At 39.6% G+C, this 72089-nt stretch overlaps 2 protein-coding genes and 2 pseudogenes across 2 annotated transcripts; all 4 read right to left on the bottom strand.

Moving 5' to 3' along the window:
* Positions 1-34202: 34202 nt before the first annotated feature.
* LOC149219512 (CAAX prenyl protease 1 homolog pseudogene) lies at positions 34203-35141 on the bottom strand (annotated as a pseudogene).
* A 334-nt stretch (positions 35142-35475) lies between these two features.
* On the bottom strand, positions 35476-36051 carry LOC149219511 (uncharacterized). The gene has a single exon (XM_089386842.1). The coding sequence runs from the start codon at positions 36049-36051 to the stop codon at positions 35476-35478; it is 576 nt and encodes a 191-aa protein (XP_089242968.1).
* A 3470-nt stretch (positions 36052-39521) lies between these two features.
* On the bottom strand, positions 39522-40424 carry LOC149219510 (CAAX prenyl protease 1 homolog pseudogene; annotated as a pseudogene).
* Positions 40425-40794: 370 nt separating this feature from the next.
* LOC149219509 (eukaryotic peptide chain release factor GTP-binding subunit-like) lies at positions 40795-41370 on the bottom strand. The gene has a single exon (XM_089386841.1). It carries the CDS (start codon positions 41368-41370, stop codon positions 40795-40797), a length of 576 nt encoding a protein of 191 aa, XP_089242967.1.
* Between the last annotated feature and the right edge of the window lie 30719 nt (positions 41371-72089).

Here is a 72089-nt window from a genome sequence, read left to right as displayed (position 1 = left end):
CGGACCAAGAACCTAGTCAAACTTTGTTGGGACTTATCATTGGTAGGCTTCTTGGGTCTTCCAACTATGACACTCCTTAGCCCAATCTCCTCACGTGAACCCTCATTTGTAGTAGTAGCAGTGTTCTTCTTTGATTTCATATGTTCATTTAGAGAACTGACAATATTACCAATTGATGGCATTAAACAAAACCATTTATTGCATCGTGTACATTCCACTCTCACTTTTTCATTTCCTTATAGTATGCAAGTGTTTCTTCCACCACCTTGAACAAATTAGGCTCTTGTGTCTTTTTGGAATCATCTAGAAGTTTGATTTCTTGATCAATATGAAATTGATCTCCAACCATTATTGTCTATCGTACTTCGTTACATGAAGGAATTTCAGTACCACCTGGCATTGATAGGCATTATCGATGCGCCCTTGCTTTCATATGATGGTTTTTCAAGTTGTGTGTTATTCGCACTACCAAGGATACATCACCTGTTCCATAATCAATGCCACAAATTTCACAATGGATCTATATTTTAGATTCTTCCTTTTCTGAATATAGTTTGAGAGTAATTTTCTCATTGACAAACTCTTCCATTAAACTTTTAACTGTTTTTTTTCCCAATATGCCAATACACTAGGATCAACAACTATGGATTGTTCCACTGACAAAGAAATATTTTCAACTCTTGGTTGTTTATGCATAGGTCCCTCCACATTCACTTAAATGTTTTCAAACATTGGTATTATTTCCACTACATTTGAACACTTTTATTCCACATCAAATGTGCCTAGTGATGCCTACAAGTGTTGTATAAACTTTCCATTTTTCTCTTTCTTTGGATTTAAACTTGTTCCACCCTAGATAAAAGCAAATCACGAGTTTCAACAAATGTACAACTTTCTTGAAACTTCACCACTCCAACGATAGAATTCTCTTCACTGATAGTAATTTTATAAAACAACTTCGTCTATTTTTGCACATAAATAAATGAAAAGGTAAGTAAAATTCCACAAGCATATTGGCAAGGTATGAAATTTCAATTCAAAGCTCCAAAAAACATGAAGAAATATTACTATTTGGATGAAACACCTTAATTGAAAATGTACTATCGGTGGATTCCTCAAATGGAACTAAAACCAGAAATAAAACATATTACTAAAACATATTTGAGAGTTGATTTATTGTTGCACCAGAACTCGACAAAACATTACACAACTATTTTTAGTTCATAATCTTAACATGATTTGTAAACATAATTTCAAATGCTTTTCTAAAATTGCCCATTATTAAGTTAGATGGGCCAAACATCTATGCATCTTGAAATTGTTTCAACCATGTAAATAGTTGTTAAAATTGGCAACTAGGGCCAAATTCCACTTTGGACGGCTCCTATGGGGAAGATTATTGTAGCATTATTGCAAGCCCTATGACAACCAAGTCTTAGCTAGCCATGATGCTCAGAGAACTATTTTGAGGAAGTTTAGCTCCTATGGTGTACTAAACATTTTCGACATATTTCAGAATTTGTATAAGGAAAAAAATAATTTTTGAAAATTTGATGATATACTTTGGATTTCTGAAATATTTCAAAATCCAAATTTGAAATAGAGAATTTTTGAAAATTTGATGGTGTAATTGAAAGTTCTCAAATATTTCAGAAACTGCACTTGCTAAGATAAATGCCTTCTCCAAATTTTAAAACTATATTTGGAGCGGTTGACATTTATTTGAAACAAGAACAACCCTGTGGTTGATGCTAGGTAACTGAAGGGAGCAGGAATTTGCTTTGCATCTTCTTTATACAAATTCATGAAGGGAAGGGATAGAGGGGTTCTCTTCCATTTTCCTGAGTGGGTGGAGCATGCCTCACAATCCCAATTGTTGTTCACATCACTTGCGATCAACCATGGACTTTTGTTCCATTCATCGTGGAGGGTGCCTAGTTTCCAGATATATTCTACTGGCACACATGTCAACGTCTCTTCAATCAAATAGTCTGGCAACTCAAAAACCTATGAGAGAGTGTCCACCATTTCCAAAGTTCAAAAGTGAAGGTGTATGAGATAAATGTGCCTGAAATTTTATATTAAGGACATTCAGTTGCTTCTCTCTTCTTTGACTCTACAAAATGTTTAATTTTTACAAAGAGTCCTTGAGATTATGCTGGATAAGAAAAGTGCACGTAGGCATAAATGGAAGGATAAGTCTTAACCAGATATAGAGATTCAAATATAATATAATATTATGTGACTTTTAGTTTTTGCGTTTTATTTTTTTAAGAGGCCTTTGGGATTCTCAAAGACTATTCAAGTTCATTTATGACTTTTCATATTCCTCGCAAATGAATAATGTAAATTTTCCATAATGTTTAAATATAAGGTTTGAAACCTTTTTTCTTTTAAGGTGTATGAGAGTGAAGAAATAGAGCTGAAAAATGTAAGTGGATAGTATCCAATAGTTAAATATACTCTAGGAATAAATATATTATGGGAATATGTTGTTTTAAGGAAGATCACAAACAAATGGTAGGAGAAGCCAAATTGTTTTGATGAATGATTTTTTAAGGTCAACTAGCAACTTTAGAACTTAACTTGAAATAGTTCTTATAATAATTACAAATATAGTTCTAAATTGATATCTTATGCAAAAAAGAAAGTGTTATCTAATGTTGTTTCAAAGATGACCAAAAATCGTTTTCTAGTAGAAGTTGTAAGTCTTCTATTGAATGGTGATTTTTAGAAGACCACAAACCAAATTGTGCTCAACATTCTAGGCTTTGGCTACCAACTCTAGTTCTAGCTATGGTCATTCATAAAAAAAGTGATCCAATCAAGGTGAATATTTACCCTTGTAGGTGTTTTATGATTGGAAAGTCTATATGAAGGATGGATATTCTTTCTAAAATACTCACAAGAATGAATATTGAAACATTGGTCTTTCGTGTGGCCATTTCGATGACAATATTGGAATTTAGGAATATGATGCAAAATTGGAGTGGGTAAAGATGAGATTTCTTGAAAGAACCCAATACTCTTGAGCTAGATTGGTTTGGAGTAGTCTAAAATGTTAAATATCACTTTATTTTCATATCCAAGAGTCAATTATACACATGTTGCTAATGACTTCTTCCCAAGATATGACGATGACATTAGGAAGAGTGAGGTCTTTTTTTTATCTTTATTTGAATGTGCTCCTAAAGTGGCATCACTGATTTGATCATGCAGTGGCTATTCATAGAATGTTTTCTCAAACTCAAACAAAGAATCATTCTAAACAAGTATTAGTTTATAATGTTTATTCTTCTAATATAATTCATCTTGTTCAAGCTATAATTCAAGATGGATAAATTCAATTTTGTTGTATAAATATTGTAAACAATTTAGGACATATATAAAAGTTGCTTTGTTGAGTGTGTTTTCTTTTTTGATAGCAGAGAGTATTAGAGTATTCAGTAACTCTAATAACTCATCAATTTGAGTCATTTTCTCAATAATTCGAGATCAACAAATGAAGGGTGTTGGCTTCTACCAAAAAGAACCTACTTACTACAATTCAACTAGAAAGACAATTCATAAATTACAACTCAAGTTTGGTAGAATTACCTTGTTGGCTTAGTGGGGCCTGACCCGGGTTTGGAAGTGATTTAACCAAGCAAATCCCGATACTACTGGCCCTTTCGGCAACAATCCATGGAGCGCGGACTGAGGTCTCACCTGAAGTAGTATGGGAGGGTGCTAGAACTAGGTTTTCGCACCCTGGGGATGTCTGATATGTGGTGATTGGTACGAGGTCCAGCCTTCACACTTACTACGCTATGTGCACCTATGGCCACCCTGCGCCTTGTGATACTGTCTTCGTGCAGTTCTAGCTGGAGCGCAACCTGTGTTATTTACCCAAGTCTTCCTTAGTTAGTCTTCTTTAGCTTATTACTTAGATTAAATTCACATATAAGAATTCATACGAGTATTCATCAAGTGCGCGTAGTAAATAACAAAGTAAAAGTAATGCATAACATAAAAATACAGATTCAAGAATAGGTGTATAGAACAAAATTCTCTTTATTAACTTTCAATTCCAAGTACAAATCCGACTCCACCCTATGCACTCAACTGCAGGGGTCCGCGCACTCAGCTACGGACTCTACTAGGCCTCTACGCACTCAGCTGCAGAACCTCTTCCCACCACTATGACCTAGTACACTTCATATTCCACTCTAGGATCTAACCATGCCTTCGCATCTTTATCTATTATCTACTAAGCTAAGCTATCTTTACACTTAGAGCCTCGCTCTATTTATACAATCCCATGGTCCGTGGACCATGGGTAGGCCGACACAACTTTAAATTAAATTACAATTCTTAGGATGGACAACCCTATGACTCGGTTATACAATTTGCGCTCCGCGCCAGTACTTTGCAAAGTTCTACACCATCTTCGACCAAAAAGTTGGGCTTTAAACCCCAAAACCTACTGCATGGGATCCCATGCCCAACAAGCCGCCAACACAATCATTGTGACTCATCCCGAGTCACTCCATTGGTGCGGCGATATTTGCACGTAGTCCATCCAGTAGGTCTCGCGCAGCTTGGGTGTCCACGGCACACTGTTCTGCTATCTACTGTACTTGTTGCACACGTATCTCTGAACCTTCATGAGCAGGGTCACATTCCTGTCTAACCACATTAATTCGCTACATTTGTGCAAGCTTTCCTTCAATGGTAGCTGTAATTGTGAAAGCTTCATCGATCCATGGTTGGATGCGCGCTTTAAGCAAGGCTTATTTTTGTTGCGTGGTGTCTAACTGGTCCTTTAGTACCCATGCTTGCTGGAGTTTTACAAGTCGTTGAGTAAGGAAAACCATCTGCATGGTCTGCCAGACACTATCATACTCCTTCTACAACTTGTGCGCCTCTCTCTCTAGGCGTTGTAGGTTTGGATCTTCCTGCACGTATGTAAACATGGTTAATGCTTGATCCAACATCCTTGTGCAGTCTTGTACTGCTTGGCCAATTTGCTCCAACCTCGTTTGGGTAGTGCAGGCATTCTACTCTCCGATCTCTGGGGGTGCGGAAGGTTGTGCCTTCAACTATAAATCAGTGATCTGTAGGTTCAGATCCAATTGAACCTTCGCCATTTCCTTCATGGCCTCGCGGACTCTGGCCGCCAATCGGTGGACCCGATCTGCTGCTGGTAGTTTTTCCAACACGGCCAACTCTGGGATGCTCCTATATGCATCCTCTACCACCTTCCCCAGTCTGCGAGCCTGCATAACCAGCTCATCACGCTAGAGGCTGAGTTGATCCATGTTGACTTTCTACTCGTTCAAGACCTGGATCATGTGGCCTCCCCTAGCGCGGAGCTCTGTGATGACCCCATCCTATAACTAGTACAGGGTTTCACGCAGCAGCACTACCAAGTTTAAGCTGATGCCTTTCATGCTGCTCATCGCAGCCCGGTCAACCTCGCTTGTTGCTACTAGGGCAACTTCGGGCAACACAAAATGGTTGTCCCTACGGGTGCGCATCATCTATTCAGCCTCTACGGTTCCTGCTGTGACGTATGGAGCCATTGTACCTGTTTGGGGGGGTTATACCTATAAGCCTTATAGCTCTGCGCTAAGCACCCCCAACACAGTGTTCTGCTCCATCCTCATTTCCTGGAGCATGTCATTTGTGACCTTGCGAACCGTTTCATTGATGTCAAACATATCACTCTCTGTGAGCGTGATCGAGTCAATGGATGTCCTTGACACCTTCACCTTCTTCCTGGGAGCTGTTTTCTTAGGGAGATGTGATCGCTCGAGTTGGGTCGATGCTGAACTAGGGTCCGTGCACTCTTTTGTCCTATCCACTTCCCTGGTCTGCTTCCCCATGGACATCTCCTGACCCTCCTCGGTCTCTTCTGTTGGCGCTATTGTGCTTTCTACCATCTGTGCCGCTACTGCTGCATCAGCTGCCTTCTACTGTGTAGCTGCTTCTTGTTCCTGTTGCCTCTTTTCAGCCAGCTGTGCTATGCGCAACTTGGTTTCCTTCTTCCTTTGCTAGGCTACAACCTTCTCCATCGCTGCCAACTCCAGGGTGCACCACTCTGAAGGCCATGACTCCATCACTGTGAAGATCACATCATCCATTGTGATGAATGGAAGCTTCACCCATTTTTGTACTAGATCCTTGCGTGCCTAGATATACAGGTTATGCATATCCACCTTGAACTCTGCCGAGCCTTAAAAGTTGTTACAAATCGTGGGAGATAGGCACAGCCTTCTGTTGATCCAAATTCGGATGCTTGCCTCCATGAGCACCTAGAAAACCTTTTTCTATCGAATCCTCTTTGCATATTTTGTAGCCCAAAGCGAGGTGTACCTCGCAGCTTCAGGCAAATCATACCCAATACTAGGAAACTAGTTGTCCTTCGGCAGTTCCCCTATAACCAACAAGATGGATAAGAGAAACCACGTGTAGTGGAAGGTCTTACCCTACTCCTGGGCCTCCTTGCAGTTCGTCAGAAACTCCTCGTAGAGGAACTGTTCCCAGTTGAATTGTACCCCCTCCACGCACTTCTCTACCAATGCAATCACAAACGCTGGTACTTCATTGGCGCAACATTTCCTCATTAGCTTGCCGGCCAGCAGCTGGGTGGCTATGCACACACCTTTGTCCTTAACGCTTACAATTGAGTACCCCTACTTTTTCTTCTCTAATTTATACTTGGCCTTCATAGCTTCTGTGAGGGCGAGGTTGTTGCTTTTTCCCGCTATGGCTGCGGGGTTGTGTCCTTTGAAGGGTAGTCAAGAAATTCTATGAAATAGGTCAGCCATAATGGGAATAGGATCCTCTAGCCAGAGATACCATTATGCAATAGACACATCAGCTAGCTGATGATGAAAATGGTGATGGGTGTGCGGTGGTAGTGGGGTATCCATCGCAGATGGAGTAACCCAGATTTCTCCATACCGTGCCACCATTTTTGCGGCTTGGGCCCCTCTGAATTCTGCTTCATTAAAATCTTCGTGGCCAAATGTGGTAACTTCTCGCTGTTTGCGAGGTTCCAATCCTCGAACTTCATGGTAGGTATTCATCCCAATGGTGGACCTTCAAACCTTATAGCATCGAGGAGGAGTGGGGTCTAGAGTGCACTCTTCATGGAATCCAGGTCTTTCAGTATCTTTGCTTTTCCTTTCCATGGGGGAACGTATGTAGGTAACTTCGTTGAGGAAGACATTGGTGAGACATACTGCTCCACATTGTCTTGCGCCTCAATTTGAGCAATTAGAGCTTGCAAGTATTCCTCCTCTTCATCTTATTCAATGATGATAGCTTTGCCTTTTTCTTCCATTTACAATTTGCTGAACCGTGGGTTTCTTGGGGATACATGGACTGGGCCCATAATCTACTTATCTTTCTTTGTCCGCAGTGTTTGTGGTGATTTTGAAACTTGTGGTGCAACTACTGCCTCTCCGGGATCCTCATGGGCCATATGGGACTCTGAGGTATCTTCAACGAATCACACTCTTGTTCTGGTAGCAATCATTATGTCTACAGTCAAAGGTGGTAAGAGTATGCGGTGCTTACTACTCTGTAATTGCTCAATTCTCAAACATCCAAGTGTTACCTCATGGCTAGCCTTGGGGATTTTATAGCATCTTTTGAATTTGAATTCGACCATTCCCCCCACTTCTGAGTCATTAATGCATTCTTGGTGGCAGATCATCCCAAATCTAGCTCTTAATTCGTGTCTTAATTACTCACTGTCTGCTCCTCTTTGCCTTAAATTAGACATCTTTTCATGAACAGTGACACCAACGATCACCTCCCAGCCTACCTGCATGGCAAGGCAGCCCCCTATGCATGGGCGTGACCCCTGTGACATACTGATCTTGCGCACAATGTCCTTATGGCGCAACTCCCACACAGACTCTTTTATAGTCTCGTTCTCTCTTTTAACTACTTGGAGTGCTAAGACTATGCTTTTGATGGCTAGTCAAGTGGTTGCACCACCTATGTGAGACTTCAATTCACCTTCTAGCCTAGTCTTTGGGCACTCCTTAATTATCCTTGCGATAGTCAGTGCCATGCATTCTTCCTTAGGCAGTGTGCTCCCCTAGTTACTTTTTCTGGTAAGGTGCGGTCGTAGCCATGGTGGGAAAGTCACAATTGCTCGACGAGAATCTTTTAACGTAGTAGTATGGCTGCCCCATAACTTGACCTGTTATTCTATCGACACAACATGCTTATGTGATTTCGTTTTCTAGTTTTTTGATCTCTGCATCCATTAACATGTTTTTCTTCCTCAGTCGTACCTGATCCTCTTCGAGTTCACGAAGCTTAAGATTCCCTTGCTGAATGGCTTCCTAAATCTGCATATGTTCGCCCTCACATAGCTACATAATTCCTTCATTCTGGTCCTCCTGTACTGTCCCAATTGTGGGAGATATTGCATGAGGATTCCTTTTCTCCAAAATTATGGTCTTGACTCTACTCTTCAGCTTTGGAATCATCTCCATGGTTAGGTTTTTGCACATGGCCCTATAGGCCCATCGGACCGTTTCTACGTGTAGGTCCCAATCAGTTCGTCTCGGCTGGTGAACTCTATTCAAGATTCCGCATACCTTCTTGAATGATTCTATGTGGATCTTTTGTGGTGTGTGTCTCCTCTCCTGATGTTGTGTCATGTTCCAATTTTTGATCTTGAATATGGGATGTGCTTGTGTGGACTGCACAACACATGTCTATACCCATAGAGACAAGTGGGTGCGCAAGTTGTTCCGTCCTTGCTGACCAACTTTTGTTCGAAGCTAGGGGCTTCCAAACCATAGTTGCATCATCCTTCTACATCTGTGTCAGTCCTCAAAATTTCCTTGATGTGTATCCCACCATCGTGTGGGTATTGCACACAGTGCCCATTTCAACGCATCGAACTACTGATGTTCTGGTACTGCAATTTCAAATTTGCTCAGGAATTCATCCACCACTGTTAATCCATCATATGTCGACAGATCTCTTGCTTCTGTTGTCACGCAACGCGGTGACCTAATCATCATGTTGCAATTCACCATTGTCACTTCATGCAACCAATTCTGCCAGAGCTCTACTTCTTCGTCTGAATCAAAATTACAGGAGCTTTCACACTCCCACAAAATCCTCCCATTTGCTGTCGGATTCACCCAATCCTAGTCTCATGCTGTTATCTTATAAATACAATCGAGATCATCATCGCTATCATTGTCATGCACTGGTTCAGTGTAGTGCACTCCTTCGGCTGGGTCCAGTGGGACTACTACGCTTGGCAAATTTTTCTTGAAGATCATTTTGCACTTCTTCAGGTTGATGACTCCATTCATATCGATGGCCCAATCTATTTCTAACAACATGGGATAGGTATTATGTTCATCGAAAATCTCTATAACTTCAAAATTTGTCTATGTGCTCGTGCCTTCAATATCAATTGTTACCCCTTGCAACATTCCCATGGGCAAAATCTTTTATTGGTTCACCATTCATAATTGAATAGGAGACCATTGTAACATGGGCCTGCCCATGTGTTCCCATGTTTTCTTCAGTAATACATTCACATCCAAACCCAAATATAGGATCACTTTATCCATTTCATATTCACCAATCTGTGCAGTCAACCTCATCTCCATTCCAGTGCCCAATGCATGCTTCCCCAATTTCCGGACTATGCGCTATTTCCCTAACCCTGCACACCTAGTGATAAGTTCCTGTAGTCCTTTAACCGCCTTGTTTTCTTGCAGCAATTTCATGCATGTCTCCAAAGAGATAGTGAGCATTGAATGATCCATTCCTAGCTCTACTTGATCCCTACTATCTGAAGTGGAGGTCTCCACGAAGCTCTTCTTTGCTTCCATGAATGTCTCCTTTACACGTTCTAAGTAAAACTCGAGTTCTCTTACAGGAGCCTTGCAAACCCATGTACTTTCCACTGGCTACTTCCCCTTATCCTCTCCCATGGTCGCATCACTTATGAGCATCATGTTTACATTCGGGTCCTCTTCCCGCAACTCAAACCTCATTGTTCGTATATTCTGAGTCGGTGGAGGTTGGAATATCTCTTTTTCATGCATATTTGTGATCAACATAGGATAGTCTATTGTTTCGTGATCAAACTGAGCACAATACGTACAAGATATCCTCGTTGGGTTGGTACAATTGTGGGCATATTGCCCTGGTCCTCCGCAATTGTAACAAATTAACTGTCCGCGGCCTCTTCCTGGTCCCATTCCACCTCGTCCTTGACCTCAGCCCTGAAATCCAGTACGCTCCATCTTCGCATCTAGGTGAAGGGCTCGTGTTTTGATATTCATCCTATAGGCTAGGGTCCGATCCATCATTATCTCATAAATGTGGCATGTGTGCTCATCATGGCCTATCGACCTACAGAAACTACAAAAAAATTGTCGCGGTCTTTGTGTATATTTTTGCAGCAAATGAAAATTATCCGTCGTGTGTTTCCCTCCTATCTGATAGATCGTGCACCATAAAGCAGGTGCCGCACTCGGCCCTACCTACACCTCCGGTCTCAATGACATTGGCCCTCCTCCTACTAAGTAGTTCGTGAACACTGGACAGTGATCCTTGTCATGACCCTGGCCTTTATATTCTATGCACCATATTTTCTCGTGCACCTCTCGCCGTGGTGCCCTATCCTACTTAAAACTTTGCATTTCCAAACATAGATTCTGTACTTGCACGTGGATTTTTTGAACTCCCAACCCAGGGTCTTGTATCGGGGTCTCATGTAATCTCATCACCATTTCCAATGCTTCGGCCTGGGTAGAGATTTTTTGTTGTGATAACTTTGTCCTCAAGTGTGGTGCTGGTGATGCTACAAACCATGAATGATGCTATGCATCTGTCAATGTCATATTGGCTTCACAGATTGTACTCTTCAGATTTTGATCTAGATCCCAGGAGTCTCGCCTAGGAGCATTGCGATCTCTTTAAACCTGATGATTTATTGTGTTTCTAAATTTGGCCTGCTAAATTCCCTATTCAACGTATTTTGGACTTTGCTATCCCTGCATTTAGGTGGTTGTTAGAGTGCTTGATATACCATGTCAATGCATGATCCTACATTGTGCTCACCAATGTAGCCTTCTTAATATTGTCATCCATGACGCTGTGTGCTTCCCATACCGCTCTTACCATGAACCATAATTGGTTTGGATCCTCATTCCCTACTCCTCTGAACATTGGTATTTTGATCGCGCTTGCCATACTGAACTGTTGAGCTGGTGGAGGTGGAGTGGGTGGGGATGGAGGTGAGGGAGGTGAAGCGGGTGGCGGTGTGGGTGGAGGTGGTAGCTATGGAATCCGCTACCTTATCAAAATGACCTTGCTTCTCAGAGAAACCTTTGCGAGCTCATCCTTGCTCTAGCGCGAGGGTGAAATTAAGGGACCATTTTCTAACTCTTCGCTACTTCCATTTTTGTAGATCTTTCCACTCCACGTAGTCCCAAACATTAATTTATTCACATAACTTGATTTTCACATAACAACATATTAATCCAGGTGTTCAAAGATTTAATATACTTACCTCGCAGTCCCTTGAGGAAAAATCGCTCTGCCTCACTGTAACTGATGGTCGTGTCCACCGTGAACTCAGTGATAAATCCTCCGATCATTTGGTCGAGCCAATGGTCCACAGCTCACATGATCTTATCTTTTGATGCTTCTAGTCTACACACTAGTTCCGGTGTCAACACTATCGGTTGGTCGAGACTATACCTTCCCTGGCTATTTGCTAACCTTGCAATCCACGCATATAGCTTAGATGGAAAGGATGTAAAGAAAATCTCATGGATTTCTATATACACGTAGTGATCTAGCCACCTTTTCTTAGATACTTGTAGAGTTATGTTTTCTTGTGTCACGAACTCATGAATCTTCTTGTCCAACCACTCTTCAATTTCCTTTCTTGTTGGGTTCCAGTGGCACGACATTAGACATCCCTTATGCAGATCCCGATCTTGCCAACGGAACCATTTGTTGGCTTAGTGGGGCCTGACCCAAGTTCAGAAGTGATTTAGCAAAGAAAATCCTAGTACTACTATCCCTTTCAGCAACAGTCTACGGAGCTTGGACTAAGGTCTCACCTGAAGTAGTATGGGAGGGTGCTAGAACCAAGTTTCCACACCTTGGGGATGTCTGATATGTGGTGATTGGTACGCGGTCCAACCTTTGAACTTACTGTGCTACGCGGAACTGTGGGTGCCCTGCGCCCTGTGATACTGTCTCCGTGCAGTTCTAGCCACAATGTGACCCATGTTATTTACCCAAGTCTTCCTTAATTATTCTTCGTTAGTTGATTACTTAGATTAAATTCACATATAAGTATTCATATGAGTATTCATTAGGTGCACGTAGTAAATAACAGAGTAAAAGTAATGCATAACATCAAAATATAGATTCAAGAATAGGTGCATAGAAAAAAATTCTCTTTATTAACTTTCAATTCCAAGTACAAACCCAAATCCACCTTGCACACTCAGCTGCAAGGGTCCACGCACTCAACTGCGGACTCTACTAGTCCTCCGCTCACTTAGTTGCAACACCTCTTTCTACCACTACAATCTAGTACACTTCAGATTCCACTCTAGGCTCTAACCATGCCTTCGCATCTCTATCTATTCTCTACTAAGCAAAGCTATCTTTACACTTGGAGCCTCACTCTATTTATATGATCCCATGGTCCATGGACCATGGGTAGGCCAACACAACTTTACATTAAATTACAATTCTTAGCGCAAACAACCCTATGACTCAATTATACAATTCACGCTCCGTGCTCATACTTCACGGAGTTCTACACCATCTTTCACCAAAACATGGGCTTTAAGCCCCAAAACTTGCTATGGGGGATCCCATGCCCAACATACCTCGAACAGGTCACAAACTCTTCTCAGAGGAAATAATTTTCAACTTTGGGGTTATTGTTGGATCACTTTTCCCTGTCTCCACTCACAACTTTGTTGCTCCACAACTCAAGCATGTCTAGAAACAAATTGTGCGAATCTTAGAACTGTGATGGAAATAATAAAAGTCACTAAAGAATTTATGAGTGAAGATAACGAATAAATGCATTGAGGAGCATTGTTCATTCAAATTTGATTGATTCTTGAACACAATTAGATACCAATATAGATGTGATTGAAAGCTAGGGCTTGCTTGGAATTTAAATCATGGACACATTTAAGCTTTTAGTTGATATTTTTACCTCCATAGAAGAAGAGATTGACTATGTGGAAGTTTTCACTAGTACAAGCTACCAAAACTAGATCAACCACAAATCATTTCTACCCTAAATCTACACCTGCATTTGGATGAGTTATTATTGGTTCATTGGCACTCGATCTAGAAATGAAATAGGTTCCACCTTATGAATTAGGGGGTTCAATACTTTCTTAAAACAAATAATTCTCCCTAATCTAGATCATTCTTGAATGACTATGGGTTATTTTTGACTCCATCATCAATCAAACTTGATCAAATTGATTAAGAAATGAATCCAATATCTTATCAAACTAATAATCATGTGACCAATAAGGATCCCTTTTCAAAAGAGTAGGTCTCTAAAACAAATAAAAAAACATGTCCCACTTGCTCAACTGAATTTGATCAAAATTTGAGAAATTTGAGAAATTAGAATTAATGAAATACTATGAGATTTTTGCATATTCATCCTCCTGGGATAACAATTCTCCTTTCAACTCTACTTTTCTTTTTCTTTTCCAACCTACAAAAACTTTCTTATGTTTCTTCTATTTCCTAAAAAGGGACTACATATTAGAGAATCAATTAATAACATACTATTATGCCATAAATTCCTGACTAGTGACCTAAAGAATCCAATTCAAGACATGAATGGTTGAATTTAAAAGGGTATTTAAGAATATGATCTTCGAAATACAAATTCAGGGAAAACAAAGAGGTAATCTAAACTTCTTTCTGGACTAGTCCATGATCTATATCTTACAAAAATTGCACCAACATGGCCTACTTTCAGGAACCTTTCCAATATATTAGCTATTGCTTCATCCAACCCTTCCATTTCTCTAGTTTGATTCCAAATAATTAGCGATAACATCAAGGAAATTTTGTTCTTTTAACATCTCTGGAAATTAGGCTATCATGGGGATCATATTGGGCTCTAGCCTCTAAAGTTTCCCTAGTAGAGGTAGTGAAGTTCATATCCCCTACCAGAATAAGGGATTGATCCATTAGAAAATCACTCGCTTGTATATGGTCCCAATAACCACTTATCTATCCATAAGTTCCATAATAGTTGGCCAAGTTTATAGGATGTGACAAACCCCTTTAAAAACCTTATATTATGATTCCTATTGAGGATGAAAAGGCCTGTAAATTAGCAACCATGTGATCCTAGATGGAGAGTAGCCCTCTTGCCAATATCACAGATATATTTGAATATAGATTCCATCTAGGGCATAGATTTTGAAAGGTTTGGCTTGCTTTCTTTCCCAAAATCATTATTTCTAGCATTAGAATTATAGATAGTCCATGTAGATCAACCAGTATCTTAAGGGATTTGAATTTGTGGGCCCCCACTAGCAATTATAAATTACATCATATATTCATAAATTATAATCATATCATAGAAATGATGGATTTTCACCTGAAAAGGAAGATTTCTATATACGTTGCACTCCAAACTCAACAAATGAGAGTGTTAATATGCCAAATATACACTTCAAACTCACTAAATGAGAGTGTCGTTATGCCAAATCCGCTCTACAAATGCATGTTGTTAGATTGTCACTATGACTATGCTAATTCTCTCCAAATCCTTTTTGCTATTAGAGAACTAAGGTCTCAACATCTACATATTGCAAATAAAAAGTGAAAGATAATGTTGAGAAGGTTTAGGTTTTGGTCTTTTAGCGTTTATTTTTACTTCATGTGGTTGTAGGATCCTCCTCCACCCTCTGTCCCACCATATTTCCTTACTTTTCCCATGCAACTTTGTTTCTTAAGTTCTTATTTCCCTTTTTCCAACAAATGATCAATTTCCTGAGGGACAACAACTACCTAATTTGGTATTTCCCTTTTTCCAACTCCTCTAACCTTCAAAGAATTATCACTTTGCTAGAGATTTTTCCATTCTTATGAATATTAAGGCATCTTGAGAGGTTATGGAAGTTGATCACAGGCCAGCCCATTGAATCAAAACTCCTCCTAGCTTTGCAAAGCTACAAAAAAATAGCTTGACCAACCCATAGCCACAGTCCAATGGTTCATCACTCTTCCATTTAAAAAATCCATGCAAATGGCAACATTGAAGGAAGAGTGTGGATCCTCTAGCTCCCTTGTAACTACTCTTGCTATTCAAACAGAGAATATTTCAGGAAATAGATTGGAGGGATACCCTAGAGACTGGAATTTGCAAAGGATGAGTAGGTAACAAAAGCATAAAAGAACTGGAGGTCTAGACCTTGACTAATTATTTTTTTAGAATGTTAATTTGTCATGGTTCAGTGACTCTAACAATCAATAAAATGCAAATGTTGTTGATTGGCATCCACAACTTCAAAAATATTGCACAAATTTTGGGGAAAAGCAAGAGAAAGGAAGAAACCACTAGAGTTTATTGGGTTCATTTTTTGTTGCAAGCCCCATGGAATTGCTATAGGGGGATGCAAGCACCTCCCAACTCTCTTGCACATTTCTAGTAGAATCTGGAAATGCCAAACAAAAAAACCTGACAAAAAATAGAGCTACTAGGAAGCCATCCTCTAGGTTAAAGAATCTTAATGGACGCCTGGCCAAAATTATAGAGAATCCATGCTATGTTGTAACCTCAAGGGATATTGGTGTAAGATTGTGTTACACAATATTTTGTCACCGACCCCATATCCCCTGATCCCGAGTAGAGTCAGTCCTTGAATGGCATCTATTATGTGTCATACATCAAAATATGTGTCCACATATTCCACATCACTCAAGAAGATCAACCATGCCCATTAATCTTGAAGTTTACCCCTCTTGCCTATGTTTCAAGATCATCACAAGACACCAGTGTTCTGTCTGCAACGATGGACCAAAGTGAACTAGAACCTTGCAACACTCTCACAAGAGTGCATCTGTTCTCTGTGACGATCATATTTTAGAGATTGTCATAAGTCATCAACATCCTGCTTACCATGATAGCTCTGAATACGTTGTGGCTTCACGACGTCGTCTCTAAGTCCTAGTGTTTGGCTCGTGACAACACAAATATGGCGAATTAGTTCAAGCAGAATGTTTCTGGGTAGTTCTAGAACTGGTTGTTGGGTCAAGGAAGTTCACCTTTCCTCCTTTGAGATGGTGGTTCTGCCTTTTGAGTAACCTTCCATGAATATAAGCTCCCTCTCCCTCATTTATGGAGACTCCTCCTCTTATAAAAGCATCCTCCATTGCTATGATCAACTATTTTTTGGGTGTGAGCAAATTAGCAAGTTCTTGGTGTTGGATTGATAGTTTGTAGTGTGGATTGCTGATAGCATAGCGATTGGTTGTTGAGTGTTAGTGTAAAATGGTTCTATAAGAATGAAGATTGCCTTAGACTAATACTAGTGCTTTTGAATGAGAGAGAGAGTCATTAGCTTTTATAGGAGACCTTTGAGAGTGAATGCTTATGGAGACAGACTGACTCGACCGTTCAAGGAAGCTTGCAACGTCAAGGCATGGTTGTAATCTTTACTTTTGCTCATGTTAATACAATCAATGGTTTTTTCCTATATCTTGTATGAGATATATTTGATAGCTTATGGTTCCTTGACTCTGTAAGTAAATAGTTCATTGTTGTGCTCTATTATGTGTTTCATTGTTCTCTTATGTTGTTTCAGGTGAATTACTCATCAAGGAGAAGGGAACAATAGCTGGAGCAATGTAACAAAGACTACATCAAACACCGGCATAAGGTAGGCTCTTTCAATGATGAATATTTAAGGAAATTAGCTATTCTATTTGTCTTGTTGTGACTAGACCCACTCTAGGGCTAGAGGGGTTTCCTCTATCCATAGAGGGAACATTACCTATATCACAAGTTCGTGACTTCGTTGGGGAGTCCTTTGTGTATTATCTCTTGTTTTTCTCTTTATTTGTTTTTGATTGAATTACATAGTGTCTCTTGGTTTTGGGACTGAAACATCCGTGTTCTGGGTTACTTGAGTAAATCTAATAGTCCCTCTCACTGTCTGAGAGAGATTAGTCTAGTGTATTTCAGGTGTTTTTGCTTTGATTTGCCTCTTAATTGAGATCATCGATGTTTAGCTCTTAACGGCCGTGATGATTCGCGCCTGTCTGCTTTGATCAAGATATACATCGTGGATATCCCATCATACAGCTGTGACGATTCCTAAAATTAGACTGTTGCCAAAGACAGTTGTACTCTTGCGACAACGTCACTCAGTTGCTAGCTTTGTGCCTATGATGATTTGGCTTTCATCTCAGGTTGCTAGTTTAACCCCTGTGATGATTCTTATAAGGTTGTTTTTCACAGCCTTACCTCCTGAATCAGCCAGTGTTGTTTGTCCCCTGCTATCTCTTGTATCTTATCAAGCTTTTTTTGACTGTATTTGCTAAGGCATATCCTTCTTGGTTCCGTTTGTATGAGTTTTGGTGTTTGGGTTGAGTGACTTAAGTCTTTTGGGATTTCATCAAGAAGTCACGTGTTTTAGGTTTCTTGTCCTTCCAAGATTCTGAGCTACATCCAGAAATAGCTTATTGGCTTGTTTGAAGTTGTTCCCTTACTTCTTGTCTATCCTTTCTGATTCGTCTGTAGTGATTGGTCATCGAACCAGTTTGTTGTGGTGATTTGATTTCTATTCACTATCGAACATAGATTACATTTGTTTTGACTAGTCAGCCTTGCATTTGCTTGTTTGTTATTAAGTCCAAAAAATCAGAAACATTGCACTCATTTAGCATACGAAAGTGAAATCATGTTTGCATTAGTGGATTTTTCATGATTGATATATTAAAAGGCAAAGTTCAAATCTTTCATTTTCTATCATAGGTAGTTGCGAGATAAGAAAAATTGATATATTGTGCTTCCTAGGGATTGGATTGCTTGCATGCACCACTTTTCTTGCATTTTCTTTTTATCATTTTCGTTTGCTTGGAAATGAACTCCTTACCCTCATTTAGGTAGTTGTTCATCAAAAGGAATGGTTTTTTACTCATCTTAATTTCATCCTAGGAATTGTTGAAATACATTCGGTAGGGCCTTGAAACCGTGACTTAATTCAAGATTAACCGTTAAAATCTATTGAATGAACTTAAAAACTCATTGGAACCTAACGCACACATATCTAGAGGTATAGGCTAGAGACGTGTTCCGGTGTTGTTAAACCTAGTTGCTATTGTTTTCACTAAGGTTGGGTGATTCCTCCTTTTTTGATTCAATAGGTACAAGTATGGATTTGTTCTCCCCGTACCATCAAGTATCTATTGGGAGACCCACTAGGTTATCATCCTATTATCCATAGGAAGCTGAGTCTACCACCTTACTAATCGTAGCACACCGAACATAGCATTTGGGAAGATTGACTGTTGTATGGAAAGTCCTTGGTCATTTCTCTTTCATTTGATCACCAAGGTGTATATGCAGTTTTGTGATTTGTCTAGTAAACCTCATATAGTACTCCAGAGCAGTCACTTTAATTCCTTTTCAACTCTTTAAAAGTACAAGGATCATTTGAGCACTTGTCCTTTCAGTCTCATTAACTTCGAAAGCGATAGAGTCACCTTTTCATCCTTTTCTCGACTCTTAAAATATTAAAATTCGCAGTTTTGTTTCAATATCATAAAATTTACTGCCCACGAAATATACCTAGTTATAGTTAGAGTTCTTTTCAAGGTCGATCCCAATGACAACCTTTCCAAAGTCTATTGGTCAAGGTCTCCCCCTGGATGGGAGTCCTGGTCCTTTTCCTTCTTTTGGAAATGCTGGTGCTCCATATATGGCAACATTGTCCTTGCCTAGGTTAACCATTGGTTTGCCCGATTGGTTGTTTTTAACCTCAGTGGTCCTGAGAATCATGACTCCTGTTTTGCTGTCTCCTTCGTTTGAGTCATGACACAAAGATTCTAGGGTTGAGCCTTTGCCCTCTTGCCTTCTTTCTTCACCCTTCTCTCCTACTTCGCTTGGTGAAAGTTCTAAATCCAGTAACCAGGATGCTAAGAAGAAGAAGAAGAAGTTAGATGAGCAAGAGGCCACCCGTGCAACTATTGCTCTAAGTACACCTCTGGTATAAAAACCTTTTGATCGTCCATGAAAGGTTAAATTTCCTTGTAAGTTGTGCAAGGGTGACCATTGTTGGGCAGAAGATTCCCTGCGTAATGGTTTCGGGGCTTAAAGCCCACAATTTGGGGTAATAGTATGGTAAGGGTTCCACGAACTGCGTGGAACGCAAATCATAATGAGTCAAGTCAAAAGGTTGTCTGCCCAAAAATAATGTAAGATAATAAAAAGTGAGTTGGCCTACACATGGTCCATGGACCATGGGAATGTATAAATAGAGAAGGGCTCTAGGTTTAGAAGCCAGTTTTTGGGGAAAAGATCACAAGTGTTATGGGTTTGTAAAGGCGAGATTTCTCTAAGTCTGTAATTCCATGTCAAGGTCGGTAGTAGTTAGTGTAGGCTCTGCAGCTATGTGCGCAGAGGCCTAGTAGAGTCCACAGCTATGTGCGTAGACCCCTGCAGTTGAGTGCGCAGGGTGGAACTAGACTGTACTGAACCAGAAGATTGATAGAGATATGTGTTTCTGAATTATTGTGCATTTGGTCATAGATCTGTATTTTTATTCTTATGTTATGGTTTTAAGCATATCTTTAATATTTATGGTTACGCACACTGGTTATACTATTGAATTCTTGATTAAGACTCTAATAATTGGATCACATCTATAATAACCACTATAATAATAAGGAATCTAGGAAGTTCCTCGTCGTAGAGCTACGCGAGGGCTAGAGAGCTATGCCGCATAGCGCGAGTGTGCAGATCGGTTCGCGACCTCTCTAGACCTCATCAAGACATCCCTAGGGTGCAGAAACCTAGTTCTAGAACCCTCCCATACTACCTCAGGTGAGACTTCAGTCTGCGCTCCGTGGATTGTTGCTGAAAGGGCCGGTAGTGTGGGATTTTTTTGGCTAAAACACTTTCGAACCTAGGTCAAGACCCAATAAGACAACAAATGGTTCTATTGTTGGGACCAGGATCTACCTAAGGGATGTCTGATGTTAGAACATTTGAACCCTATGAAGAAAGAAATTGAAGATTGGTTAGATCAGAAGCTTCACGAGTTTGTGGTACAGGAAAATAAAACCCTATAGATATTTGAAAAGAGGTGGCTGGATTGCTACGTATATATGGAAATCGATGAGATCCTCTTTGTGTTTTTCTCTTCAGAACTATATGATTGGATCACGAGGCTAGTAGACAACCAAGGAGGGTGCAAGCTTGATCAACCTATAGTGTGGATTCCATAGTTGGTGCGTAGGCTAGAAGCATCTGAAGATAAGATCGTGTGAGCTATAGACCACTGGATAGATCATATCATAGGAGGGTTTATCACTGAATTTTTGGTAGATACATTTGTCAGATATAGCAAAGAAGAGAGATGTTTTCTCAAGGGACCGTGAGGTAAATACACCAAGTCTTCGAATACCTGGATTCATATGCTGTTATGTGAAAAACGGGTGATGTGAATACATTAATGAGTGGAATGACACAGAGTGGAAAGGCCTACAAAGGTATCGAAGGGTTAGAAAATAGTCCTTTAATTTCACCTCCATGAGTGGGCAACTAAGAGCGTGCTTGGGCTTCTCCAAGGAGTGCAGTCAATTTGATAAAGCAATGCATACCTTAGTTACCGTCCCCACATACACCGCCACCCACATCACCTCATTCGCCTCCGTCCTCACCCACACCACCTCCGCTTAACCAGTAGTTTAGCATGGTGAGTGTGATCAAGGTTCTTGTATTCAGAGGAATAGGAAACAAGGACCTAGATTAGTTTTGGTTCATAGTAAGAGTAGTATGTGAAGCACAAGGGGTTACGGATGATAACATCAAGAAGGCCACATTGGTAAGTGTGCTACAGTATTCCACGCTGACATGGTATATCAAGCACTTGAATGATCACCCGAATGTTGGAATAGTGGAGATCTAGATTGCATTGAACAAAGAATTTAGCCAGCCGAAATTGGAAACACAGTTGATCATCAGATTGAAGGAGATCGCGATGCTTCCAGGTGAAACCCCTTGGGATCTGGTTCAGAGGTTGAAAAGTGCGATCTACGAGGCTAATATGACACTGATAGATGCACAGCACCATGCATGGTTTGTGGTGTCTTTAACACCACACATGAGGACGACACTGTCACAACAGAAGCTCTCAACCCAGGCGGAGGCCTTGGAAACAACGATGAGGTTGTATGAAACACCGATATAGGACCCAGGGTTGGGAGTCCAACAAATCCACACACAACTACAAACCCTATGCTTAGAGATGCAAAGCTTGAAGCACGATAGGGTGCTCTGGCCAAAGGCACGCGAAGAAGTGTGGTGTATAAAATGAAAAGGCTAGGGTCACAACAAGGGTCACTGTCTTGTATTTCCAAACTATTTGGCAAGAGGGGAATTGATGCCATTGAGACCAGAAGCACAAGTAGGGCCAAGTGTGGCACCTGTACTCTGGTGCGCAATTTATTAGGTGGGACTAAAGTACGCGACGGACAACTACCACCAGTCGTAGAAGTATACCTAGACCCCGCAACAACTATACTATAATTTCTGTAGATGATTAGGTCACGATGAGCAGATGTGTTAGAGCTATGAGCTAATGATGGATAGACCCTCAGCTTATCGAATGCAGACAAAATTGTGAGGCCTCGATCCAATTGCAGCAATCACGCGGGGGGGATTTCAAGGGTGAGGTCAAGGACGAGGAGGAATGTGACCTAAATGAGGGCGAGAACAGTTAATTTTCTACAATTGCGGAGGATTCGAGCACTACATACACGACTATATGAATCCGAATAGACTATGTTGTTTGTATTTCTATTAGTTTGATCATAAAGTAGTAGATTCTCCGATGTTGATCGCACAGATGCGCGAGAAAGGGGTACTACAACCTACTCCAACTCAAAATATCCAAATGATGAGGTCTAAACCACGCGAAGAGGACCCCAACATCAATATGGTGCTTAGAAGTGGTGCAACTACAGGGGACGATAAGGGAAAGCAACCCGAGGACAATACATGGGTTCAGAAGGCCCCTACGAAGGAATTTGAGCTTGACTCAGAATGCGCAACAAAATTGGTGATGGAAGCTAAGAAGAGCTTCAAGGAGGCCTCTACTTTAGGTAGTAAGGATCATCTAGAATGAGGAATGGATCTGTCTATGCTTACTACCTTTTTAGAGACATGTATGAAGCTGCTACGAGAAAATAAGGCAGTTAAAGGACTTCAAGAGCTGATCACTAGATACGCAAGATTAGGGGAACCACGCTTAGTTCAAAATATGGGGAAGCATGCTTTACGCACTAGGAGGGAAATGCAGTTGATGACGCAAATTGGTGAATATGAGATGGATTAGGTAGTCCTCGACCTGGGTTCAGATGCCAACATGTAACCAAAGCATACTAGGGAACACATGGGTAGGCCCACATTACAGTGGTCTCCTATTCAATTACGGATGGCGAACCAACAAAAGGTCATGCCCATGGGAAGATTGCAAGGGGTAACAGTGGATATCGAAGGTGCGAGCATGCAGACTGATTTTTAGGTAATAGAGATTGTGGATGATAGCGACCCTTGCCCCACATTGTTAGGGATGGACTAGGCCACAGATATGTATGGTGTCATCAACCTGAAGAAGCAGAAAATGATTTTCGAGAAAAAGTCCTTACGGGTAGTAGTTCCTCTTGATCTGGCTGAAGGGGTGTGCTACACCAAACCTATGCACGAAGATGATAGAAACGATGAGCTGGATTGCATCTATTAGATAACAGCACAATATTAGGATCAGCTGAATCCGACAGCGGATGGGATAATCTCATGGGAGCACGATAGTTCTTGCACATCGATTTTGGATGAAGAAATAGAGCGATGGCAGAACCAATTGAATGAAGTAACAACGCTGAATTGTAATATGATGGTTAGATCACTGTGATGCATGATGACCGAAGCAAGGGAACTACCAATATATGGGGGTGCAACGATCATGGTGGAATTCGTAGACCGTTGCGAAATTGCAATGCCAGAACAAAAGTAGCGTGGTGTGCAAAAAGGGGCACTGCACAAAAAAACTGCACAGGGGTGGAGGATGCAGTAGAAGACTAAGTGGAACTAGCACGAAGGTAGAAGGTGGGTGTGTGTATGGTTTGGAGGTCCCTAACATCAACCGCACTCAGGACAGCAAGGACGAAGTGGTTTGAGCACCTACCTATGGTGAGGGATGCAGACGTATGTTGTGAAACCACCTTCCCAACTAAGAATAAAAAATCAAAACCTGACGTAGCAAAAGGAAAGGTGATGCATGCTGCTAGTTTTTCACGATGGAGCATTCAGAAAACATGCAGGATTTTGAATAGAGTTCACCAGATGAAAAAAACCAATTGGAATATGTGCGTACCAAGGTTTCGATGGGCCTATAGGACCATAAGCAAAAAGAGGTGTGTGAGGATGACCCTATCAGTGATCAGACAAGATGAAACCAGGAATATGAAGAGAAGTCCCCCGACCACAGCCCCAGCAGCTCAGACTGAACACTGGGACCTAGGTAAGGGAATACAATAGTGACACGAAGCCATTCGATAAGTGAGTTTGAAACTCTGCGCACTCGATGAAGAATGGGCACGGCTGAGGAGGAAAGAGTAATATTGGGTGAAGGAATCAACAAACTAGAAACCAGAGTCACACAAGCGGGCTACTCGAGACTAGGTATGATGAGACCATGCTTGGCTAGCCCTACTATTATAAAAACAGTTGCGACCTTGCTATCATGGTTGCGATCGCACTTTACCAAATAGGGGGGTGCACTAGACAAAGAAGAACGAGATGCACTAATGGACACAAGGGTAGGTGAAGGGTGCCAGTAGCCCAGGCTAGCAGGGAAGTTGAAGTCTTGCACCTGGGGTGCAACCATCTAAGAATCTATGGAAAGCACAGTCTTAGTGCTCCAAGTAGTTTAGAGAAGGCACAAGACTATAAATAAGTCTATAGGAGAGCTGTGCAGACAGGAGGTTCCGTGCAGGGCCTGTAGGTCACCAGGATCGAGGTCATGCATAAGAGGTTGTGCTGCCATGTGGGTAGGCTCGGAGGTGACCATTGATGTCACTATTCATGACAAGAAGTCTGACTTACGGTAGAAAGGAGTGAGCGACAGGCCATTACGACCAAAATTTAGAGCTAGATACGAGAAGATCTGCAGCTAAGAAGATATTAATGACTTAAAATTGGAGGGAATGGTCGAATTCAAAGTCAAACGTTACTATTAAACCCATTGGGATAGCCTCACAACAACACTTGGATATTTGAGATTCGAGCCAATATAGAGCAGCAAGCACTAAGCTACCTTGCCACTCGTGACTAAGTACTTGAGCGAATCCAGGATAGAAACCATGTCAGCTACTAGAACCAGAGTGAGATTCACGGAGCAGCCCCATCTGACATAGGAGGAGCCTGGAAAAGTGGTCACTACCCCAGAAGTGCCAAAGTCTCCATGCACGTTGCGACCCCAGAAAGACAACTAGACTATGGGGCCTATCTGGGTATCACTACGATTCAGTAAACTATCAATGGATGAAAAGGGAAAAGCTATCATCACTGAACCCAAGGAGGAAGAGGAAGAGTTATAAGCCCTAATCGCTCAGATTGAAGTACAAGACGAGGAAGAGGAAAATATTTCCCAAGTACCTTCTCTGATAATGCTACCACCATACATCTCCTCATGGAAATGGATGACCAAGATACTGAAGGACATGGAGGCCACGAAGAACACGCTCCGGACCCCGCTTCTTTCAGATGAAATAAGGTTTGACGGTCTGCCGTTGGGTTAGATACCAATATCAAGTTTGAATATTGGGACCTTGTGGATAGTGAGAAGTTCCCCCAATTGGTTGTGGACAAATTACTATAGCAGAAGTGGTTATGGGGTGTGGAGAAGGCGGGATTAATCAATCTAAGGTAGGTACCCCACTATCACCATGCAACCATCACCATTTTTGTTATCTGACAGCTACTATGTCTAGTACATGATGGGTATCTCTGGCTGGAGGAACTTATTCCCATCACGGTCGATTTAATACACTAAATTTCCCAGCTACCTACTAAAGGAAATGACCCTACAGCCATAGTAGGAATGAGTAGCAATGTAGGTATCGCAGAAGCCATGAAGGCTAAATATAAGCTAGAGAAGAAGAAGTAAGGGTATGTAATAGCAAGTATCAAATAATGAGGGGTGCACATCGCCACCTAGTTACTGGCAGGTATGCTCATGAGGAAGTGTTGTGCAAACAAGGTGCCAACATCTATCATTGCGCTCACGGTGTACTGTGTAGAGGGGGTTCAGTTCAACTGGGCACAATTTCTCTGCGACGAATTTTTGACAAATTATAAGGAAGCCCAGGAGTAGGGTAAGACTTTTCACTATGCATGGCTGCTCCTGTCAATCCTACTGGTTGCAGGGGAGCTACCAAAGGGCAGCCAATTTCCCAACATTGAGAATAACCTACCTGAAGCTGTGAGATATAAATTGCTCTAGGCTACAAAAGACGCCACGAGGGTTTGTGAGATCAATTTGTTATGGATACTTATGGAGGTGAGTATTCAAACATGGATCAACTGCAAATTGCGGTTATCCCTAATAGTATACAACAGTCTACAAAGCTCAGCCGAGTTCAAGGTGGACATGCATAATCTGTATATTTGGGCGTGAAAGGATCCAACTCAAACATGGGTAAAGCTTCCATTCACTGCAACGGACGATGCAATTTTTGAGGCAATGGTGGCATGGCCTCTACAGTGGTGTGCCCTGGACTTGGAAGAATTAGAAAATATTATAGCACAGTAGTGGAAGAAGGAAATCAAGCTACACATAACAAAGTTGGTGGAAAGAATGCGCCAGGAACAGAAAGTAGTCACACAGTGGGAGGTGACCGAGGAAGCAATAGAAACCACCACTATGCCCAGTGAAGAGATCATGGGGGGATCAAGAAATGTCCACGGAGAAGGACATATAGGAGGAAGTGGAGACACAGGAATGCACGGATTTGATCAAAACATTGACCCAACCTAAGAGGTTGCACGTCCATGAGCAGCCACCTGCATGCAAAAAGACAAAGACAACAAAGACCTTGGAAAGAGATTTTCTTGCTACAAGCGAACCAGTACGTGATGTCACTAAGGGTGCTCTGGAGCAGTTGATGATGGATCAGACAACTATGTTGAGGTTGCTCAGAGTACAGTTGCAGGCATTATAGGTGCGTCCCCCAGAAGGGATGATGCCACACATTGCGGAAGGTACATTCGCAGCTGAGGAGATGGTGCATGCCCACACAATGAATACTTTAGTGTTACTAGCACGCGCTATGTTAGCAGAGGCTAGAGGTGACATGAGGGGTTGGGGGTTGAATTTGGCCACCTTTCCTAGAGAGACCCTATACCAACTGCTGGATGGGGTAACTGCTGAGCTCCGCGCTTGGGAAGGTTGTGCCCTCTAGGTCTTAATGGAGCAAAAGGGAAATCTGGAGCATATCAGTCTATAGTGCGATGACTTAGTTGCATACAACCAAGGATTGGAATAGGCAGTGTACCAGAACTGGCTGTGCTAGTAGAACTCCCAACAGCCAAGAAGATTCACCACATGGTGGTAGGATTCCATAGGGCCCAAGAGGAGGCCGCGAACGCTCAGCTGGAGTTGAGCTTGCATATCACATAGCTAAGGTTGAAAGCGATGCCCCCTACACCACTGGAAGTAAGAGAGTAGCGCCATGGCGCCATTCAAGCCAGGTTGAAAGTGATAGACCGCGTTGTAGAGGACTGCACGAGATTATTGGATCAGTCGCTTCTTACACTCACATCACTGCAAGAAGACCCAACACTGTAGAAGGTAGAGATAGAAGCATGGGAGTTACAGTGATCTTATGATAATGTTCAAGGGATTGTGTAAATGGTCACCCTCACTCAGCGCTTAGCCAAGATGAGGGAGGCCCAAGCCCTGAAGGAACAGGTAGACACCATGTGCTAGAAAGAAGTCGGGCTTAAAGCACACATCTAGCCTTGGCTTGAGGAAGCATTCACGACCACCACTACAATTGAGGGGAAGATTACTCTGTTGTAGGACACATATGCACTAAGGCAAGAAGATGCCTCCGATAATGCATCAGAAAGCCGTGCACAATTGATATAATGGACAACGGAAGAATGTGTGGTAGATGTCAGCACAGTGCAGACATTGCTGGATGGACTCCGAGAAATGATCACCACACGAGCCGAGTGACTCAAGATGAGGCACGATGATTGTGTTGGGGGTCTATTGGGTAGTGGATCCCCGACGTCACGATTTCGGGGCTTAAAGCCCACAATTTGGGATAATAGTATGGTAACGGTTCCATGAAATGCATGGAGCGCGAATTGTAATGAGTTAAGTCAAAGGGTTGTCTGCCTGAAAATAATGTAAGATAATAGAAAGCGAGTCGGCCTGCCCATGGTCTGCGGACCATGGGAATGTATAAATAGACCAGGGCTCTAGTTTTAGAAGTCTATTTTTGGGGCGAAGATAACAAGTGTTATGGGTTAGTAAAGATGAGATTGCTTTGAGTTTGTAAGTCTATGTCGTGGTCAGTAGTTGTTAGTGCAGGCTCTGCAGCTATGTGCGTAGAGGCCTGGTAGAGTCTGCAGCTGTGTGCGCAGACCCCTGCAGCTGAGTGCGCAGGGCAGAATTGGATTGTATTGAACCAGAAGATTAATAAAGATAAGTTTTTTTGAATTATTTTGCATCTGGTCATAGAACTGTATTTTTATTCTTATGTTATGGTTTTAAGCATATATTTAAGATTTATGGTTACATGCACTGGTTATACTATTGAATGCTTGATTAAGACTCTAAGACTTGGATCAGATCTATAATAAATGCTATAATAATAAGGAATCTAGGAAGTGCCTCGTCGCAGAGCTACGCGAGGGCCAGAGAGCTGTGCTGCGTAGCACAAGTGTGCAGATCAATTTGCGACCTCTCTAGACCTCATCAAGACATGCTTAGGGTGTGAAAACCTAGTTCCAACACCCTCCCATACTACCTCGAGTGAGACTTTAGCCCGTGCTCTGTGGATTGTTGCCGAAAGAGCTGGTAGTGTGGGATTTGTTTGGCTAAAAGACTTATAAACCTGGGTCAAGCCCCAATAAGCCAACATTTCCTTCTTTTGGAAATGTTGGTGCTTCGTTTATGGCAATGTTGTCCTTGTCTTGGTTAACCATCGGTTTTCCCATTTGGTTGTTTTCAACCTCAGTGGTCCTGAGCGTCATGACTCTTGTTCCACCATCTCCTTCGTTTGAATCATGACATGATGATTCTAGGGTTGAGCCTTCACCCTCTTCCCTTGTTTCTTCACCCTCCTCTCCTACTTTGCCTGGTGAAAGTTCTAGGGAATCTAATCTTCCCTTTCTTCTTACCACTGCTAGTTAAGGGTGTAACATCGACATGATCTTCAAAGGGCGATGAGGATTGATGAGTCAAATCTTGAGACCATACTTCTAAGATCCTAGGTATACCAAGACAATCACGAAGAAATTGGTCACCCTTGCACAAGTTAGAAGGAAATTTAACCTTTCGTGGGGGATCATAAGGTTTTTCTACCAGAGGTGTACTCAGAGCAATAGTTGCATGGGTGGCCTTTCACTTTTCTTAGCTTCCATAACCGTTTTTGTTGTGAGTTCCGAGTCAAGCTCAAATTCCCTCGTAGGGGCTTGTGAACCCATGTATCATCCTTGGGTTTCTTTCCCTTATCGTCCCCTATATTCACACCACTTCTAAGCACCATATTCACATTGGGGTCCTCTTCGCATGGTTCAGACCTCATCATTTGGATATTTTGAGTTGGAGTAGGCTGTAGTACCCCTTTCTTGCACATCTGTGCGATCAACACTGGAAAATGCCTTCACCCTCTTCCCCTATTTCTTCACCCTCATTGTTTGCTCTTAAGTCCAAGAAATCAAAAACATTACACTCATTTAGCATACAAAAGTGAAAGCATGTTTGCACTAGTGGATTTTTCAGGATTGAGAAATTAAAAGGCAAAGTTCAAATCTTTCGTTTTCCATCATAAGTAGTTGTGAGATAATCAAAATTGATGCATTTTGTTTCCTAGTGATTGGAATGCTTGCATGCACTGTTGTTCTTACATTTTCTTGTTATCATTTTCGTTCGCTTGGAAATGAACTCTTTACCCTCATTTAGGTAGTTGTTCATTGAAAGGAATGGTTTTTATACTCATTGTAATTGCATCCTGGGAATTGTTGAAATACATTCAGTAGGGCCTTGAAACCAAGACTTAATTCAAGATTAACTATTAAAATCTATTGAATGAACTTAAAAACGCATTGGAACCTAACACACACATATCTAGAGGTCTAGGCTAGAGACTTGTTCTGGCGTCGTTAAACCTAGTTGCTATTGTTTTCACTAAGGTTGGGTGATTCCTCCTTTTGTGATTCAATAGGTACTAGTACGGATTTGTGCTCCCCATACCGTCGAGTATCTATTGGGAGACCCCACTAGCTTATCATCCTATTATCCATAGGAAGCTGAGTCTGCCGCCTTACGAATCGTAATGCACCAAACATAGCATTTGGGAAGATTAATTGCCTTACGAAAAGTCCTTGGTCATTTCTATTTCATTTGATCACCAAGGTGTATATGTAGTTTTGCAATTTGTCTGGTAAACCTCTTGTCTATGAAGAAAAGATGTAATTTTGTTTCAATGTCGTAAAATTTACTACCCATGGAATATCCCTGGTTACAGTTAGAGTTCCTTTCGAGGTCAATCCTAATGACAACCTTTCCAGAGTCTACTGGTCAAGGTCTCCCCCCGGATGGGAGTCTTGGTCCTTTTCCTTCTTTTGGAAATGTTGGTGCTCCGTATATTGCAACATTGTCCTTTCCCGGGTTAACCATCGGTTTGCCCATTTGGTTGTTTTCAACCTCGGTGGTTCCGAGCGTCATGACTCCTATTCTGCTATCTCCTTTGTTTGAATCAGGACACTATGATTCTAGGGTTGAGCCTTCACCCTCTTCCCTTGTTTCCTCACCCTCCTCTCCTACTTCGCTTGGTAAATGTTCTAAATCTAGTAGCCAGGAGGCTAAGAAGAAGAAGATGAAGACAAAGAGGAAGAAGCTAGATAAGCGAGAGGCCACCCATGCAACTATTGCTCTGAGTACACCTTCAATAGAAAAACCTTCTGATCCTCCATGAAAGGTTAAATTTCCTTGTAAGTTGTGCAAGGGTGACTGTTTTCTTCGTGATTGTCCTGGTATTCCTAGGATCTTAGAAGCATGGTCTCAAGATCTAACTTGTCAATCCTCATCACCCTCTGAAGATCATGTCAATGTTACACCCTAAACTAGCAGTGGTAAGAAGAAATGGAAGATTAGATTCCCCTGTAGGTTATGTGAAGGCAAACATCTTCTTCACCTTTGTCTTCTCATGGATAAAGCTTCCACCATTTTGGAAAATATTACAGCTCCCCAACCCCAACTTCCAGTTTGTTATCTGAGGCATTCTTCTAACCCTCTCTCGATTGACAAAGAGATTGACTTGGATCCATCTCTTGCTTATCCTACTCTCTTTGAGCAAGACTCTCTCATGTCTATTCTTGACCAACCATTGGTTGAAAAGAGTGTTGGCTTGGTTCACAACCAGTTGTTCATTCTGTTTGGAAGAGCATAATGATCATATTTCTCATATTGTTCTCGTCTCATCAGATTCTCCTAAATCAAAGAGTGACCCTCCTTTCCCAGCTGATCAACGGAGTCCTACATTGATTCCTGTAGAGCATGGGGGCAACAATATGATACCCCCACTAAGTAGTTCTGTCGTTTCCTTTGATTGGAGTTAGTGGACTACTTTCCACCTCCCGTATTATGTGCCTTTCCATATTATAGTACACGCCTATAATAAGGTAGTACCTAGCACTCTCTTGGATGAGGATGTGTCTGTTAGCCTCATGCCTTCCACTACTTGGCAAGCTTTGGGCTTCCCACAGCTTATGCCTGTCACCCAAAATCTGTTGGCTTTCAACGGAGGAACTAGTAAACCTTTAGGTATCCTTCCGAAGTTACCCGTTACATTGGGAGGCAAAACTATCTATATAGATGTGATGGTCATCCAAGGTGCATTGGATTTTAGTCTTCTCCTTGGTCGCGACTATATTTATGCCATGGGAGCTCTTGTTTCTTCACTTTTCTATGTGGGTTGTTTTCCACATGACAGAAGAATTGTGACTATAGATTAGTTATCATTCTTTCATCACCAGGTACCTCCTGTACAACCATCATTCCCTATCAGTTCTTGTTTGCCAGCAGTACCTCCCTCGCCACAGGTCAATTATGTGGCTACCCGTTCCGTCTCCACATCTCTTGATGATCATGTAGATGGTCTCGTACATCATGTACTTGGGGCATTGGAACCCAATCTTTCATTGGTGCCCAATGACATGTATTCTCCCAGAGCATGGTTCTTCCCTCTAGTGAAGACCTCTTGGGAGTCATGTTCTCGTATGTCCCATGAATAGGAGTTTCAAGGATAGTTTTTGTGATATTTTGTCAACCTTGTTAAAAAATGAAACAAGGAGTCCTGAGCATAGTTTTTGTCTTGTGTTAAGCTCCTTAAAAAATGAAACAAGGAGTCCCAAGGATAGTTTTTGTGATCTTGTGTCAATGTCATTAAAAAATGAAACAAGGAGTCCTGAGGAGAGTTTTTGTGATCTTGTGTCAACCTCGTTAAAAAATGAAATAAGGGATCCTGAGGAGAGTTTCTTTTTTGTGTTGGCCTCATTAAAAAATGAAACAAGGATTCCTGAGCATAGTTTTTGTCTTGTGTGAAGCTCCTTAAAAAATGAGACAAGGAATCCCGAGGATAGTTTTCGTGATCTTGTGTCAACCTCGTTACAAAATGAAACAAGGAGTCCCGAGGATAGTTTTCATAATCTTGTGTCAACCTGGTTAAAAAATGAAACAAGGGATCTTGAGGAGAGTTCTTTTTATGTGTTGACCTCGTTAAAAAATGAAACAAGGGTTATGAGGATAGTTATTTTACTGTATCAACCTCATTAAAAAAATGATAGAACTCCCTTTTCCAAAGCGAGTCTTTGATTAAGATCTCGTAAAATCTGAGTCGAGTCTTTCTAAGATCTCGAAAGTGAACCTTCATTCCATCCACCTCGTTGAATGCAATGAAGCTTGGGGGCCATGTACCTCGATTTGAGTCATTATGATGGGGCATGTGAAGTTATAACAAGCATATTTTTTTTTCAAGCTTGTGTAAACATGAAACCGAATCCAAGTAGAGTACTCCATGGATCAAGCTTGTATAAAAAATGAACCCATACCCAATTTACATCTCGTGATTATCGTTTTTATCTGCTAAATTCTGCAAGATGAGCCTTGGTTGTTTCATTCCATCATCACCATCTCTTTTGTCGATCGTATGATTTCACTTGGTTGTTTGTCCTTTCCTAAGGGACTATAGTTATGAGTGGTTTTATTAGCCAGCCTCTTGACCATTACATGTTTTGAGCAGTTCTGTTATCTCAAAATCAGGCCCTGGAAGGCTGCTGACCAGGAAGACTTCAAGTAACTATTTCAGACCAATCTTTTGACTAAGGCTTAGCCTCCTTAGCCTGAGAGGGCTCTCTCAAAGGGTTATTGATTTTGACTATTAATAAGATGGCTAACTCTCTTGAAATAACATTACAAATATGAAGGCTGGACAAACATTACATAAGTTTCCATTGGGCTTATGGAGTCAATCAAACCTCAGTAAATAATGATATTGCTTTAACATAGAAGTCAGGGCATGTGACATTTAAATGTTCAAAATACAACTCTTATAAAACCACAGTTCATAGATGAGTACAGGAAGTCAAAGCAACATAAGTGAATTCTGAGTGATTACTCATCTAAGCAACTGAAAAAAAAGGCATGAAGGACAAAGTAAAATAACACATCTTGAACATGGAAATGCTGTATGAGTCCTGAGAAGAAAGGCATATATCTTATATTACTGAACTCTGTTCTTTACATAAGCCAAAACAACACTCTGTTTTTATAAAATATCCAACCCTCATTACATAGATGTTCCAGCTATATATAGAAAATCCTTATTCTAACTACTTCGAGCTTCCTCCTCCAACATGAGGGGAACTCGAATTCTGCCTATGATGACACCTATCTGCTTTACAACAAACTATTAAATACAATTAGTGCTAACTGGAGTTCTAAAGAGTTCTAATTTGACTATGACTCTAACTCTATCTTCTTCGTAGAATGATTCCTTCTTGTTCTTTGACACCTGGTCTCCTTTAGTTTGGCTGAGGTGGATGTTAAATACGCCATATTGACCTTGAACGCTGAATCCTTTACTGGCCCGTAGTATTAGGAGATGTCCCCTGCTTCTTGGCTTTTGTTTTCATTAATTTGCTCAAATATATAACAACATGTTTCTTAGTCTTTAATAATCCAAGGTATGGAACGCTGCCATGTTTCTGATGTGCTGTAGGCTGTATTGATGATGTGTCATCCACTATTTTAAAAACCAAAGAGAAAACGCATTCAAGCTGTCTGATGCATGCTTCAATTCTTTTATGATATGACAAAATGCCACGTCCTTAATACGCTGTCCACCGTTTTCATATGTGTAGGAAAAAGTTCTTGCAAGCTGTCTTGATCTTGTTGAAAGCTGATGGCTTCAGATGATTCCTTGTAGACATACCCCTTTTCAAAATTCCCGCTTGTATTTCAAAACCGGTTGACTGAGATTAGATTGTGTAGCTTCAGCAGTTTCGCAGCGTGCTACGAAACTGCTGTACATTAATCATCTTCAGCAGTTTCGTAGCGCGCTACGAAACTGCTGTGTGATTCCAAAAACACAGTTTCAACCCAAAACTTTGAAATTGTCTGGGTTGATCAGGTGGAAAATAAGGAGCCGGCGGGCAATCTGGAGAACATTTCCTCCTCATTTTTGCACTGCTGAATCCAGGTGTCATATATCACTATACGCTTGTTCTTGTAAAATCCATACATGTATGCGTTGCTGTGTGTCGATCTTGTTGAACCATCAATCACAAATAGCTTCTTCAACGGAAACTTTAGAGATGATGCTAGCCTTTCAATATTCAACCTAAGTTCCCCTTCCGGAAGAGGAGTGAACTTGTTGAAGAGAGGAGCTATAAGAATAGAATATAAAGACATCATCACTAGTGACAGTATAAGCATGAAGGCCCAAAGGTATATTGCTAAATATTGACCTCCTTTCTGCACAATTATGATTATTGCTGAAACAATTGGTGGCCCAAGTAAAACTGAAAAGCCCAGACCCACAACCATATCTCTGAGAAAAAGCCAAATCGTTTGTTTATTGAATCCATGCCGAGCCTCAATGACAAAAGTTGAATACAGTGAAAAAGGCAGATCTATCAACTGAGACCAAAGAGTAACAGCTGCTAAACATATGAGTGTATGAATGATTTCATTATGAGGATCTAAGCCCAAGTTTGCAACTACAACTTCTGATTTCTGCCAAAGGAATGGTAATGCTCGAAGAAGTAAAATTGCTGAATCTCCTATGATGGTCACTGCTGCGTGAACAAAGTGGAAGCGACTTTTATCAATGCTGTAAGCTCGAGATTTTTCAAACTTATCCTGACTCACCACTCCTTTTAAAGGCTTAGGCAGATAAGGAAGCTTAAGTGACGTATGTTGCCTCAAGTCAAGGTATGTCTCAATGAAGTACATGAAGATCATGAAACCAACAACAGCTTCCAAATAGGGAAACGCCATTTTTTAGACCAATCCAAGACAAGCCTCGCCTCGCCTGTAGCGAATAAAGGGCCAACTAGTAAAAGAATGGGATGCAGTAGACCTGATCTCCAGTTGAGTTGAGTGCCGGGGAAGCCGCGATACTAAGGTAATACGGGGGTCAATATAAAGGCATGATGCAATTCCTCCATTAGTTCATAAAAAGGGCAATTTCTCCCTTGCATTATTCTTCATTTGAAGACAGTTCTGGTCATAAAGATTACTGACATCATGTTCACCTTGCATCTAAAAATCGAAACGATTTCACGGGTTGCCTCACATAATCTGTGCAGAAAGATGAATTAAAGAATCCCTCGAGGCCCCACTCATTCTATTAGTGCATATGGAATAATTGCCGAGGGATAGTCTCAGTGAATTTCCGTCAGTTATTCATGTTATTCAGGAGCTTCACAACTTCTCCAATTGCGACTGTTTTACCTTCATCCCGAAGTGTGAACCTTCCAAGTTGAGGAAAATCAGAGAACTTCTCAACACAGATAGTGTCATTTACCTGAATGCGACACAACACAACTGCTCCAGTCTTAACAAAAAGACATTTCTTTTTCATTGGCTTTTTCATCCTTGGATCCATCTGCTCTAACAACTCCATTATCTCACATTCCTCAACAACAGAATGAATATGCAGTACAGCTTTATAACCAACAGTAAATATTGCTTTATGTTCCAGTAGTTCTAATATCTGTAACTGAGCCTCAAACTCCAGCACTGCTTGAATTGGATTTGAAATGGAAGACAAAACAAAGCCTGTAGAGATGTCATCTTCTTCAACACCAGATAATTTCACCCTAACATTTTCTCCAGGCCTTGCATACTTTATTTCATCACTTTCACGATAAACAGCTACAACTTTCTCGTGAACCTTATTTGGCGTTATAGTTAAGCTGTCTCCTTGCCTTACAGTGCCTGACTCTGTTTTTCCCATAACCACAGTTCCCATATCCTTGAATCTATCTATTAATGGCATCCTGAAAGGACCTTTAGGATCTCTTGGAGGTAACCTGAATGCAACGATTACTATGGGATTGTCAATGAAGGAGTTGTTCCATCAACTTGAATAGCATCAATGACCTCTCCAAAAGTTGGCTGTTGAGCACATCCACAAGAATCCATTATAGTCCTCCACATCATACAACAGAGTGTCCTTTATAGGCACATATCCTGCATCCCTAGACAACTTCTCTAATATTGCATAGATATCCTTTGTTTGAGAGTGCGTTCGGTCTCCTATGACAGAAGTATGCACTGTGTTTTTAATCTCAATCCAGCTCTGATAGAGAAGAAACACGGGACTTCCATCCACAAGAACCCTTTGAGAAATTTTTAAAAAATGAATGTTCAGGATTTAAAACATTTTTCTTCAGTGATAACAGTGGCTCCACTTGGGATAGTGTGCCCTTGTGGTACACTAAGAACTAGTAGGTCCAGTGCTTTGTCCTTTTTATAACAAACATGGATTTGCTTGACAAACATCCCCTTCAAGCTTCTTGGGCCTTCACCTCGGGCTTAAGCTTGATGATCACTGTAGGAGAAAGGAATCTACATCTACTAAAAAAAAAAAAATGCTCAGTCAACCTTGAGCTTATTTGCATTTTCCTACCTACCTACCCTATCAATTCAAACTTCTTTCAGCTCAATCAATGTGAAATTTCCAATGCAGCCAATCATTTGTCTTATCTGATATTTGAGTTTTTTGACTGCATCGGAGTTCAGAGCCACTATGATATGGCGATGACCACTGCCACTGAAATTGCCTCTGATCTTCATAGAAAAGCTGAAACACTGGAGAGTAAAACTCTTCCATGTATTCAGCTATAGGATCCCATAATTCATGATCAGCTTGATGATTCTTGTAACTTTCTGGCTGTGCAAACTGATCTTCAACAACAGTGTACTCTTCCTCAATTGTAAAAGAGAAAGGAAGCAACACTCTCTCCTTGTGTTCTATCATAAAAACCTTTTGAAAAGAATGATCATCATAACACTCTTCATTTTCAGGCCACTGATTCTCAACCACACAAGACCCCTTTGATGTGCTATCCAATTTGCTATTTGACAAGCTATCCAACTGCTTTTCTGAATCATTCCAACAAACAATGGAATTTTCCTCATTATTATCATCATTCTTTGGTGTAAGCTGCTGCAAGAAATTACAAAAATGAACAATCTTTTCCTCTGCCTGAAGGTCATAAAAAATTTCTTCCAACATTTCTTCTTGGTGTTTGTAATCATGTTCATTTTGATAATGATCCGAAGACTGACAAGTCTGCTGCATCTCTACATCAATATCAGAGGATTGAACATGGTTTTCATAAGTAAACCCCTGCTGATCTTCATGCTGCATTTCATGAGATGTTATACTTTCTTCTTGGTGTTGAAATGCATTGTTATGGAGAGCCTCTAAAATTTCTTCATCCATAAATTCATCATCACCATAACAATCCTCCAAGTACTGAATAAGATTTAAAGAATGTTTACAGCAATCTTTAAGCAGCAATAAGGAAGGATAACCTTCTTTATACATTTCACAGAATTCATCATGAAAACTAGCAAGCGAATATATTGAACCATTTTCCAGACTTTTATACCAAGACCATGCTTTTCCTTCTAAAGTGGTCATAAACATTTTCATGAGACAATCTTCAGGGAAATGAACCTTAAGACTGCGTACATGCATATGGAATTTAACCAAATGGAGAGCAGCATTATCCTTCTTTTCATCTTTGAATATTGGAAGATCATCTAACCAATCAACCTCTGGCATAGGATTTGGAAAACCAGGGATATGAGACCGATTCATAGGAGCATACCTGGCATTCATTCTTGCAGTGGAACTCATCTTGTAACTTCATCAAGCTACTGATCTTCTAGCAGTGGAGTCACCTTCTAATTTGTTATTTGATGTGTGGAGTCGCCAAGGTAGTTTTGCAGCCTCAAATAGATGTCTGAGCTCCTGCTACCTTCAGAAGTTCAACCTCTTAATTTCGGGAATGAATAGACTTCAGGCTCCCGGCAGACGCACCAAAATGTTATCACCAAAATAGGACCCTGATAGGCTGCTGATTAGACTATCTCGGTGTAACTATTTCAGACCAATCTTTTGACTAAGGCTTAACCTCCTTAGCCTGAGAGGGCTCTCTCAAAGGGTTATTGATTTTGACTAATAATAAGATGGCTAACTCTCTTGAAATAACATTACAAATATGAAGGCTGGACAAACATTACATAAGTTTCCATTGGGCTTATGGAGTCAATCAAACCTCAGTAAATAATGATTTTGCTTTAACAAAGAAGTCAGGGCATGTGACATTTAAATGTTCAAAATAAAACTCTTATAAAACCACAGTTCATAGATGAGTACAGGAAGTTAGAGCAGCATAAGTGAATTCTGAGTGATTACTCATCTAAGCAACTGAAAAAAAAGACATGAAGGACAAAGTAAAATAACACATCTTGAACATGGAAATGCTGTATGAGTCCTGAGAAGAAAGGCATATATCTTATATTACTGAACTCTGTTCTTTACATAAGCCAAAACAACACTCTGTTTTTATAAAATATCCAACCCTCATTACATAGATGTTCCAGCTATATATAGAAAATCCTTATTCTAACTACTTCGAGCTTCCTCCTCCAACATGAGGGGAACTCGAATTCTGCCTATGATGACACCTATCTGCTTTACAACAAACTATTAAATACAATTAGTGCTAACTGGAGTTCTAAAGAGTTCTAATTTGACTATGACTCTAACTCTATCTTCTTCGTAGAATGATTCCTTCTTGTTCTTTGACACCTGGTCTCCTTTAGTTTGGCTGAGGTGGATGTTAAATACACCATATTGACCTTGAACGTTGAATCCTTTACTGCCCCGTAGTATTAGGAGATGTCCCCTGCTTCTCGGCTTTTGTTTTCATTAATTTGCTCAAATATATAACAGCATGTTTCTTAGTCTTTAATAATCCAAGGTATGGAACGCTGCCATGTTTCTGATGTGCTGTAGGCTGTATTGATGATGTGTCATCCACTATTTTAAAAACCAAAGAGAAAACGCATTCAAGCTGTCTGATGCATGCTTCAATTCTTTTATGATATGACAAAATGCCACGTCCTTAATACGCTGTCCACCGTTTTCATATGTGTAGGCAAAAGTTCTTGCAAGCTGTCTTGATCTTGTTGAAAGCTGATGGCTTCAGATGATTCCTTGTAGACATACCCCTTTTCAAAATTGCCGCTTGTATTTCAAAACCGGTTGACTGAGATTAGATTGTGTAGCTTCAGCAGTTTCGCAGCGTGCTACGAAACTGTTGTACATTAATCATCTTCAGCAGTTTCGTAGCGCGCTACGAAACTGCTGTGTGATTCCAAAAACACAGTTTCAACCCAAAACTTTGAAATTGTTTGGGTTGATTAGGTGGAAAATAAGGAGCCGGCGGGCAATCTGGAGAACATTTCCTCCTCATTTTTGCATTGCTGAATCCAGGTGTCATATATCACTATACGCTTGTTCTTGTAAAATCCATACATGTATGCATTGCTGTGTGTCGAACTTGTTGAACCATCAATCACAAATAGCTTCTTCAACGGAAACTTTAGAGATGATGCTAGCCTTTCAATATTCAACCTAAGTTCCCCTTCCGGAAGAGGAGTGAACTTGTTGAAGAGAGGAGCTATAAGAATAGAATATAAAGACATCATCACTAGTGACAGTATAAGCATGAAGGCCCAAAGGTATATTGCTAAATATTGACCTCCTTTCTGCACAATTATGATTATTGCTGAAACAATTGGTGGCCCAAGTAAAACTGAAAAGCCCAGGCCCACAACCATATCTTTGAGAAAAAGCCAAATCGTTTGTTTATTGAATCCATGCCGAGCCTCAATGACAAAAGTTGAATACAGTGAAAAAGGCAGATCTATCAACTGAGACCAAAGAGTAATAGCTGCTAAACATATGAGTGTATGAATGATTTCATTATGAGGATCTAAGCCCAAGTTTGCAACTACAACTTCTGATTTCTGCCAAAGGAATGGTAATGCTCGAAGAAGTAAAATTGCTGAATCTCCTATGATGGTCACTGCTGCGTGAACAAAGTGGAAGCGGCTTTTATCAATGCTGTAAGCTCGAGATTTTTCAAACTTATCCTGACTCACCACTCCTTTTAAAGGCTTAGGCAGATAAGGAAGCTTAAGTGACGTATGTTGCCTCAAGTCAAGGTATGTCTCAATGAAGTACATGAAGATCATGAAACCAACAACAACTTCCAAATAGGGAAACGCCATTTTTTAGACCAATCCAAGACAAGCCTCGCCTCGCCTGTAGCGAATAAAGGGCCAACTAGTAAAAGAATGGGATGCAGTAGACCTGATCTCCAGTTGAGTTGAGTGCCGGGGAAGCCGCGATACTAAGGTAATACGGGGGTCAATATAAAGGCATGATGCAATTCCTCCATTAGTTCATAAAAAGGGCAATTTCTCCCTTGCATTATTCTCCATTTGACGACAGTTCTGGTCATAAAGATTACTGACATCATGTTCACCTTGCATCTAAAAATCGAAATGATTTCACGGGTTACCTTACATAATCTGTGCAGAAAGATGAATTAAAGAATCCCTCGAGGCCCCACTCATTCTATCAGTGCATATGGAATAATTGTCGAGGGATACTCTCAGTGAATTTCCGTCAGTTATTCATGTTATTCAGGAGCTTCACAACTTCTCCAATTGCGACTGTTTTACCTTCATCCCAAAGTGTGAACCTTCCAAGTTGAGGAAAATCAGAGAACTTCTCAACACAGATAGTGTCATTTACCTGAATGCGACACAACACAACTGCTCCAGTCTTAACAAAAAGACATTTCTTTTTCATTGGCTTTTTCATCCTTGGATCCATCTGCTCTAACAGCTCCATTATCTCACATTCCTCAACAACAGAATGAATATGCAGTACAGCTTTATAACCAGCAGTAAATATTGCTTTATGTTCCAGTAGTTCTAATATCTGTAACTGAGCCTCAAACTCCAGCACTGCTTGAATTGGATTTGAAATGGAAGACAAAACAAAGCCTGTAGAGATGTCATCTTCTTCAACACCAGATAATTTCACCCTAACATTTTCTCCAGGCCTTGCATACTTTATTTCATCACTTTCACGATAAACAGCTACAACTTTCTCATGAACCTTATTTGGCGTTATAGTTAAGCTGTCTCCTTGCCTTACAGTGCCTGACTCTGTTTTTCCCATAACCACAGTTCCCATATCCTTGAATCTATCTATTAATGGCATCCTAAAAGGACCTTTAGGATCTCTTGGAGGTAACCTGAATGCAACGATTACTATGGGATTGTCAATGAAGGAGTTGTTCCATCAACTTGAATAGCATCAATGACCTCTCCAAAAGTTGGTTGTTGAGCACATCCACAAGAATCCATTATAGTCCTCCACATCATACAACAGAGTGTCCTTTATAGGCACATATCCTGCATCCCTAGACAACTTCTCTAATATTGCATAGATATCCTTTGTTTGAGAGTGCGTTCGGTCTCCTATGACAGAAGTATGCACTGTGTTTTTAATCTCAATCCAGCTCTGATAGAGAAGAAACACGGGACTTCCATCCACAAGAACCCTTTGAGAAATTTTTAAAAAATGAATGTTCAGGATTTAAAAGATTTTTCTTCAGTGATAACAAGTTTCACCATTGCCAAAAACAGTTGCTACCCTTTATACCACTCATTCCTCCAAGATGAGTCTCCTTTAAGCTCTTTTCTAACTCGTAAAAAATGAAAAGATTGCTAAGTATTTTTCCCTTTTTGACTCGTAAAAGAAATAAAATGTGGGGTAAACTTTCAAGCTCTTTTCAAACCCTTTTAAAACTGAAAATATCGTCAAGCTCTTGTCACTTTGAACTCATTAAAGGCTACGAAGTGTCATCTACCCAATATATGTTTACCCCTCTTTTGGGTTGGGATAGATTATTTACGAAAAACGTATATGTTGATCTTTTATGGTCAATAGGTTGCCTTGGATATTATTTTCTACCTTTTTAGACTTGAGAGACACAAACATACGAAAAGGGCCCCTTTGGAGTTTTCTTTTCCATGTCTTTTGAAACTCTCTAAACATGAAAAATATTCCAAGTTTTATTGATGTCGGACTCATTAAACCCTGACGACATTAGACTCATCGCCATGATGAGACCCAAGCTTCTCCTCCCTAGGGCTTGTTAAAATTTCACTGGGTTGGATTTTTCTAAAGGGCAAACTTATATTGCAAACATATGCTATCCGCTTCAGGCTTGTGTTTCAAAAATAATTGGGGTACTCGCCAAAAATGATGGGGGAAAATTTTGGATATATTATATTGATTAACTACGACAATTTTTCACTCTTGAACATCAACACCTTTGTTGCTTCTTTGCAGGTTTGGGACAGCCTCACTTTTTCATTCACCTTCCGAGGTTTGGGTTCTTCATTTTTCCTCCTTCCATTCGATCCCTACTATCTTCGCATGACCGTCGATCGCTTGGTATCAAAATGTTGCCACATTCTGGAATTGTGTCACCGATATGGTCAAGAGCTTAATCCTTCTACAGTTTGCTCCCTTACATCCTCCTATGATTCTCTATTTCATCCATCTATATCTTGTTCCTTTTTCTCATGTCGTTGATGTCGGAAACATTATGTCCCTCCTGTGACGGATCGCTTCCTATCGACATCAACTCATTATCCAAGAAGTTGATCTAGAGACTCCTTTCGGGTACCTTGGAGCTTGCATGCCTCAATGGCAAGTTCTTTGCATTTGACAATAGACTTGCATTATTGGTATTTGATCGGGTGATTCCACAAGTGTTCAGATCCAGATCATTCTTCACAATTTATGGATTGTACTAGAAATACCATGAGAACCATGGACATTGCTAGTAGTCTCTCTCGTGCTTGTTAACAATCCACATCATTGGCCAATAATCAAGAAATTTTCTAGTATGTTCTACTTCGACACATTTATTTGCATATTAGAAATTGTACAATGGACAGGTCGGGATTCAAGACCTCAGACTAAGATTACATAAGTTCGGGTTGCATGGATTGGTTCATGATTGCATACATGACTCTTTGATCAGATGGCTACAACCATACCTGAGTCTTTCTAGATGGCTGCGACCATACCTATATCTTCATATGGTCTTATCGACTGGATGGTTGTGTCCATACCACAGACCATTTCTATATGTCTTTTAGATGGTTGCGTCCATACCTAGAGTACATGTATTTATTTCACTGTCAGAGATATCAGTTGTACTTGCATGTGCAGATTCTTCGCGATGGTGTTGTGGTTTAGTTATGGTTTTGTAAAGCATTTCATCCCTCCCACTCTCTCAGCATTCATGCTTTAGGGTGCATTTGTTACATAGTATTTTGTCACTGACCCCGCATCCCCTGATACCAGGTAGAGCCGGTCCCTGAATGGCATATGTTTTGTGTCATACATCAAAATATTTGTCCACATATTCCACATCTCTCAAGAAGATCAACCATGTTCATTAATCCTGAAGCTGACCCCTTTTTCCTATGTTTCAAGATCATCGCAAGACACCAGTGTTCTGTCTACGATGATGGACCAAAGTGAACCAGAACCTCGAGACACTATCACAAGAGTACATCTGTTCTCTGCGATGGTCAGATTTTAGAGATCATCGCAAGTCATTAGCATCCTGCTTGTGAGGATAGCTCTAAATACATTGTGGCTTTGCGACGTCATCTCTGAGTCCTAGTGTTTGATTCGCGATGACCTAGATATGGCAAATTAGTTCGAACAAAATGCTTCTGGGTGGTTCTGGAACTGGATGTTGGGTCAAGGAAGTTTGCCTTTCCTCCTTTGAGATGGTGGTTTTGCCTTTTGAGTTACCTCCCATTAAGATAAGCTACCTCTCCCTCATTTATGGAGGCTCCTCCTCTTATAAAAGCATCCTCCATTGCTATGATCAGCTAGTTTTTGGGTGTGAGCAAATTAGCAAGTTCTTGGTGTTGGATTGATAGTTTGTAGTGTGGGTTGCTGATAGCATAGAAATTGGTTGTGGAGTGTTAGCGTAAAATGGTTTTCTAAGAAGGAAGATTGCCTTAGTCTAATACTAGTTCTTTTGAGTGAGAGAGACGGTGATCATCTTTTTTGGGAGACCGTTGAGAGTGAATTCTTACGGAGAAACTCTGACTCGACCCTTCAAGAAAGCTTGCGACGTCAAGGCATGGTTGTAAGCTTTACTTTTGCTCATGTTAATAAAATCAATGTTTTTTACTATATCTTGTATGAAATATATTTGATATCTTATGGTTCCTTGACTTTGTAAGTAAATAGTTCATTGTTGTGCTCTATTATGTGTTTCATTGATCTCTTGTGTAGTTTCAGGTGAGTCACTCATTAAGGAGAAGGGAACGATAGCTGGAGCAGCGTAATGAGGACTACATCAAACACCGGCATAAGGTAGGCTCTTTCAACGATGACTATTTAAGGAGATTAGTTATTGTATTTGCCTTGCTATGAGTAGACCCACTCTATGGCTAGAGGGGTTGCCTCTGTCTGTAGAGGGAACATTACCTACATCACAGATTGCAAGTAGGAAATACTCCCAAGGGTCAAGGATTTTCTGAGTTTAATAGCTCTCTTCAGTGAGGAATTTTACCAAACACGAACATATTATTGTAAGTGTATTATATTAATTAATTGGTATTGAATATAAACATATAATGACATACATATGAAGAGGCCAGCCTCATACCAGTGACTGATATTTCATACCATACTCAAGAAATTGACAAGATTCACTGGTAAAAATTTATAACAAATGATGAACTAGAAATAACATGGTCTTCACATTTAACAAAGCCAAAAATACATAACAAAGGAAATAAAGGAACCTGGTTAAGGATTCCAGTGATGCTTCAACTCAAAGATTTGTTTATATATATATATATATATATATATATATATATATATATATATATATATATATATATATATATATATATATATATATATATATATATATATAATATTTAATGACTTCAGTCCTTCCACTGCTTCGCTTTGACACTTCGCTCTATCCAAGACATGCTACAGGACTCCCACTCAAGGCTGATACAAATGCTCAGAGAATCTGGTATACCTCTACCTCTTATGAAACTCATTCTTCAATTCCTGAGTGGACTGGTTATGGCCAGGAACAAATATATAACTCAAACTCCAACTCTGAAGGAAACTTGACTAGTTAGGGATCCCAAACATGGCCTCAACAAGATTAACATCATGGTTCTGCAAGCTCGAAAACCCATGACCTCTATTCCACTAAGAAAATCAACTCTTCAAAGCCCAGAAATCGACACCATGGTTTTGCAGGCCCAATACACAGAGAAAACCTGTGGCCTCTATTCCACTAAGAAAATTGACTCTTCCAACCCTAGAACTCGGCCTACACCTGTTTTTTCCCTTACTCTGCCTATTTTTTTCCTCTGCTTGGCCAATTTACCAAATAAAAAATACCTTAAATACACATATTACTATATAATATATAAAAACCCTTTAAACCCCTGTTATATAGGCAATATATTATTTTAGGTTTTCCTCATTTTTTATGCCCCAATATGAACGCACATGTTATCATACTAGTTTGTCAATGAAGCCCCTGTGGTTGCACCCTTATCTGAATAGGTTTGTGATAATATTTTTTGATGAAATAATGCTATATTCAGAGAATGAGGGAGAGCATGCAAACCACCTAGCAAGAATATTGAGTTTGTTAAAAAAGAATCAGTTGTGTGCTACACTTAGCAAGTACAATTTCTTTCAGACTTAGATTCATTAATTAGGACATATTATCTCCAAGGAAGGGATAACAGTGGACCTGAAAAATATTCAAGCTATCATGGAGTGGCCAGATCCTAGGAATGTGGATGAGGTTAGATCATTCATGGGGCTAGTAGGTTATTATATGAGTTTCATCAGGAACTTCTCCAAGATTGGCTATCTTCTTACATCTTTGAAGAGGAAAGGAAAGAAGTTTAAGGAGTGCGTGTCTAGTTTTGAGAAGTTGAAGCATCTTCTTACAAATGCTCCAGTTTTGAAGATTCCATATCTTGATAAGAAGTTTATGGTTTATAGAGATGGATGTAAGAAAGGACTTTGTGGAGTCATGATGTAGGAAAGATATGTGGTTTGTTATGAATCAAGGAAGTTGAATGAGCGTGTGAAGAACAATGTAACTCATGATCTTGATCAGTTGGAACCTATCATTCATGCATTGAAGATGTGGAGACATTATCTCCTTGGAAGGGGGTTTATTTTGATGAATGATCACACTGCACTAAGGTATCTATTTGACCAACCTAATTTGAATTTGAGGAAATCTAGATGCTTTCCTACCCTCCGTGATTGTTACTTTGAGATCACGTACATTAAGGGCAAGGAGAACAAGGTTGCATATGCTCTTAGTATGAGAGTGTAAGTGAATCATATTTTAGTTGTGAGCTCTTATGGGACATATTTGTAGGAGAAGATATTGTAGGAACGACAACATGATGAGAAATAACAGTATTTGAAGTAGACATTGCAACAACAGGGTGAAGGTGATAGAGATGAGTAGTATCACCTCAAAAAATATGACTACGTCATATTTAGGAACAAGATCTATGTACTAAATGGTAGTAAGCTCAAGAAGCTTATCATGAGGGAGTTTCATGTCAAGTTGTATTCAAGCCACCTAGGATACCAGAAGACTTTGAAAGCTATCAATACGTTCTACTATTGGCCGAATTTGAAAAAATAGGTGGTTTAGTTTTTTGCAAGATGCTTGGATTATTAGTAGGTGAAAGAAAATTGTAAGAATATAGTTGGTCCATTATAGCCTATTTTCGTTCCAAAATGGAATTGGGAGGTCAATTCCATGGAATTCATTATAGGTTTTTCAAGGACATCGAAGCAACATGTTTCCATCATGGTTGTGGTTGACAGGTTGAGCAAGGTAGCTCACTACATTACAGTGAATTCTACTAATTTAGCTAGTGAGGGAGATTAGATCTTCATAAGGGAGATAGTGAGGTTGCATGGTGTTCCAAAGAAGATCATATCAGATAGAGATGCCAAGTGCACTTCAAACTTTTGGAAGGAGTTGTTTGTAGGCTTGGTAACAGAGTTAGCCTTTAGTATATCTTATCATTCTTAAAGAGATACATAGTCAAAGAGAGCTAACATGATTCTTGAAGATATGTTGAGGATGTATGTCATGCATCAATAGAGGAAGTGGGAGGAGTATCTTCAACTGGTGGAGTTTTCTTAAAATAATGGGTATCAAGAATCCTTAAAAATGATTCCATTTGAGCACCTTTATGGGCGGAGCTATAATACTCCTTTTAGCTAGAGTGATCCAATGAACATGGTGTTGATTGGAGCAGATATGTTGGTTGAGATGGAGTAGGAGATGCACGTTATTAGAAGGAATTTGAACATAGTTCAAGAAATATAGAAGAGTTATGAAGATCATCGTAGAGCATTGAAGGCATTTCAGGTTGGAGAGTATGTGTATTTATATATCAAGCCCAAGAGGAGCTACTTGAGGGTTGGACCATGTGCCAAGTAGGCACCTCATTATTGTGGGCCGTTTGAGATCCTTGAGAGGATTGGAGTAGTGGCCTATTGACTTGCACTTCCGCCAACAATGAAATTCCATGATGTTTTCCATGTTTCATTTCTTAAGAGATATGTGTAGGATGTTGATCATGTTATTGATTATTTTTTATTTTAGTTGGAATTATATGGAGAGTTCCATCCAAAGAAATGATGCATATTGTAGTTGAAATAACTCATGCTCTAGAACCAAGATAGATCAGGTTAAAGTGTAGTGGAATCACTTTGGTCCTGATGAAGGGTTGATCAGATGTGGGTATTATATATTTATTGTCTAGTTGAAGAAAATGAGTTTTTCGTGTGTGTGTGTGTGTGTATACCACATCAATTTGTGTTTATAAAGTTCCAATAAGCGATAAGTTTGTCATGTTAGTCATGTTGGTCATGGTTTTTCGTAGTTTTTTATTGTAAATACTACAATGGGTTGTGTATAAAGCTCCATGGGAAGTATTGTTTGTTGGTCATAAGTGTCATCGAACACCAAGGACAATGTTCCCCCAAGGGGGAGGAGCTTGTAACAACCCCTAGTTGATTTTTCATGTAAATAAAATAAGATGAAGGTCATGGGACACTTATTCCAATATGAATGGTTAGAAAACATCATAGTGAGAATCACTTGTTGTTTAATAATGGCTATGGAAATTGGAAAAGGGAAAGAGGAAATAAATGACATTTAATTAAGAGAAATAAAGAAAAATATTAGAATAGGGATATGAAGAGAAAAAAATATGCATGTAAAGGAAATTAGAAAGAAAATGAAGGAAAATGAAAGAAAAAGGAAATAGAAAAAGAAGATACTAGACATAAATGATGAAAGGGCCAAAGAGAAATAATTCAATTTTTTTTTTAGTTTAGATTTTGGCTCTCTTCTTCCATACTCTTACACTCTTGCACACTTACATCATTCTTGGAGCATCCTAGCATTCACTTGGACTTGGAGAGAAGAAAGCAAAGAACAAGCACGAAATTGGAGGACAAGAGAAAAGAAGGATGGATTAATAGCTACAACTGGACTTCATTGTAGGTAATAGATTGCATGTGTAATTTACTTATTGATATTTGGATACATGGTACATCCATGTTTGTCTTTGGTTATTTTGTTTTTACTGACATGGGATTTTCTTGGATTAACAGTGGTTTCATCCTTTCCTTCCAAATTCCTAGTTAATCATGATGTAGTGGGTTCTCTATTTGACTTAGATTTGGATGGCCGGTAGACTTGGATCCTGGTTGAGGTGGTCTCGGGAAAATTCCTAGGGTCAAGGGTGGAGGTGAACTTTCTCATGGAACTCTTGATGGATGGGTGGAGATAGGAAAATTCCTCTATACCTGATGAAGGAAATCAAAGGCATACGAGATTTGTTTTGGTATTAGTGTTTTATAGACTGGTTAGGTGAAATCATTATGGTTGAGGGTTGAGGTGGTTTTTCCTTCAGAACCCCTGGTTGGTTTTCTTTTGGTTTAACCTATATGATCCCATATTCATGCTTAGAATATGGCCCGCGAGTGATTGGATGAAAGAGAGATTTGGTTCAACCCAATATGTGGTCGGGTGATATGTGGAATTCCTTGACTTGGTTGGGTTTTTCATATTTTAATATGAGTTTTTTCTTATTGTCATTAATGAGCACATGTACTGGTTATTACATTAATATTATAGTGGATTTTTGATGGTTTCTATTTTGGTTATATGCTTGGTTAGACTATGTGCTCTTATTGTTGATTTTGTTCATGATTTGATAAGTTATTGAATGGTTGATGAATGTATTCTCTTACAATTTTTTTCAACTACGTTGAGAGGGCGTTGGAGCTTCTTGATAATTCTTTGGTGACGTTCATATTTTTATGATCAGATATGCATTCATGACCTATAGCTTCTATGTTTACTATCTATCTGACTAAATGTGTATCATGTATTAGGCATGTACTGGTCGATATATTTCTTGAGCGATGGTTTTTTAGACTTGTTATCACATGATAATTGTCTCTTTAAAGTTTTTCATTTCTGGGCAGTGTCCTATAGGCCATCCCTAAAAAAGTGGCATAGATCTCACCACTACATGCACATAAATGGAAGATTTTGGTCATATTCGCATGTAGGAAGGATTGTGGGTGTTTTTGGAGCCTTATAACTACATGAAAAATGTTTAATGGTTGTGGTTGGGGCGTCAAGCCTGAGAAAAATAAGTTTCGGCTTAGGGATTGATCATGAGGGGTGGTTGTCAAACACCTAGGTGATTTTTGGTCCTTCATCAATGGCAATATGTTTTTTTTTAGAAGGCTCCACATCCAAAAGTATAACTTGGAGTTTGGGTCATATCATAGTGACACTCAACTCATGTTTACGCTAGAGAGCTTGTAAAAGTGGGTTAATGTAGGACGAGGAATTACAATCGAGTTACTTTATTATTCGGATTTGAGAATGGTTGTGTAGGAAATTAGCATTACAAAAGTTTTGAGGTACAAAATGGGCCTCCTAAGGAATATTATAAAATAATAGTGGAAATAATAAAATAATATTAGATTACCTATTCAAGTTTTGTAGGGAAAAAGGAAAAAAAAATACTTTTTCAACTCGTATTTTCAACTTATCTGCCAACACTTTTACTCAAATTTCAAGTCGGAGAACTCATTGGAGGAACAATTTAATTATTTCATGTAATGGGTACCCATATTGCATACTTTCAATGGACCCTACTACACAAAAAATGTGAAATACATTAAAAAACGTGATTGCAATCATGTTTTTTCATGTATTTCACATTTTTTGTGTAGTAGAGTCCATCTAAAGTATGAAACATGGGTACTCATTGGATGAAAAACAAAATTTTGCATCCAATGAGTGCTCCCAATCAAAATTTGAGTAAAATCATTGGGATATAAGTTGAAAAAATGAGTTGGAAATGTAGTTCTTTTATTTATTTTTATCTTTTTACCTTTTTATTCCAAAAATGGTGAATCATGCCCCATGGTTGACTTCATCATATTAAATCCTATTAGTTATTATAAACTTTATTTTGGTTTGACATTTTTTTTGAGGCCCATTTTTTACCTCAATTTCTCTAATGGTAGCTCTTTGAGGTTGTTATGTAGAATGTAATTGGAAATATTGACTAGAAGTCGACTATGGTTTTGATCGAGGAGGATGTTATAATTATTTTGGTTGATGTTGAGAATATGATGGATAATATTGAGGATTGTTTCCTCCATATCCTCCTCACCAACTTGTTTTCAAGGTTTATTTTGAGCTTTAGGTGGCCAAGGTTGCCAAGGTAGTTGTTTATTCGAATTACTTTGAGGGTATTATGGATAAGGATTAAATTCTTGAGTAGGATATTATATAACAACTATATGTTAGGATTGCCAAAGTATTCTCAATGCTATAAATAAAATTTCTTCAAATGCTTCATTTTCTCCATAATCCTCTTGATAAACTGCTTTCAATCTTGGTAGAGATGGGAAATCCTTTGTCACATGTTTCTCTACACAAATAACATATAAATCAATCTTATCCAAGGGACATTCTCTCAAAGGGTGATTTCTTCTACATCTAGGAAAATATATAGATAATGCAACGTTTTCAGCCTTTTGTTTAATTTGAACTCTTATAATATCAATTTGTTAGTTTTGAAATTTTCCAATAAATGAGCAAGTTCATCTCTACATACCATACCAAATGTAGACTTACTTATTCTAGCCATGGTTGTGATCCGGATTTAGACAGGAACGCAAGAGATTACAGAGATAACCATAAATACAGAGATGCGATAACCATAAAAACAGATATGCAGCGGAAATAATACTTCATTTCATTACTGTAAAATATTGAAATATGCTTACAAACAGAAATGGAGAGAAACTAGCTAGGGCGATGGTAGCTTATCTCTGAGAAGAGATGTGCGGCTACATGCCTCTGAACTGTTCCGAACTGTATTACAATGAGGCTCGAAGGCCTATTTATTGTTGAGAAACAATGGAAAACCCTTCACATCCCGAAACCTAACCCTAGAAGATGAAACGCCAAATTGTGGGCCCCGTTTGGGTAAATTGGTACATCAATTTCCCGGGGTCGTAACTTTGGCATACGATCTCCGTTTGACGCGTACAATAGCTCGTTAGAAAGATCTATCCGAGCACTACCACTTTGGGAAGGGCAACATTGGTCTATAGACCCATGTTGCCCCCAGATTCCCAAAAAAACGTCGTTTAGGGCCTCAAAACGGCTCCGGAAGTTCAGGACCCGAAAAACTGCTAAAAATAGTAAGTTGTGCTACAATTAAGGAAACTGAAAAGACTGAAAGAGACAGTTGTGGGGGTCCAAATGGGTTAGTGGGTGGCCACCAACATCCACCTGGATCATTCCTCCCCCCTTAGGAAGCAATGGTCCCCATTGCGTTGAGTTCCTCCATCTGCTGAACTTGTCCTGCAATCTCTGATGTGTCCAGTGATGGTGGGAAGCATGGTCGACGATGGTCCACATTGAACATTTGGTGCAGGCGAAGGAATGGAGGAATGCTGTGCTTCAAAGCATTGTTGCCCATAGCCTTGGTACTGCTGTGAGGACCATGTCGGAGTGGTCGGAGCTTCTGATGGGCTCTTGTAAGGCGTTCTTTCTGCAGATGTAACCAAACTTTGTTGCCCACTTGAAACTTATGTGGTACCCCTGTGGGTGAGGAGAAGTTGTTCCTGTGTTCTGTCATGACCGTATCCCTTTGTTGATGCTGCTGTGTGTAGGAACCCTTTGCAGGGGTCATGGATGTAGCAACGATCTTCCCCTTATTTTGGGAGTGAACCAGACAAATGAATTTCCTGGTCTGTGATATGAGCTTGCTACCTTTCTTGGTAGTGATCAAGGATGTGGCAGTAGGTGGGGCTACCTCCGGTATCCTGTATAATGAATGATTCAAAGAAATAATGACAGCACGAGGCCTTGACTCATACACAGCATGTCGCCTCCACAAGTATGGTTGGCCTAACAGTACATCACAAACATCCAGAGGTGTAACATCACACAATACCTCGTCTGTGAAGGGTTTGATGCTGTAGGGAAGGCGGCACTGCTGGCGAACTTTCAGATCTCGTCCTTCGTGAAGCCACCCGATACTGTACGGCTGCGGGTGTGGTGTAGTCGGTAGGCCCAACCGCTTCACGACCTCTGCTGAAACCAGGTTCTTTTGGCTACCACTGTCGACAATGAATCGCAGCGGTGAACCCTTCACCCACATCTGTGAGTGGAAAAGACGCTCCCCCTCCTCTGGATCTTCGGGCTCATTTTTCTTGATCTTGGCAGTGGCAACAGTGGCGCTGGGATCCGCATCAATGATCTGCTTCCCTTTTCCATTCCCCTTGTCGGGTTCTGGCTCAGGGTCGGAACATGCATCTGATTCGGAAGCCTTCAACTCGGCCACCAGTGACTGCTTGGTCCGACACTCACTTGTGTTATGAGTGGGACTTTTGTGGAACTCACACCACTTCCCTGTGTCCTTCTTCGGCTTCATGGTGTTGTTCTTTTCTTGCGGCTTCGACGGGTTGTCTTGGGTCACCCCGCCTTGGCTTTGTCCTTTGGGCTTCGGATTTGCAGATCCAAAGTCTCGCTTCTTCTGTTTGAACTTTTGCTCGATTTTGACAGCGTATCGGTATGCTGTGCCGAGTGAGGAGATGTTCAAGAACACCATCTCTTCCTGGATGTATCTATGCAGGCAGCCGCGGTATTTGAGTACCAGATGCAGCTCAGAATCTTTGATACCCAACTGTGTGCGAAGGGTATGAAAAATGTTTGTGAACTCCGACACATCTTGGTCTCGTCCCTGCCGCAGTGTGGTCCATTTGATGTATTTGTCCTCATAGCTTCCGACAGGGTAGTACTGCTCCTTGATGGCATCCCGGAAGTCATTCCAAGTGGGTGCAGCTGAAAATAGTGAGCCTGTACTTTCATCCTTCTGCTCGCAGTAGGTTTCCCACCAGTCCTTGACGTGGGGGGCTGCTTTGAGAAGAGCGAAAACAATCTTTTCCCGACTTGAAAATTCATGAACAGAAAAATACCCATCTAGCAGATTTAACCATTTATCTACGGCATCTGCATCTATCTGACCCTCGAATATGGGGATTTCAAAATTTACTTGTACCTTAAAGGGTGTGGCGTTTCCAGAGTAGCTGCTGGAAGCCGATGCGTCGCTTCTGGGTAGCCGCTGAAGGATCTGCGCAAAGCTATCCATCATCGCGTTCCTTTGCCGCTCGAGCGCTTCTTCGAGCAAGGTTTTGATAGGATCTCCTGCCCCCTCGTCTTTCTTCTCATCCGCCATGTGAGGCCGTCGGGATTTGCGAGGCTGGTCTTGCAAAGGTTCGACCAGTTCAAGCCCTAACTCCTTATATCCCGACCTCGTTGGGGACATGCAAAGAAAAACAGAGAAAAAGCAAACCGCTCTGATACCACTGATCCGGATTTAGACAGGAACGCAAGAGATTACAGAGATAACCATAAATACAGAGATGCGATAACCATAAAAACAGATATGCAGCGGAAATAATACTTCATTTCATTACTGTAAAATATTGAAATATGCTTACAAACAGAAATGGAGAGAAACTAGCTAGGGCGATGGTAGCTTATCTCTGAGAAGAGATGTGCGGCTACATGCCTCTGAACTGTTCCGAACTGTATTACAATGAGGCTCGAAGGCCTATTTATTGTTGAGAAACAATGGAAAACCCTTCACATCCCGAAACCTAACCCTAGAAGATGAAACGCCAAATTGTGGGCCCCGTTTGGGTAAATTGGTACATCAATTTCCCGGGGTCGTAACTTTGGCATACGATCTCCGTTTGACGCGTACAATAGCTCGTTAGAAAGATCTATCCGAGCACTACCACTTTGGGAAGGGCAACATTGGTCTATAGACCCATGTTGCCCCCAGATTCCCAAAAAAAACGTCGTTTAGGGCCTCAAAACGGCTCCGGAAGTTCAGGACCCGAAAAACTGCTAAAAATAGTAAGTTGTGCTACAATTAAGGAAACTGAAAAGACTGAAAGAGACAGTTGTGGGGGTCCAAATGGGTTAGTGGGTGGCCACCAACATCCACCTGGATCAGGTTGGGTCTCAAATACCTTTACCATATTTTTCTCTTCCTTCTGATATATCCTTGCATAATTCACAAATTTCCTCAAAAGTAAGTTGGGATGCATCTCCTTTACCCATCAAATTCCAAATATAAATCCATTCATCTTTAATTCCTTGAAGTAAAAGGGTTTTTAAAGTGTCGAATCCTAATTTATGTTTCTTTTCCCTTTTAAGATCGTGGATAAATATTTCCACAAAATCTTTGATATCTTCATCATATTTTTGGCTCATTTTTTAAATTCTTCCTTAAGATCATGTTGAGTGCAATGATATTTATATTTTTCTAGAAAAATATGCCTCATTGCATCCCATGATCTTACAGAGTTTGTTCCCAATCCCATGAACCATTTTAAATCCACATATTTTAATTTACTTGGAAATAAATTTAATTTTTGATCATCTTAAAATTTAATCATAACTTATACAAAGGACCTCAAATGGAAAAATAAAATTTTATGGGTCCTCAGTTTATGTGCCATGAAAATTTGGAAGTATTGATGAAGAAACATTTTTCATGTTTACATTAGTATTTTTATATTGAATAGAAAAACCATATGCATATTCTTCATTATCACCATCTCCATCTCCTCATCTTCCTCCTCTGGGTGGCACAGTCTTCTTCCTCCTCCAAGCGGAAGTATTTTATCACCTCCCCATCCACCTAATATTCTTTGATTTCTAGTTCCATTGGGAAGTTGTATCTCTCCTTCTCCTTCAATCATTGGTTCTTCAAAACTAAGAGCATATGGCTATTCTATCATATTTTCATCAATTGGTTATTCAATTACTGGTTCTCTAAAGAAGCTTACTTCATATTCTTATTCTTCTCCTTCATTAGGTATCTCAATCTCCTGTGCAACAAGTTGTTCTCCTGTTCAATGTGAGAGAAATATAACTACTTCTATTGAATATGTTGGTCACTCTCTATCTTTAATTTCAGATCTTCATACCTTCAAATACCTTCTTCTACTTGCAACAATTGGAATATGTGATGCATATGGTGATGTGGTTCTTACTATACCATGTGAACTAAAGGAGGTGGTAGGTGATCATGCTAACGCGTTTTTTCCTCTAATGAATCTACCTCTTCAATCTCTTTATTAATACATGTATTCTATTTATCATTTTCACTTATGCAACTAAAAAAAATCCAACAAGCAAGGTTTAGTAGAAACCTTATTATGGAGATTAATATGTTCCTAGCTCTCATCTTACCATTTATCCTTCGCCAAAGTTGTATAATCTAAAATAAAACTTGAATTAAAATCTAAATCCTATGTACAGTTCCTTAAAAATGGTGGCAAAAATGTTGGTTAATTCAATTACACTAGAATTTAATTTCATTTAATCTTATCAATACATTTTTATAATCTTGTGAAGTGTAATGAAAAATATATGCAAAGATTTTACTTCTAATCTATCTAACAAAAATTGACATTGAAAACAAATCCTAATCTATGAAAAGCAATTGAGAACTAAATAACCCACTATAATCTACGTTCTAAAAGAACTTATAGATACTCACAAAAAATTTAGAGAATTTTAATGATTTTGAAAACGAACATAAAGATCTGAATTATAATTGTTTGTATATTTAAAATATTTATTTTTTATTTGATTGGAGGATCCATGTGATTAACCTTCATTGTATTTACACAAATGAGAAATTGAAATCACACTGGGAAAGAAATTCAAACCACACTACAAGAAATGAACTTAAATGATCACTTTGAATACACTACCTTTCTGGCTATGAATTTTTTCAAAGTTATTATAAAAAATTTAAACTGTGTGAGCAACAACTAATGACAACATTAGTAAATAGAATAAACTGTAAAACAAGAAATACTACACTATGTTATCCAAACAAACAAACTCATTTAAATAAGAATCAGTGTGCATCGTGACACAAGGGGCCCTCTTAGTTGGGTCACATGCACTGGAGTAACTCAAAGATTGATTATTGACTCAAACCACATATGCATTTATGCAAAAAATGATATAACTTCATGTGATTGAAAACTATATTAAAAGGAAAGATTTCATGTAGAAAATATGAACTTCTATCTTGTTGTCTCATGAGAGAAAATTTAATATTTATAGAGTTTAAGACAACAAAATAATAGAAAATCCTATTTCCACAATCTGGAACGAGATAACAGTGACTTATAGCTTTGATGCTATAATTCAAGACATCGTATGGGACATCATATTTTTTATTTGTAATAATGTATGAATCTTGGAGATCCAAATTCTAACCACCGTAAGAATGAAAAAATTATTATTATTCATCCTCTATGCTTCATCATCTACCACAATTCCATATCACAATTCCACAGTGCTTTGCCATGATGACTCATGAACTTGTGATGCAATATATCACCACCTTCTTTGTTGATTGAGGTGTTGATCAACGATAGGTTTGACATGATTCCCTTCTTGGTGTTCTTGATAGGTGGATAACCATATTTATGTATTTTTCCACATTATCCATCATTTTTTTTACTAAGCTTTTCCAAAAAGTATTCCAACATACAATCTTGCTACATAACTAGAGAGAAAGTATAAATTATTTCAAATTATGCAACTTTTGCTTTTTAGCTTGCTTTTGCAGATAAATCATATAAAAAATATAAAAATGGACATATTACCTTTAAAAATAATTTCTTGTAACCTATATATCTTTGGTAGAATTTCTATCTATGACTGATCGAAAGAAGTACGAAAAACGATGGTTATGATGCCTTCCTAAAAGATAAATTGGTCAAAATTAGGTAAGAAAAGTGGCAAAAAGATCTAATTATTTAACCTCATCATCTTTGTTGATAGAATCATTTATAGGCTCTTACTTTACTGTAATACTTTTTTGAATATTCTAAATCTACATACCATAAAAACCCTTAGATTATATCAAGTTTTCTTTAGCTAATTTAGGTTAGTTTATTGTGTTCTTGAACATTTGTAACTCATATTTTTTCTTCCAAGGATTTTTCAGTACCTTCTCACATTCACATTATACTCTTATCACCTTTGAACACTACTTATTTGAATACCTTTCTAGGTGATTTGCTTAAAAACTCCTTAGAGAGCCAATTGTATTGGAACCCTAGTCATATAACCTCTAGGTGTTGCAAAGGAAGTATACCTTGTGGAGATAGAATCCAAACACAAAATAAATATAGGAGAAAATCCATTGATGTGACAATGTTGGCTTGATGCAGAAGCATCTGGCTAACAAGTCAAGACGAAAGGAAAGGCTATTTCGTCTCTGAACAGGACAAAAGAGGAATTTGTTGAGTGAACAATGTGGTTGTCTTTTTTTATTTGTTTATATTGTTTAATTTAATAAAGAATAGTATGTAGGAAGGTCAAGAATTAATTAGGATAATTGTTATAAGTAACTAGTTTTATTTTCATAATAATAATGTAAGACAATAACAGTTCCTGGAACTAAACATATGTAACCAACAACAGTTGGAAGAAAAATAGTTCCATACAAACAGTTCCTTACAATCATTTTAAAAGAGGAACATAACACAATTGTAGGGTTCGACGTTTTGGAAAAGGGAGTGAAAAAGCTAATGAAATATATCTCTGAGCACACAGACATTTCTTTCCAGCATCCTGTGACTGTTGAACTATCTACATGTCATTCTGTTGATTTCCATTAACAATAAAAGTCTAGTCATTACTCTATTCAATAAGCATATGCACATACATGTATTTCGAATTACATTGGTTCAAGTGGGCCTACTAAACTAGATAAGTTGCAGACACAACCCAAGAATGTGTTGCAGAGGCAAGACCTACAGACCCTGACATAACAAGCATATGAACGCCGAATAATCTAGGACAAGCCAAATATCTCGAGCATTAAAAATACAGACAAGGCACAAGCATTCACAAACAGAAAACCAAGCGGAATACCCAGGTATGCCTGAAGAATAAAATCCATTGTTTTATTTATAAAATAAGCACGAGAAAATCTCTGTCCAGTCATACACATTTCAAAATCCTATTCGAATAATTATACAGTCCATGCCATAACATATTACAAGTTCAAAGTGACATAACGTGTAGGTCTAGAAACCCTAAGGCCGAACCTACAACTATCAACTAACAAGAATGACTATACAAGCCAATGGCCTGAGACCTCATACAGTCGACGACTTAATAAATTTCTGAAACAGGAATTACAATAACCCAAGCCTATAGTGTTGAATGCAAATGACAAGAAGAACAAAGAACGACTCTACTGGTGTCTAGCCAGAGTTTCGAACAGCTGGATTCCAAAGCCCTCCAGGTCGTTATACCTGCAACGATAGCCATTTATCAAAGTTCGTGAGTATTGAGAGGCAAAGTAAGACAAGAACAGATGGAAGAACAAAACCTAGGTTCAAAAATTACCTGACAGAGGCAAGCTGCGGTCATGGCAGTTCATTAAGGTTACCCTACTCACGAAGGAGTAAAAAAATCAATCGACTGAGCAAAAATAGGAGACAACTGACAGCATAGTACCAGAGAACTTACCCTTGCAAAGTTGAAGGAGCCGAAGCTGAGAAGTGCAACTGCATCCTGTTCGAAATCAAGAGAAGATGACCAAAGACTCAACAATTGTCACCTAGAAAGGTTCAAGCTGGAAAGGATCACATTAACCAACAAACAACCAACATTGGCATCGCATACAGAGTGAACACAGAGTTATGTTAACCAACAAACTACAATTTCACAATAATCTACAAGAACAAGTGCAGGTAAAGCAACGTAAATGAACTAACAGTTGTAACATAATTTCATATTGGATTGAGGACGAAAACTTTAAGGTCAAGCACCGAACCAAAGCACATTAACAACAGAAACCTCACTACAACCATGGCTTACCAAGAATGTAGAGCTCTCAAACTCAACAAATGTGCATGAAGATGACTTACACTATGATCCAGGTGGATATTGGTGGCCACCTGCCAAGTCCACCTAGACCCCCACCATTGTCCCTCTTGACATTTTCAGTTTCCTTAATTATAGCACAATTTACTATTTTTAGCAGTTTTCGGGTCCTAAACTTCAGGAGCCGTTTTGAGGCCCTAAACGATGTTTTTTGGGGAATCCCGCTTCCTGCGATTTTTTAGATAAAAAATCGTTGTTTGCGTTATAGTCCTCAGAAAGATCTTTTCAACGGGCTATCATGCGCGTAAAACGGAGATCGTATGCCAAAGTTACGACCCCGGGAAGTTGATGTACCAATTTACCCAAACGGGGCCCATAGTTTGGCGTTTTCATCTTCTAGGGTTAGGTTTTGGAATGTGAAGGGTTTTCCGTTGTTTCTCAACTATAAATAGGCCCTCGAGCCTCATTGTAACACAGTTCGGAACAGTTCAGAGGCATGTAGCCGACACATCTCTTCTCAGAGATAAGCTACCATCGCCCTAGCTGGGTCATTTCTATTTGTAAGCATATTTCAGTATTCTCCATTAGTGAAATGAAGTATTATTTCCGCTGCATCTCTGTTTTTATGGTTATCGCATCTCTGTATTTATGGTTATCTCTGTAATCTATTGCGTTCCTGCTTAAATCCGGATCAGTGGTATCAGAGCGGTCTGCTTTTTCTCGGTTTTTCTTTGCATGTCCCCAACGAGGTCGGGATATAAGGAGTTAGGTCTTGAACTGGTCGAACCTTTGCAAGACCAACCTCGCAAATCTCGACGGCCTCCCATGGCGGATGAGAAGAAAGACGAGGGGGCAGGAGATCCTATCAAAATCTTGCTCGAGGAAGCGCTCGAGCGGCAAAGGAACGCGATGATGGATAGCTTTTCGCAGATCCTTCAGCGGCTACCCAGAGGCGACGCATCGGCTTCCAACAGCTACTCTGGAAACGCCACACCGTTTAAGGTACAAGTTAATTTTGAAATCCCCATCTTCGAGGGTCAAATAGACGCAGATGCCGTAGATAAATGGTTAAATCTGCTAGATGGGTATTTTTCTGTTCACGAATTTTCAAGTCGGGAGAAGATTGTTTTCGCTCTTCTCAAAGCAGCCCCCCACGTCAAGGACTGGTGGGAAACCTATTGCGAGCAGAAGGATGAAAGTACAGGCTCACTATTTTCAACCGCACCCACTTGGAATGACTTTCGGGATGCCATCAAGGAGCAGTACTACCCCGTCGGAAGCTATGAGGACAAATACATCAAATGGACCACACTGCGGCAGGGACGAGACCAAGATGTGCCGGAGTTCACAAACATTTTTCATACCCTTCGCACACAGTTGGGTATCAAAGATTCTGAGCTGCATCTGGTACTCAAATACCGCGGCTGCCTACACAGATACATCCAGGAAGAGATGGAGTTCTTGAACATCTCCTCACTCGGCACAGCATACCGATACGCTGTCAAAATCGAGCAAAAGTTCAAACAGAAGAAGCGAGACTTTGGATCTGCAAATCCAAAGCCCAAAGGACAAAGCCAAGGCGGGGTGACCCAAGACAACCCGTCGAAGCCGCAAGAAAAGAACAACACCACGAAGCCGAAGAAGGACACAGGAAAGTGGTGTGAGTTCCACAAGAGTCCCACTCATAACACAAGTGAGTGTCGGACCAAGCAGTCGCTGGTGGCCGAGTTGAAGGCTTCTGAATCAGATGCATGTTCCGACTCTGAGTCAGAACCTGACAAGGGGAATGACAAAGGGAAGCAGATTATTGATGCGGATCCCAGCGCCACTGTTGCTACTGCCAAGATCCAGAAAAATGAGCTCGAAGATCCAGAGGAGGGGGAACGTCTTTTCCACTCACAGATGTGGGTGAAGGGTTCGCCGCTGAAATTCATTGTCGACAGTGGCAGCCAAAAGAACCTCATTTCAGCAGAGGTCGTGAAGCAGTTGGGCCTACCAACTACACCACACCCACAGCCGTACAGTATCGGTTGGCTCCACGAAGGACGAGATCTCAAAGTTCGCCAGCAGTGCCGCCTTCCCTACAGCATCAAGCCCTTCACAGACGAGGTATTATGTGATGTTACAACTCTGGATGTTTGTGATGTACTATTAGGCCAGCCATACTTGTGGAGGCGACATGCTGTGTATGAGTCAAGGCCTCGCGCTGTCATCATTTCTTTGGATAATTCATTATACAGGATACCGGAGGTAGCCCCACCTACCGCCACCTCTTTGATCACTGCTAAGAAAGGCAGCAAGCTCATCTCACAGACTAGGAAATTTATTTTCTGTCTGGTTCGCTCCCAAAGTAAGGGGAAGACCGTTGCTACATCCATGACCCCCGCGAAGGGTTCCTCCACACAGCAGCAGCAACAGAGGGATACAGTCATGACAGAACACAGGAACAACTTCTTGTTACCCGGAGGGGTACCACACAAGTTTCAGGTGGGCGACAAAGTTTGGTTACATCTGCAGAGGGAGCGCCTTACCAGAACCCATCAGAAACTCAGACCACTTCGACATGGTCCTTACACCATTACCAAGGCTATGGGAGACAATGCATTTGAGCTCAGCATTCCCCCATTCCTTGGCCTGCACCCAATGTTCAATGTGGACCGCCTTCGGCCATACTTTCCACCATTGCTAGATACATACGACATTGCAGAACAGCTCACCCCCACAGAATTAAATCCAGATTGCATGGAACAAGCTGCAACTGATCGAATCATGGACACACAGATCAAGAATACTCGCCAACAGAATATTCAACTGTATCGAGTTGTCAAAGCAGGCCAACTCCTTCACAATGGCAAGTGGCTCACCAGGGACCAAGTTCAGCAAAAGTTTCCCCATCTCATGGAGGAACTCAACGCAATGGGGACCATTGCTTCCTAAGGGGGGAGGAATGATCCAGGTGGATATTGGTGGCCACCTGCCAAGTCCACCTAGACCCCCACCATTGTCCCTCTTGACATTTTCAGTTTCCTTAATTATAGCACAATTTACTATTTTTAGCAGTTTTCGGGTCCTAAACTTCAGGAGCCGTTTTGAGGCCCTAAACGATGTTTTTTGGGAAATCCCGCTTCCTGCGATTTTTTAGATAAAAAATCGTTGTTTGCGTTATAGTCCTCAGAAAGATCTTTTCAACGGGCTATCATGCGCGTAAAACGGAGATCGTATGCCAAAGTTACGACCCCGGGAAGTTGATGTACCAATTTACCCAAACGGGGCCCATAGTTTGGCGTTTTCATCTTCTAGGGTTAGGTTTTGGAATGTGAAGGGTTTTCCGTTGTTTCTCAACTATAAATAGGCCCTCGAGCCTCATTGTAACACAGTTCGGAACAGTTCAGAGGCATGTAGCCGACACATCTCTTCTCAGAGATAAGCTACCATCGCCCTAGCTGGGTCATTTCTATTTGTAAGCATATTTCAGTATTCTCCATTAGTGAAATGAAGTATTATTTCCGCTGCATCTCTGTTTTTATGGTTATCGCATCTCTGTATTTATGGTTATCTCTGTAATCTATTGCGTTCCTGCTTAAATCCGGATCACACTAGGGTTTGATCTCCCATACCAAGGCGGGGTTAACAATCCCAAGGGTGGACACTTGTCCATCGATAGAAGCATAAGGTACCAATCACAATTGCAAACTCCAAAACTAAATCAAAATCATTACAATTACCCATAATCTGCTTGCCATCATTACATTTCATTTATTCACACGTTATTAACCTTGTGTGGTGTGACAAGGGTGGGCTGGACCCATCATGGCTTATCACATTGTTACCATAAGTCATAGGTTTCCTAGTAAGGCATTGCACTAGGTCTGTTATATTTTGTAGTAATAGGTATGAGTATAATAGGTGACACAAAAGATGAAATGCCTAGCCAGATCACACCCTACTCCATTAGCTATTGCAATTACTTCTTCACTTCATTTACTTCTAGAAAATGCTCTCTATATAGTCTAATATTTGGTAATAGGAAGTCAGGAAACAACTCTATCTCATCCACCACTTCCCTCATAGGTGGAAAACCATTAGGGTCCTAGAGTAATCCTCTATATTACTATGTAAAATCCCCGAAATGTACTATTTTATTTCTAGCGCATACCTCCAAGAATGTCTTTTCCTTTATCGATGCATCACTTGGTTGATCCTCTCTTAAGAAGAGAACACACACCTTACTCAAAGTAATAAATTTTTTGTCTTGGTTGGTGCATACCGAGTGAGATATTTTATTTACCTTTTTGTTGATGGTGTATGAAATTCCATCCTTGATTAGGAAGTACTAGTTTTCATTCTTCATGAATATTGTATCCACAATATACATGTATAGTATTCCAAACATTTCCCTACACATATCAAGTGGTACTACATTTAACTCCACTTTATCACTAAAATATTTACTTATAATATATTTTACCTAATATTTTTTCAAAACCTTGATTTCAACATCCTTTTTCACCCATCCTAATGAGTATGAGCTTGGAAGATCATGAACCTCGAACCCAAGATTGCTATCTCAATTAGTTTCGATGACATTAACCTAGAAATTGGAATTGAATAGAGTGTTTATGTTGCTCTTCTTGACTTGAATCTTGATATGGAATTATGTTCCTTGTCATTACACTAGTACAAAAGTGCTAATTAGTTACTAAAAAATGATTAAAATTTTCATATAAACAATCATTTTTTAGTTGGTGACTAGTAGTAGCTAATTTACAGTGTCTTATAACATGACCAACTTTTAGTAATCTTTAGCATAGTCATTAATTGGTTGTCTCAATTTTATCATCTAGTAGTATATTTAGTCATAAATTTGGTCATTAATCTATTCGTTGATTTAGTTATTAATTACCACAATTAATGACCAAATATACAACAAAATATATTATTATATGATCACACATGAAAATAAATTAATGACCAAATGAATATGACCAAAATGTTGGTCGTGTTATAAGATATTATAAATTAGCTACTAATAGCCATCTATATGAAAATTTTAGTCATTTTTTGAAACCAATTAATGACCAAAGAAATACGACTAAATTTTGGTCATGTTATAAGATACATTAAATTAGTTTCTAATAATCAATATATGCAAAGTTTAGTCATCATTTGTAATCACAAATTTATCATTTGCAGTCGTCATTTATCATTTTTTTGGTAGTTTCATGTTCATTATATAAATGACTAATTTATGTAGATTTTAATCCCATACAAAAATTACCTGCATACAAATTCTAAAACACATAAAATAAACAATGAGAGAGCATAGCACATAAAACACATATACACAGAGATTTTCCCCTAGATCCCAAAATTGGGACTACCAGCTTGATTTTTCATTATGTTCCTTTCAATTTTATAATAGATATTTATACATGCTGAAGCATCCAATACCATGGACTAAAAACCATCGCATCCAATACCATGGACCGAAAACCATCTCATCCAAAAACATGTGCGAAAATCATGCACAAAACCATAGGTGGGTCTGCCCAACCTAACATAGGTTCCAAAACCAAAATTTTCTGGGTTGTTGCCCTGGAACCTATAGAACAGGGTTACCTGCACCCCTCAAACCCCCTATTATGCCCCCCCACTACGCAATCAGAGCAATGAAGGGGGGCCTTCCCCCCCCTTCTAACCCCCCAGTTAACTACGAGGGCTAGTTGTGGAAAGAATATAAAATAATCCAACATTATCCCACTTGTTGTTTTCTTTCCACATGGGGCCATAAGAGAGCTTAGTCATTTATCCAACCCTACAATGCCCATTGTTTCTCTACACCAAGAGAACTTCTCAGAGCTCATAGATTTTTTCAATGCATCTATAGTATTCTTCAAAGTGTCCACCCTTACTAGCAACACCTTTTTGTCTTCTATAATATCCCTCACAAAGTGATACTGAACATCAATGTGCTTTGTCTTTGAATGATATGCTGGGTTCTTTGCCAAGAAAATTGCACTTTGCCTGTCATAATCTATCTTTATAACTCCCTGTATTGACCTCATACTTGAACACAAAATCTACAACCAAACTACTTCCTTGCTTGCATGAGTGGCTGCCATGTATTCTACATCTGTAGTTGATAGTGCCACTATAGATTGTTTCTTACTCATCCAACTGACTACAGCTCCAAATAGGTTAAACACATACCCACTTGTAGATCTTCTGTAATCCAGATCTCCAACCCAGTCTACATCAACAAAGCCATGAATATCCAACACTCTGTCCAATCCTAGTCTTCCTTGGTAGCACAAACCATAATCACTAGTGCCACGCAAATACCTGAAAACCCACTTCACTACTGTCCAATGTTCCTTTCCTGGTTTTGACATAAACCTACTCAATACTCCCACTGCATCTGCAATGTCTGGTCTACTATAGACCATTGCATACATGAGGCTACCGACTGCACTTGCATATGGAACACAGGACATGTCCTCTTCCTCTTATTGTGTCTTGGGACACTGTTCAGTAGATAACTTTACACCTACAGGAATAGGAACCTTCATCGGTTTACTATCCCGCATATTAAACCTCTACAATATTGTCTCGACATACTTCCTCTGGTTTAACCAGAGCTACCTCTTTGTCTGATCTCTTTTAATTTCCATGCCCAAAATATAGTTTGCAGCACCAAGATCTTCCATGTCAAATTTGGAGGACAATTGGGTCTTCAAATCCTGGATAATTTCTTTGTCATCTCCAACGAGAAACATGTCATCCACATACAAGACCAGATAAATAACACAGTCACCAATTAATTCAAAATACACACAGTGATCTGCTTTAATTCTGGTGAAGCCAAGCCCCCGTATAAATGTGTCAAATTTCTGATATCACATCCTTGGTGACTATTTTAACCCATACAAAGCCTTCTTTAACTTGCATACCAGTTCTTTCTTACCCTTCACCGCAAAGCCTTCAAGTTGCTTCATGTAGATTTCCTCTTCCAGATCCCCATGAAGAAATGTTGTCTTCACATCCATTTGTTCTACCTCAAAATCAAAAGTAGCAACAATAGATAAAACTAATCTAATAGAAGTTACCTTGGCAAAAGGAGAAAAAATATCACCATAATCAATTCCTGGCACCTGGGAATAACCTTTTGCTACCAACCAACCTTTGTAATTCTCCACCTTTCCTTCTTCATTTGTTTTTTCTTGAACACCCATTTGCTGCCAATGGGTTTCCTTCCAGTGGGAAACTCCACCAAATCCCAAGCCTCATTTTTGTGCAAAGATGCCATTTCATCATCCATGGCCTCTTTCCAGAGTTTTCCATCCTCTGAATCTACTACTTCCTTCACATTTCTGGGATCATCATCAGTAATATATAAAGAAAAATTTGAACAGAAAGTAGATGGACTATACCTTTCTGGCTACCTTCTTTCTCGAATTGATCTTCTCACACCCGGAGTTTGTGGCTCTTCATCTTCTAATTCCTCCTCTGTTGTAGAGTCTGATTCTTCCTCCTTTAGCTCAAACTCTGTCTTCTCAGGTTCCTTTGGTTAGATTTCATGTTTAATAACATCTTTCGCCTCTTTGAACACCACATCTCGAATATACACAACCTTCCTTGTTACTAGGTTCCAAAGCTTATAACCCTTTAAACATCCTTATACCCAATAAAGATGCACTTTTCAGATTTACTATCCAACTTGTTTTGTTTCTCCTTTGGAACATGTACATATGCATCACATCCAAATACCCTCAAATGGGAAAGAGAGGGTTTTTTACCAGTCCATACCTCTTGTGGAGCCTTATCCTCCAACGCTGATGAAGGTGATCTATTGACCAGGTAACATGTTGTCTCCACCGCCTCTGCCCAGAATTCCTATCCTAACCTGACACCACTGAGCATGCTTCTTGCCCTTTCCATCAATGTCTTGTTCATTCTTTTTGCAACTCCATTTTGCTGAGGTGTATATGGAGTAGTCTTCTTCCATGCTATACCACACTTCTTACAGAATTCTTCAAATTCCTTACTGCAAAACTCTCCACTGTTGTCTGTCCTCAGCACCTTTATCTTCTTCTCTGTCTAGTTTTCTACCAGAGCCTTAATTTCTTTAAACCTGTCAAAGACTTTCGATTTCTTCTTAAGGAAACATATCCATGTATTCCTTGAGAAGTAATCTATAAATGATACATAGTACACAGACTTACCCAATGGTGGAACCTTCACAGGTCCAAACACATCACTGTGCACAAGCTCTAATATTTGTTTTGCCCTCTTACCACCAGAGGGGAAACTCACCTGATTCTGCTTCCCATATACACAATTTTCATAGAAAATAAAAATCCAGAGAGCTATTACTCATACCTTCTACCATATCTTTACCATGAAGTATTCAAAGGCCGTTTTCTCCAATATGTCCAAGCCTTTGATACCACAACATGGTCTTCTCTCCAGAGACCACTAGATTTTCTACTCCACTTTCAGGAACCACAGAGCTATTGCACCCATCAATAAAAGTGCTACCTTGTAGCTTGTACAGAGTTCCAATCCGAACTCCCCGCATCAATATCAGTGCTCCCCGAAACCATATTGTAGGTATCCTTATTGAACATTGTTTTTACACCTGCATCATCCAACTTACTTATAGAAAGCAGATTTCTTGCTAATGCGGGAATATGCAGAACAATCATAAGTGTTCTAACCCTTCCACCTTGCAACTTCAACTTTACTTTTCCACGACCGACGATTCTAGCCTTCTTGTGATCCCACAAGAAGACATCACCACCATCATATTTCTCAAACTCGCAGAACCACTCTCTATGGGGAGTGAAGTGAAAGGATGCACCTGAGTCAATCAACCATGCCTCATGATCTACATGTGTACTTGAAGAAGCCAAGTACACATCCCCACCTTTATTTGAGGTGGTTTTCACTTCTACAGAAGGAGCATCATCATTTCCCTTTCCTTTATCAGGAGCTTTAGATTTACAATCCCTTTTGTAGTGCCCTTCCTTTCCGCATTTCTAGCACACCACATTTACAGGTTTTCTTGGAGATTTAGATCTCCCTCTAGATTTAGATCTCTGACTCGATGACTTATTTTTGTTTCTATTCTGGGACCGTCCTCTTACAGACAAGGCATCACCATTTTGGCTCTCCATATTTTTCCATCTCATCTCCTCTGTCGGTAGGGATGAGACTATTTCATCAAACTGCAAGGAAGTTGCATTGCTACCTATTACAATAACCAGACTATCCCATGAATCTGGCAGAGAACACAACAAACTGATGCATTTATCTTCATCTGAAATTTTAATATCAACAAATGATAACTCACTTACCATAGTATTAAATGCATACAGATGCTCTGTCACTAAGTCTCCATCTTTCATCCTCGGGTTATACAACTTTTTCCGCAGGAATAGTTTATTCACTAGAAACTTAGATTGGTACAAAGTCCCTAACTTATCCCACAAAGTCTTCATCATAGCTTCCCCTAATACATTCAACAATATTGAATCTGAGACACACAATCGTATTGTGCTCTTTGCCTTCTAATGCAACTTCTTCCATTCTTCATGAAACACTCCCATTGGTTTAGTACCCAGATCTACTGCGATCCACTGATCTTTATCCACCAAGAGATCCTCCATCTTGAGTTTCCACAACTCAAAACTCTAACCATTAAAATTCTCGATCTCTATCTTTCCACTGCTCACCATCTTCTTTCACCACCACAATTGAACTCGCAGATCTCCCACTGAACAGGGTCTACCACAGGCCTAAGCGAAAACCCTCAGCAACAAAGGCGTCCCCTTGAAGCCAAAACAACTCTAATACCAAATATAGGTTTTAACCCATACACAAATTACCTACATATGAATTCTAAAACACATAAAATAAACAATGCGAGAGCATAACATATAAAACACATATACATAGAGATCTTCCCCTAGATCCCAAAACTGAGACTACCAACTTGATTTTTCATTATGTTCCTTTTAGTTTTATAATACATATTTATACATGCCGAAGGATCCAATACCATGGACCGAAAACCATCGCGTCCAAAAACATGTGCGAAAATCATGCACATAACTATAGGTGGATCCGCCCAACCTAACATAGGTTCCAAACCAACATTTTCCAGGCCCCTGCCCGGACCCCATAGAGTGGGGTTACCTGCACCCTTCAAACCCCCTGTGACCCCCCCACTATGCAATCGGTGCAATGAAATGGGGTCTTCGCCCCCCCTCTAACCCCCTAGTTAACTACATGGGCTAGTCGTGGAAAGAATATAACACAACCCAACAATTTAGTAGTTTATATTCATTTCATTTACTTTCATTATTAATCATTATAAATGACTAATTTAGAAGTATATTCATTTTATTTATGTTCATCATTAATCAATAGAAGCTAATAATTTAGTAGTTTTATATTGATTTTATGTGTTCATTTTTAATCAACATAAATTAATTAGTATGATTTTTCGATTAAATTAAAAAAAAAAGTCATAGCATGTGCATGTTCATCTAATATGAAAACACAAAGTTACATATCTTAATTACAGTACTAAACAATATCAAGTGCAACTATAAATAATTTCAACCGCATAAATTATATTATATGAAATTTCAAGTAGTACAATACGAGTTTCCAACTTAATATTGGTTGGACTACAATTTACACATGAAATGTTGTTTCATGACTTCAAAACATCATCATTTTGTTGCCAAGGCATTGCATTTTTTTTCCAAGGCATTGCAGGTGAATTCACCAACTCTGAAGATTTGACCATCAGTCTCTATATGTCTGTCTTATGTGGGATATTGGATCTAAGGGTATCACTAGACTAGTTCTTTTATCTCTCTCTTTTTACATTTCTCACTCCAATATTATTGTTTCCTCTTTCTTCAATTCATGCTTCTTACCATAAATAATGATTTCCTTTTCTGGAAACAAAAGAATATATAATGCAGAGTATAAGACATGAAAGATAATGAATACTAGAATATAAACTAAAGTAGACTATAGAGGATTTATATGACATATACCTCAACATCAACCATGTCAAAGCCATTTTTCCCCATAGAAGAAAGAAACCCAAACAAGTTTTCTTCAGTTCAAAAATAGTGGCCACTATGTGGCCAGATGACCTGTATGAACAAATCAAATAAAACTTCACCATAGAAAAGAACTTAGTAACTTAATATTCAACCTTTAGGGAAAGCTTACATACAATCATGCCAACTAAGTTACATGATAAAAAGCTAAAGTTGTAGATAACTTGTGAAAATAAATAATTTGATGTATGATGTCTAATCCTTGTTGTTCTATATGCGATGACATTTAATTCTATAACGCATGAACTTGGTCAAGTATATAAACAACATGTGCTCCAATAACAACATGAAAGTAAATTTTCTAATAGTCATGAATTTTTTTTAACACAAAACAGTTAAAAGGATTTCAATAAATATCATGTAATACTAATTTCATCTTCAATATTTGGTTGTTGTTTAAATGGACATGATACCAAGTATTTTCAATTTCATAGTTAAAATACAACAAAATAAAAAAAAATGTTCAAAATACAATCAAACAATAAAGAGAGGATATCATGGAATGGACATTGCAATTATAAAAAAAAATTACCTATCCATCAATGTCTTGTCTGGAATTCCTAAAACATTTTCTTGCTCAAAATAACCATGAGGTGAAATAATCATATCTAAGACATGCTCTGCATTGTCTCCCCATCCTTTTTCCAATCACATTTCCTATAACCTATCCATAATAGAGTCAAGTAACAATCAAATAAAGGCATTGACATTTGTTTTTATCTTTTATATCTATAAACTTTGAATTTGATCTATTTCAAGAACATATTAATTCATATTTAAATTCTTCCTTTCGTGAGAAGGTATCAATCAATTAGGAAATCAGAAAAATCGACCTCAATGACATCCTCAAACAATTTCTACAATATCAATATTTTTCTTCTTGTGATATCTCGCACAGAAAAAAGAACATATCTGCAAAAGAAAAAGCCATATATTACTTATGTTCAAACTCTGTATAAGGTGTATTCTTAAGCAAGTTCTTAGGGTTTTCCTTCTTTCTTTACCAAAGTAGACTGTAGCTTGGTTAAACTCTTTATCCTTTCATTCAACATCAATTTCTACAAGATAAATGTGACACATTATTTTTTCCCATTTCTCAGCATCCTACATATGATAAATTGAAAGTCACATAAAACCAATAGAATACCCTTTTCGAG

The sequence above is a fragment of the Pinus tabuliformis genome, chromosome Q (assembly GCF_031772625.1).
Source record: "Pinus tabuliformis cultivar Carrire ecotype Pingquan chromosome Q, CPIR1, whole genome shotgun sequence".
In the NCBI taxonomy this organism is placed as follows: Eukaryota; Viridiplantae; Streptophyta; class Pinopsida; order Pinales; family Pinaceae; genus Pinus; species Pinus tabuliformis.
This window is presented reverse-complemented; position numbering and strand designations above follow the sequence as displayed.

Coding starts and splice junctions, on each gene's coding strand:
- LOC149219509 (XM_089386841.1), bottom strand. CDS start 41,370: ATGGGAACTGTGGTTATGGGAAAAACAGAGTCAGGCACTGTAAGGCAA.
- LOC149219511 (XM_089386842.1), bottom strand. CDS start 36,051: ATGGGAACTGTGGTTATGGGAAAAACAGAGTCAGGCACTGTAAGGCAA.